Source organism: Bos taurus, chromosome 15 (genome assembly GCF_002263795.3).
Source record: "Bos taurus isolate L1 Dominette 01449 registration number 42190680 breed Hereford chromosome 15, ARS-UCD2.0, whole genome shotgun sequence".
NCBI classification, from domain to species: domain Eukaryota; kingdom Metazoa; phylum Chordata; class Mammalia; order Artiodactyla; family Bovidae; genus Bos; species Bos taurus.
Genome location: NC_037342.1, coordinates 44,271,563 through 44,342,047, shown reverse-complemented (window position 1 = coordinate 44,342,047; position 70,485 = coordinate 44,271,563). Strand labels below are relative to the sequence as shown.

The window sequence follows — 70,485 nt, the reverse complement described above, 5'->3', positions numbered from 1 at the left end:
GCACAGTTAAATATAAAGTTAACTACTAATGCTAATTAATATCCTCAATTATTTTAAGAGTTGTATTTCCAGAAAATCATAATGGAATGGGAATTGTCTCTACACTTAATCACAGATAACACGTCCATTAATCACATGTATTTTTTTCAAGCCAAGAAGAGGTAGAAGCAGGAGCAAGTTCATTGTGAGTGAAGAAGAATGCAGTCCTCAGTCCTGGAGGGGCAAGAAAGCAGGTGGACAGAGGGATGAGAGTCTGCTTTCCAGAAAGCTTGAATCCAGGAGGAACACAGAGCCCGGAAGCCAGGGCTGTGGACAAAGGCCTCCTTTCTCTGCATCTTTTTCTCTCGAGTGACCTACTCAGGCAGCACAGTCACTGGAAACATCAAAGACCCTACTGTGCCAGAAACCAGCCCGCCTAACCTCATGTCCAGGGCTCCTCCCACGTCTCTGCTCTGATGCAGAGCCCCAGGTCTGCAAGGTAGGCTTCTCAGGACTTCAGGGATTTTCTCAATGTCCTAGGGCTCTCCCTGCATTTCGTCCAGCCAGGGCCCAATTCCTAGTTGTCGGGGAACTGAGGCAAGGCTGTTAGCTCTGGAGTCTCTTGGGGCTTTCGGGCTTGGCAGAGCAAAAACATACCGATACCTGCTGCAGCAGCAAGCCCCTTCCTATTTTCCCTCTTCCAGCACGTTTCTAGTCCTTAGAGTATGACGTGGACCCTGAATCTCATTTGACTTTTACCAAAGAGGCTGTATTTTTATTTACAGAGTCAACAAGCAGAGGCAGAGAGAAAGCAAAACTGCACTGCGGTTTGGCAGTCATTGCCTGGGGCTGGAGAGTCCCACCCCAACATGTTGCACGTGAGACATTGGGGGCTCAGAGAAGGGGAGGGGCTCGCCCAAGGTCACACAGCACATCTCTTTTCCTTGCTCTAATAAGCTTTTCTTTCTACAATTCTGTATTAAGTGCCAAACTGTAGGCCACCCCCAGAGAAGAAGAAGAATGAGAGAACCAATCTCAAAGCCTGCATCTCAGCCACAGAGCCCTCTGTGTTACGAGGCCCTAGGGAAATGCAACCCCCCAAGTTTGAAGTGAGGAGGCCCCCTCTTGAAAAAATCAGTTAAAATGCCTTCCTTTATGCACATGCCAACTTCGACTTCAAAAAGACTTTATTCCCAAGGATAAACAACCCCATGTTTGTGTAATATAATTAAGTGAAGGCATCTTTAAATGTCATACTAGCTTGTGCCCATTTCAAATTGTTATGCATCAACAGAACTTAACGAGATAGCCAAGCCTTCTCCTTGCTGTGAGACGGAGATAAGCCACAGCACTGTGGGCCCTTTAATAGATTGCCAAAATAAAGCATTTTCTATGCAAATTATTCATGCAGTGGGACAGCTAATCGCTTGCCAAGAGCCCGCCCACCGCCTCTCTGCAATTAGTCCTGAAGTTGAGGGAGCTCCAAACTCTGCAGGAGCACTCAGAGCTCCTGCTTCCCTGGCTGGTTTTCAGAGGAGTGGGACTTCCTTTCAGCTGCTGGTGGGGCCTGGACTCCCCCGCCATGGAGACCCGTGAAGGGTGTGAGAAGGTGGGCAGTAGGTAGATGGATAAAGGTGAAAGAGAGAGTTCCTAGAGTGCCAGCCCAGCCCAGCCCTGACCCCATGTGTGTAGTGTGTACTTGGGCAGCCTCAGTTTCCTCATCTGTAAATTGGGGTGGACGCTGGTCTGAGGTTCCCAATAGTCTAGTGTTTCAAGGACAAGTGGCAAAGGGGACTAGGAGTAAGTTCAGCCTTTTTCCTGGGCTTCCCTGGTAGCCCAGCTGGTAAAGAATCCACCTGCAATGCAGGAGACCCTGGTTTGATTCCTGGGTTTGGAAGATCCACTGGAGAAATGATAGGCTACCCACTCCAGTATTCTTGGGCTTCCCTGGTGGCTCAGCTGGTAAAGAATCTGCCTGCAATGTGGGAGACCTGGGTTCGATCCTTGGGTTGGGAAGATTCCCTGCAGAACAGAAAGGCTACCTGCTCCAGTATTCTGGTCTGGAGAATTCCATGGACTGTATAATCCATGGGGTGGCAAATAGTTGGACATGACTGAGTGACTTGCACTTTCACTTTTCAGCCTTTTACCTGCTCAAGAAAGAACTCACTTTGAGTTTGAAGGAAGTCAGTGACTCGATCAGAATAGAGATTTGGGAAGCATGCAAGGTCCCAGCCTGCTATGACCTGTACCTTGACCACTGTCATCATAGACACAGCAAGTCTCTGGGGCAGCCAAAGGAGAGTCCAGATAATTTAACCAATGATGAGTGCTCCCCCCAACTCTCACACAAACCAACCAGCTCCCTCTGACCCTCTCCTCTGTCTCTGAGTCTCTCACTGTTTCTCATTCTTTCCCGCCAACAGCTGGCTATGGAGGCCTCTCCAAAGGAGGCCAGCATTCAGGGCCCTCTTGAAACCAGAGCAGATTTGATCTAGGAAAGGAGGATTGAGGTGTCTTGCTCTTGCACCAGCTCATGCAAGGCAGCACCCCTGACCTGGAATCACATGTTCACTCCCCAAAGGGAGTGTACAGCCCAGCCCACCTTTGGCCTCCAGTCCCAAGATCTGATGAGATGGGCCAAAGCTAAGCTGCCCAGAGGAGCAAACTTGCTCAGTGAGGGATTAAGGGTCACCACAAAGGCAAAAGTCATGTGTGTGCACATGTGTAGGGGAAGCAAGGCACTGTTTCATTGCACTGGGCAGTTTTAGAAGCGAACTATTCACTTAGTAGGTTAGGGCCTGGGTTAATCCATGGGTTCTCAAGTCACTGGTTTGCTTACTTAACAGAAAGTTATTTTCCTTATTCGGGTTTGTACAAATATCAAAATGGCAGTCATTTAACCTAGCAGAGTGACAGGTGATGGGTGTTTACCTTTGCTATTCTTCGACAGCCTTTCAATGCACCAGGAGCCCCAGAGAAGGCACTGATGGGGAGCATTTAGTCAGGAATCCAAGTCTCAGCTGTGCTTCTTCCAGTGGGGCATGCCAGTAACCTCCGCACAGATGGAGCACATGTCTGAGCCTCCCCCAAGGCCTGGGGCAGCTCTAGAAATGCCTGTCAGTCCTCTCACACAGCGGTCAAGGCCCAGAAGGCCCCGGGGTCGAAAGGCCCCTGGAAATGACCAGGGAGGAACAGCATGTTGAGCCCTTGCTGCTGAGCCGCATTAAAGACGAAGGCACTGCTTGGATTGGCTGCTCGATGCTTCCCTTCATCAGCCCCTTGACCGCACCTGTGGCCTCAGTGGGCCCAGGGGGCATCCCTCTGGTCTCACTGGGCCTCAGCCTCCAGCCCTGGGCTGAGCTGTCTATCCTAACGTGTTATGAGGCTTGAGGCTCCACCTGGTCCTGCTCATTGCTTAGAGCAGTTTGCCCCACCAGCCCTGCCCACAGCCCCTATGGCTGGGGCCCTGTTGCCTGCTGATGCTCAGTCCTCCTTGCACCTGGCCCTGGCTGTGAATTCCTACCACCAAGCTCCTCGACCTGCAGATCCCTTCTGTACTGCATGGGATCAGGGCATTGAACCTTATGCCTGGTGATTGGCCCTCCCTGTGGCCTCCTGGTTTCTATTGCTAATTAATGGCTAATTCTCACTCAGCCCTGGAGAGAAGGTGGGGTGCGATAAGGGCAGGGGACTTTCCCAACCACCTTATCCTAGGAGGGCTCCAAGTCCAGGTCCCCCAAAGCCCTTCTATCCTCATGACTCTTTCATATGCAGAGACATGACCATGTTGCTCCCTGAGTACTTGGGACTCTGGACATATGTGTCTGGACTGCAGAGAGGGCAGGCCTCAAAAGGCTGGGACTCTGAGCCCTACATACGAAGGCAGACTGGAGAGGATATGATGATAGAGAATGGCCCCATAGGGTGAAGAGAGAAGATGGGGCAGGATGGCACATGGAGGAACCTGCCCACTTGGAGAGCACCTAAAGCCCGACTCTATGTTGTGAGCCCAGAGAAGAGAACTGACAAGTTTCTTTTCCATCCGTTTCTCCTCTAGCTCTACTTCCTTCTCTTCTTTTCCCCATCCCATGGCCCCTTCTGCTAAGGAGATGTGCTGAGACAGCCTCACTATGGGTCTCAAAGTGTCTAGGGACACATTCTCCCATGAGGAACATCATTTCTATAGAGAATGGCTCCCAAGTGGGTTCCTGGAGCCCAAACCCCATGTAGCCAGAGCTTGTCTACACTGTTGCAGCCTTGCTCCATGCTGGACAAGTCCTCCCTACCCAGCACCCTACCCCTGGAGGGCCTTGACCATGGCAGCCTGTTTCTGTGCCTTTTTGCTGGCCAGTTCTTGTGTTCCCAGAGTACCTTAGTGCTCAGGACACATGCTTCAGTGGGAATCTGTATATTTAACTATCCCCCACCTCAGGTAACTCTAAGACAGCCAGGAGTGGGAACTCTGGTCTTGTCAACTGCTTCTCAAACTTTAACAAGCATCAGAGACATCTAGAGAACTTGATTAAAGCCTAGATTCCCAAGCCTTCTCTTCTGATATTCAGATTCAAGACCTGAGGTGGCAGCAAGAATTTGCATTTCTAACAAGCTCCGGGGTGATGGATGCTGCAGGTCCAGGGACCTCACTTACGGTTACAAAGACCTGATTCAACCTCCCAGCAAAACAGGGTGGGGGACTCTGGCCAGCCATGCAAATACCTGTCAATGGGCTCAGGCTCACATTTGAGGAAACTCAAGCCAGACCCAAGCAGGCCATGTTGCCACATGTCAAGCCACTGGCCTAGCCCAGATGGCCGGGGCATCAAGAGTGTCAGCCACTGCCATTGGCTGGTCCCTCATTGACGGGTTGTCATCGCCGGCAGAAACTTGGCCAATGGCAATCAATCAGGGGGCCGCGCTGCCTTAAATACCAGCAGAGCAAACAGTTTCAGACAAAGCTGCGCCATATATCAATTACCAAGAGGCTGCGTGCTCCTCTGGGCGGAGGGAGCTGGAGTGAGCGGCCAGGGCTGCTGCCCCAGCTGATAAGGGTCCGTATTGTTCGGGGACAGCTGGCAGCCCGATAAGGGCCTGCTCGTCCGAGATAATGGCAGTGGGCAGGCGCCTCGCGGCAGTTTAGAATTTCTTGGGTCTCCAAGAAAGGTTCTATTAAGCCCACTGACCCCAATTGAATATTAATTAGCTAATTAACGGATTTATTGTTCCACGCCATTTCTGGAGAGGCCATTTTTTTCGAGTGCCATTATTTTTGTAAATGATTTTTCGCATTGTGCATAATTGAATCTTTGCAGCTGCCAGCATCTTCTGCATGATTTGGCAAAAAAAAGGAAGCAGAAGCACTTAGGGTTTTCTCCCCCCTCCTCTCTCTCTGAACAAATGTTTTCAGCCCCTCCTGCTAATGCTGGAGCTAGGGGGAAGAGGGAGGAGTGGGTTCTGTTTCACAGGTTTGTTTTTTAAGCTGAACTGCAGCGTCCGCACTCCTCTCCGCCCTTTTGTAGGCAGCTGAGGGCCGAGGCACTCCGGGCGGTTCCGCACCAGGCCTTTGTCTGGCTGTCTTCAAACCGGCCAGACTTCGCTTTTTTGCAGCCCAAACTCCTTAAAGCATTGTGCTTTCTACTAGTGGGCAGGGAGAGGGAACAAGGTCCAAGCCTGTCCCGCCCAGAACTCCCAGTGGAGCGAGGCCAGCTCTAACCAGCGGAGCAGCGCCGCCTGTGGGCTCTACCTGGTTTCGCGCTCGCCTGCCATAGCCCACCCTTCCCTCACCCGAGCCTACCTGGGTCTGGTTGCTCTGGCGGGACAGAACCCCATTCCAGCATCTCCCTGCTGTTCTTCAATAAGTCTGTTCTGAATTCTACACAAGGGCTGTCTGACTCCCTGGAGCTGACACCTGCCCATAATAAGTTGACCTGGGTGGTCCCACAGGCAAATGGCTGATTGAATCAAACCCATTCCTCAGCAGAGGGCCTGGAACTGAGAGGGGTATGTGCACTGGGGTGGGGCTCACGTGGAAGGCCCAGCAATATTTTCAGGCCGCATCGGGGAGCCTGTTGGACCTCCCAGCCCCCTTCAGCATCATTAATGAAGCTGGGAGCAGACAGAGGCTCCAGGAATATTAGTCAGGGGCCCCCAGTGGGTGAGTCTAAGGAAGGCTTGTGCCCAGGACCTGGCCCTGGCCACCAGGGGCTGCAGAGTTTTATTGGGATTTTTTATTAAGCCACCTCTTCCTGCCCTTGTTCCTGTCCCTATCCTGCTGCTTCTGTTCAGAAAGAGGAATTCTGAGGGCTTTCTGAGCAAAGAGATGAGTCAGGAAGACGGTCTTGTATCCCCCTCTGCAGACACTGGCTGGGATTCATGCCATCTGCCCATTTCCCTTCCTCTGGGCTGGAATAGAGTCCCAGTGGACAGCCTGACAGATGTCATAGGCATCCCCACCAGGTGCACAAGTTGTAGAAGGGACCCAGAAGTCTGGCTAAGAACTGGAGGTGGCCCTTAGAGTTGAGGAGGGGGAGTCATTCAGCTTCTGTTTGAAGACCTTCAGGGGAGGGAAACTTTAATAATAAGGGTCCTCTTATATGAAGTCTGCATGCTCCTCCCTGCAACACCTCCCCCACCCAGAGTCTCCCCTTCCCTTGACAACAATTTAGCTAATAACACAATAATCACAATAGTATCTAATGTTAATTGAGGCACTACTATGTGCCGTGTGTGTGTGTGTGTGTGTGTGTGTGTGTGTGCTCAGTTGCTCAGTCACTCAGTTGTGTCCAACCCTTTGTGACCCCATGGACTGTATAGCCCACCAGGATCCTCTGCCTATGGGATTTCCCAGGCAAGAATACTGGAGTGGGTTGTCCTTTCCTTCTCCAGGGATTGAACCCATGTCTCTTGTGTCTCCTGCATTGGCAGGCCAATTCTTTACCACTGTGCCCCCTGGGAAGCCCCACCACACATAGTACCAGGCACCTATTACACACCACCTTATTTAGTCTTCCTAATATTTCTGTGAGGGAAGTGGGAGTCTGAGGCACAGACATATGATACTACCTAAGGTCACTCATGAAAGTAGCAGCATCAGACACCAAACCCCACTTTGTCAGACCCTGCTTTTGACCACTCTGCTCCCCAGACAGGAACACCATGGCCCCAAGACAGGTCTTCAGCAGTTAATGCTGCAGATGCTCCTCGTCTAGCAAGGTCTCCCTTCTTCTTGCCATCCTGGGCCTCCTTCCTGCTGTCCAAAGCCCAGAGGAGGTCTGGCCAGGAGAGAGAAGAGGGAGCCCATCACCTTCCACATTGTAGACACTATACTGTGTTAATGCAGCCTCACTGGCAATAAGGTTCTTAGCAAGGGTCCCTCTTCTCCCAATACCACCTGTCCTCCAAGGTTCAGATTAATTGTTCTGAAAAGGAACCAAAAAGAATAAAGACACCAGAAGTAGGGTGAGACCCCAAGTATTGGGTTGGTCAAAAAGTTCATTTGAATTTGCCATAGCAGTGTGCAGAAAAACCTGAATGAACTTTTTGGCCAAGCCAATATGTGCTCCCAGACTTAATGAAGTCATCAAGAACATAGGTGTTTCCATTCCTTCATTCTGCCTCCTGGGTGTCAGCTTCATTCTAAGGCTGGTTTCCTTAGTGGTCATAAGATGCTTCCAGTGGCAAACAGAGCTTTCTTGGGACAACCTGGATACCTACTCACAGTGGACCAATATTTGGTGTCAGGTGGACCCTTTTGATTTAGACTGATCATCTGTGGAATGCAGATTGAACCAAATGTCCACCAGAGAGGGTGTCTCAGGGAGATGCTCCTTGGTTCCTGTGAGAGAGAAAAGGATGTTGCGGCTCTGGTCCTGCTTCAGTATCTCAACCAGACATACACAGCTTGTCCCTGGATTTACCTAAGAGAAATTTGCCACTGCAACATAGCTGATTCTCACCAGAGGAATGCATGTTCCTCCTAATAATCTCATTTTTATTTCTCTCCAATAATTATGACCTGGAATTACTGTGCTAAGGAAGTGTTTGACTCATTTCTGATCCTGCTTTCCCGGGCTCCTCCATTCACAGAAAATGCTCCCACTTGAGTCATTTGGGATATTGGCACTATTCTCAATTCCTTTCTCTATGAGCCCCAAATGTCTTCCCTGGTAATGGAGGGGGTGATACTGAGGAGCTGGCCACAGTCCAGCTCAACTCACAAAAAATTGTTTACGCAATGTGAACACTGTTCCTTTGGCCATTTTATTCTCTGTGCTTGCAGATGCCCTGGGAGCAGAACATGGGTAAAAGTCCTTGGGAGGAGATCTGGGAGGCTGGATTTTCTGAAAAGGGAAAAGGCAGACCTTGGAAGGCATGGCAGGTAGAGCATCTCACCTCTGCATCCCCAGGGGGGGTTCAAGTATATGTTTTTTGAATGGGTATAAACATAAAAAATCCCAGCAGGGGCCCGTGAGGAGCAAGCCATGCAAAACTCATTTCTCACCTGGGCAATTTAAACCACAGGTGTTCCCACCCCTGGGGTCTGCTCCTTCTGATTCACCCTTTATGTCACTCCAGAATGATCTTTCAAAGACTGTAGATCTGATCATGTCCTTATTCCATTTACAAAGGCCTGACATTTCCCTGTCGCCTCAAGGATAAAGGTCCACCTTCCCAGCCTGGTGTGAGGGCTCCTGCCAGTAGCCTGGCTGCTCTCCCTTGGCCTCTGTGTTCTGTGTGGCAGGCATACCGAGCTCTGGGCCACCCTCCACCTGAGCTCATTCTCTCCCACTTCTGGGCCTTTACCCACTGCCTGCCATGATCATCTTCCCTTGTTTGATGGTTGAAGCATCATTTCCTCAGGAATTCTCTTGTATCCCAGGCTGTTAGTCACCTTCTCTTTCTTCTTTCTGAAGCTCTATTATGACACTGACACTCTGAGTTATGACTTTTTCACTGGCTGGCTCCTGCCTCCCCTCCTTTCTTTGAGAGTTTTTGAAGGCAGTTGCTTTGCTTCATTTCTTTTGTATCTCACTTGTCATATCCTATATTAGATGCTCAACATACATTGGCTAGATAGAGAAGTGGATGGAAGGGGGAATGGAAGTGGGGAGGGATGGATGGAGAAATTAAAACAACCTCATTTTTTCTCTGCCTCCATCACACACACTTAGGTATTTGAAGACTTGCCCCTCAAAAGCACCAAATGTAGTAGCTTGATGGGAGGTGCCTAGTGATCAGATCGGAGAAGGCGATGGCACCCCACTCCAGTACTCTTGCCTGGAAAATCCCATGGATCGAGGAGCCTGGCAGGCTGCAGTCCGTGGGGTCGCAAAAAGTCGGACACGACTGAGCGACTTCACTTTCACTTTTCACTTGCATGCATTGGAGAAGGAAATGGTAACCCACTCCAGTGCTCTTGCCTGGAGAATCCCAGGGATGGCGGAGCCTGGTGGGCTGCCATCTATGGGGTCACACAGAGTCGGACACAACTGAAGCGACTTAGCAGCAGAAGCAGCAACAGGGATCAGATATAGAACTCTGTCCTAGGCCATGTCATGTGCAATTTTTAGCCAATAGAGTGATCCTCTCTGCTTGCAATCAGCATTGTTATCTCTTGGAAGAGGCAGCATTTAAAAATATCACCCCATGGTGCTGAACTCTGCCACCTGTTGAACCCTCTAGTCTCTCAAAGTCCTCCCCAATAAAGGGCATCCCCGGACCTTAATCAACAGAGGGCCCAGGGCTTGCACTATGAAGGCCTGGAGGTCCCCAGCAGGACAGAGCATACTACTTTTTCCCTCCTCTTATATTTCCACTTTAACAGGTTATGGGCTGAACATTGGTGGACATCTATTGCTGCTGGGACTGGGAAAGAGCATTCAGTATCACCACATGTCCTTTGAGAGGGGAATCAAGGGCTCCCAGAATGTGGAAGGGGAGGGATCTCTAGGATTATGTAGCAAATCCCCCAGTGAACTCAGGAAAGCAGAGCCAGATGGAGTTGGGAGCCCAAGTTAGAGTCCCTAAATTAAGGAAACAATGTTAGGGCATCTCCCTATGTTATTTAAAATAAATATAATACCTAAAGTGCAAAAGAAAAGTGCATTTTTGAGATGAAACAAACTTACATACATGACAAAATTAATACTGTCCTTTGGGAATTTCCTGGTGGACTCTGCGCTTCAGGGTGGGGGGTAGCCCCAGTAAGGTCCCTGGTTGGGGAACTAATCCCACAAACTGTGCCCCCACCAAAAAAAGAAGATTTCCCCTTTTTATTTTGTTTTTTCCACCTGAAGGTTCCAGGCAGGAGGTGGAGAAGAAGAAGATGGGTCACTATGAAGGGCTGTGTTGGCCATCATTTCCCAGAGTTAGAGGGGCCTGAACAGGGGTCTCCCTTCTTAGACTCCAGCTGCTTCTGGAGACAGCAAGCACCTGTCTTCCAGATAAATGCGACATCTTGATACTTGGAGGTGCTTTCCACCATCCTTTCCACTCTGGGTAGCTGACAGAACCAGAGAGCTCAGGCTCAAAAAGTTCAGAACCATGGAGAGCTCCAGGGAGCGCTGTAGCCCTAACCCCATTCTCCCTTCTACAGGGCATGTTCAAGCTTTGGGTTTGAGCAGGAAAATTTTGAAGCTCCAGAGGGGACGATGGCCACCAGTCAGCCCTGCTTTTCCCTGTATCCCTCCTCCTCAATACCTTCTCTCCATCCAACCCACTAGTTTGGACCTATCTTGCGCAGTCTCCTCCAAGCTCAGCTTTCCTGAACTCACTTGGACATTTGCCTGGAGGGAGAGGATCCTCTGATGACGCTCCCACTGCCTCCCTGCTTCGAAGCCTGGAAAGGCATCTGTAAAAAGCCACAGCCTGAGGCTAGGTGGGAGGACAAGGAGCAAGGTCCCTCTTCAGATGGGAAGCAGTAGTGATTAGCCTTACCAGGGAGGGACGGGTAGCCCATTTCATTACAGGGAAATGAGATTTTAAAATCACATTTTAAGGGCTGCATCAGCTCTAAAATGGCCTGTGGTGGGCCTCAGAGCAGTTGGTAATTAGCTCTCTTGTTTCTAATGAAAGCAGAGGGGCAGGAGGAGGGGTCACTTAATGAACACTGGGATTAGCTTCCAAATAGGCCCTGAGTAAGAAGACAGGTGCAGGAGAGGGGGTGAAGGACAGGCCAGGCCAGCTGGGTCTGAGAATGAGGGGCATCCAACCTGTGTGGACTTGGAGAAGGGGGTCCAGGGTTTCCTGAGCCCCACAGAACCAGTGCCTACACCAACCCTGCTTTGTGAAAGTTCACCTCACTTCTTCACTGGGAGCTGATAGGGCTGGGTGGGGGCCTGGTGTCCTCATCTAGAAGCAAGGGGCTCTACTGTCAGGGGGATTCTAGAAATCTATAGCCCTGGATGAAAGGCCAGAATGAAGCAGGAGGGGCATCTCAGGGGTCAAAACCACCCTTCCACCAGGGGGTGCCTGATGGGGTGCACTGTTGGCAGCAGCCCCCAACCTCAGCTCTGTGACACACAGTCAAGAGAATCCCACCTCCATTGGCCCCTCTCTGGGCCAGGTCAGTCCAGTAGGAGCCCTGAGACTGAGCCTCAAGCTGGATCACCTCCACCCTCAGAACAGACCAGCAGAGCTGAGGGCAGTGAGGGTCTGGAAAAGAGGTAAAGGAGGGCTGGTCATGCTGCCCCATTGTCCTGTGGCCCTCTGGGCACTGCCAATTTCTGCTTTTAAAGCACCTCTTCTCCCTGGAAAACTGGTCACTCAGAGTCTGCAGAGAAACCTACTTTCTTGACACATTCTCTGTGGAGGGCAGTTATTTCAAGTGTTCAGAACAATCAGACTAGAATCCCCAGAAGCCAAGGATCCAGCCAGTGTGTCCCAAGTTCATGGTATTACAGTGCAGGGAGACTGGTGATGGCAGCCAAGAACCCAAGCCCAGTTTCTTGGTATTTTAAGGAATACTACTTCTTATGAACCTAGAAAGCAAAAGGAGAGAAGCAGCGAGCAGGCATCAGGGCTGAGAGATGCTCTCTTTCCTCCATGCATTGTGTCCCAAGGAAGATCCTTGGCTGGAATACAGGTCTCAGGATGAGGGAGACAGAGCCCTGGGTCAGGCTGAGGCCCAGGAGGCCAGGCTTCCAAACCAGTCTGGCTACAGTGTGCCTGCAGACATTGCTTTCTCTCTGGGCCTCAATTTCCCCAAAGTGAGCTCCTTGGTTAAGATGGTCTATAAGACTGGGCAAGAAAAGCCTATTCCTTCCCACTCTGTCTGAAGTAAGCCTCCCTCAAGCCACTTGACACTATATTTAACTTGTTATTGATCTATTTGTTTATCATTTGTTTCCCCCACTAGAGTGTAAATGACACAGAGAGAACGACCCTATCTGCCTTCTCCATTGGCATCTCCATTCCTTTGCACCCAGAACCATGCCTGGAATGTTGGCATGTGGCAGACACTTGATTCATGACTGTTGACTGACTGATGGGCTGGCTCCCCGACTGAATGATGATGCTTTGAGGACTGTCTCACTGAGAAACCTCCAGCCCAGGGATTGGGTGAATGAGAAACCTCCAGCCTTGGGATTGGTGACTGAGAAACCTCCAGCCCCAGGAGTGGATGAGCTGCTGGAGTCTCACCATTGTCCCACCTTGCATTGCCTCTAACTCCATCACCTGGAATTGCTCCCTTCCAACCCAGCACCCAGCACAGGCGAGGGCCAGTGACAGGCTCAGTTAGGATGCGCAGTAAGGGACAGAAGGGCCATCCTTACCCAAGAAATAAGTTCTCATTTGGAGGATGGGTTGTGAGACTCAGGGGTAGTCTGGGGAGGTGGAAATCCAGGGGCTCTGTCATAGGTAAAACTTACTGTGTACTCTCAGATCCTTTCACTGCGTGGGGCTGCCTCTAGCTATTCATCTCATATGGAAATTACCTGCATGGAATCTGATTAGGCCAGGTCTGAATTCAGATCTAGGTTCTACTGCTTACTAGAACAGCTCTCTGAGCCTCTTTCTTCAGCTGTAAAATGGGGCTGATGATAATAGTGGCACCCATAGCAATGGGGGTAACAAAAATAGCACCTCCCTAATAGAGTTATGGCTTCCCTGGTGGCTCGGTGGTAAAGAATCTGCCTGAAAAGCAGGAGATGTGGGTTCAATCCTTGAGGTAGGAAGATCCCTTGGAGAAAGAAATGGCAACACCCTCCAGTATTCTTATCTGGGAAGCCCCATGGACAGAGGAGCGTGGCAGGCTACAGTCCATGGGGTGCCCGAAGAGTTGGATACTACTAAACAACAACAACAGAGCTCTCGAATGGCTCAACTGGGTTTGGCATGTTTTTTGCTTTTGAAAGCCCACTGAGTCCCAGAGTGCAGTGCCCTTTCCAGGGAGCACACACCGATGCCCAGGAACAACCAGTGGCATGTGGCTAGAGGCTGCCGTGGGGAGCCCAAGCCTCCTATGGGAGGGCTCCAAGCCTCCAAACCAGACCTAGACATGGCTGAATGCAGTGAATGTTCCAGCGGTGGAACTGCATGTTCTGGTATCTACCATGAACCTGCTGCAGTTGTAAATGTTGTCCATGTAATGACTCAGCTAATGCTCAAGGCAGCTCTGAGAAGTAGGTACCATTGACACGTCCCTTATAAAGATGAGCAATGCCTCATCTATAAGCTAAGTAAGTTGCCCAAGGCAGTAAGCTGCCAAGAGGAGGAGAATCTGAACCCACACAACTGGCTCCCAGGCCATGTGCCACCACCATGCCACACTGCCCTCTGCCACCATGGTGGCCCCTACCCCAAGTCTTCCCTGCAGTTAGCAGATTCTTCCCAGACTCTTGCCCATTCTCTCTCCTGCTCTGTTTCATCTCTTTTCATCTCTTTCCCCCATGTCCCCTTCCTCCTCCCTTTCCTCATTTGCACCTTTCCTCCCTTCCTGCTCCCTCTCTCATTTCCTGCTCCAGCTCTCCCTGTCCCTCTATCTTGGGGAAGTGATCCCTGATCTGTGTTGGCAGATGGGGAGGGAGGAGGAAGAAGGGGAGCCTGGGTCCTCTGGGGAAGCCTTTGGCCCCTCTATGGGATGAACCCCCATGTGCCCAAGTGCAGCGGGAGACCAGGTAGAACAAGAGGTGTCACCTGGGAACTGCCTCAGTCCCTTAGCATCTCAGACTCTGGGAGACAACCATGGACTTGCCAGAACTATAGGAAACTCCACTCTGCTCACAAACCAGACCCAGGAGGTATGAGTCTGTAAGTCAAGCAGAGGGAGAAGCCCCCACCTTAGCTTCTCTCTGGGATCTGGTTGTGCCTGCAGAGAAGGCAGGGGAATGTGGGTATGCAGACCCCTGAACTGGGTGCTTCAAGCAGCCCGAGGGACTCAGCCTTTCTCTGCCAAAGTCATAGTCTCTGTAAAGCCCAGTGCCGGTGGGATGGACTTGGGACTGGGCTGCTTGTCTTGGGCTCTGAGCCTGTGAGTCCAGAGAATCAGGGCCTGAGCAGCACCCACTGGAAGCCTTGGGTAGCTGTGCAGACTGGGCATCTGGAGAGCAGGAGCGACCGGTGATTTGGAGTACCCAGCAGCACAGAGAGCTTCTATCAGTTCTCAGAAAGGAGAAGGATGTGGCCCCAGAATAAAAAACATTTTGTAGAGTCCAAAATATTTGTATCCAAGTTTCCCCTGCCCCGAACACTGAAAATAGGTTCTTAAAGCTAACTTCTCTCTCTGAGCTACGTTCCCTCCCACCTGAGGCCTGGTCCAGCCTCTCCCTCTTCCTGCTACAGCAGTTTCAGAGTAAAGCACCTCTCACCTCTGCCCTGCACCCCTGATGGATGCCGGAGCAGCAATGACGTTCCCTTTCCTTAGGTGCAGCCCTGAGACCCTAGAGAGGGTCGTGAGGGTCTAACGCAGGTAGAAGGAGCCACACCACAGGAGGTCCCCTGATCCAACAAGATGGGTATAGGCAGTGAAAGGGAGAAGCACAGGGTGGAAAGAAGTTTGCTGCGAAACTTATTATGTGAGCATTGGATCCAGTCCCAGGGGGAGAGTTGGTGAGTGCTGGAGGCCACTGGGGCCTCAGGGGCTCAACATGGTAGCAGGAACAGAGAAGTGTTGGTAGATTGGGGGCAGACCCACTGGCTGGTGGGGCTGTTGGTGGGGGACAAAAAATGGCCCCAGCAGGAGGGAGCTCAAGAACAATCTACTCTGGAGGCACCAAGGGTCTGAAGAAATCTGGACACCCCTCAAACCTTGCATCTGGGAGCAGGAGGTTCCCACTCGTGCTGGGATAAAGTAGCCTGAGAGTCTGCCCCAGGGGCCAGGAGCAGAGATGAGGTTTGCTCAGTAGGTACTGATTAACCAGCACTTTTTTGCTGGATCTTAGTTCTTTGTGTAGGTGTGTGTTTGGTTCATTTGATCATTTTCTCATGATAAACCAGTCTGGATCAAGTATTTTTCTGCACCAACTCACCTTCACGTCAGCTCTTCTTTTCATTATTAGGCAATTATAGCATGGGAGGAGATACATAGTGAACTTTGGCCACCTGATGTGAAGAGCCAACTCACTGGAAAAGATCCTGATGCTGGGAAAGACTGAGGGCAGGAGCAGAAGGGGGCAACAGAGGATGAGATGGCTTGAGTTTGAGCAAATTCCGGGAGATAGTGAAGGACAGGGAAGCCTGGTGTGCTGCAGTCCACGGGGTCGCAAAGAGTCGGACACGACTGAGTGACTAAGCAACCACCAACAGCATATAGCGAAATAATGATTTGCAGACTGACAGAATTTTCTCACTGGAGTTTTCACCAAGTGATACACAATCTCAGCTACAAAGCATCTTTCCTGAACCTACCCTCACCTAGTGGCAGCATCCCCAGGTGGGTGATGCTAGGGATCGCTCAGTGCCGGATTTAGCCTGCCCTTCACTATCTCTGACAGCTTTAAGGGAAAGAGCAGCTGCCTCCATGTAGAGATGAGATGTCCCAGGCAGAGATATCATGTGGATTCCACCTGTGGCTCCTATGTGTCTCGTGGTGTGGGGCACAGTTTCTGGGCCATGTGAGATTTCAGGATGGGCCTTGTAGTAGTCTCAAGGCTAGAATCAAACTTCTTTCCAAACACAGACTCTGTGGTCCAGCTTCAGACCAAGTAGTGGGGGCATAAGCACGTGCCATGTTCCATGGGCCCCAGGCCTCTTGTTAGAGTATTTCTGATGCCAAGCCACTAAGGAAAGCAGGAGGGGAGATGGGGTCCCATGGGCTGGTTGGAGATAGAGGGGATTTAAGCATCGCTACAGTGCAAGGCCTTCCACATTCCCACCACCCACAAGCTCCAGGCTGAGGCTTGAGCTACTATAGCCTCTGCTGGTTCGTGTTCAGTGCAACCTGGCTTCTCTAATCCATTCCCCTGTGGTGGTGGGAGGCAGCCTCAAGGAGAACCAGGTCAGGAGCATTCATGCGCTATATTTAACCAAGTTTCTCCTACACAGTGACCAGGGAGGTGGAGAAAATCAAGGTCTTCCTGCATCTCCCCTGGGGGCTTGCAAATCCTCTCCAGGCACATAATCCCTGGCTCCCAGTAGCCATTCCAGCCCTAGCTTGGCTGCCCTGCTACAGAGAGACTGGTCCCCTCTCTGACTCGCTCTCCTCCCCACCTATTGGTTCTACACCCGAGGAGGCAAGGCCTTGTGTGGCCCCTTCGTGGGGGCAGCTGTGAACTGCTATGGGTCTTCCTGGGCTAAGGGGCTCCTACTCAGGACTTCACGATGTCCAGGATGGTGACCCCAGCTCATGTAAGCACAGCACTTCATGTGTAGATCTCAGCCTTGTGGCTGTCCCAGGAAACAGATCATCTCCATTTCCTGGAGGAGGACAGTGAGACAGAGGTAAGTGGAGCCATGATGCTGGACTTGGAACTTATACCATGTTAGGCTGAGGAAGCATCCTGGCAAGGTCTGCATCAGGCAGAGTGGGGCTGGGGTCATCTTAGAAGGCCGGCTCTGCTCTTGGGGGCTTTCAGAGCCTAGTTGCCTGACTTTTGAGTCAATCTCATTGTGAATGAATTAATTGTTGTGCAACCTAGAGTGTGAGACAAGTTAATTACATAATTACTGCAAAATGACACATTATTTCATGGCTGCAATATGGTAACTCTGTTGGAAACAACTGTAATTGCCCAGAAACTGCATTCGAGTGGCTCCGTTATCTCTCGATAATCATGCAATTAACTTGCATTACAACTTTATCTGTGGCAAACTCCGAAGTTAGGAGTTGGGTTCTTGGGGGTGGGCACAGCCATCCTAGACCTCAGGGCCCAGGGAGGGTCTGGCACTGGGGACTCTGCTACACTCCAGAGAAATAATTTACTTGTTCATGTTGAGCAAGAAAAATCCCTCATTACGGACTTCAGCCTCCAGTTCACACGCTCAGATCCATTCAGTCTCACATGGTCACATATGGACGACAGCTCCTGGTCTCACCAAACTCACTCAAAAATACCTCCTGCAGCGTCTCTTCTCTCTCATATACATGGATGCAGCTCCTTCACCGAAGGTGTGAGACCCAAAGAGGAGAACTCTTACCCCAAGATCCTTGGCTATAGCGATCCCTTCCTGTGGACTGGGTCCCTGGCCACAAAATCATAGCTTAGAGACACAACCTCTTCCAAGCACCCCTAAGAGCCCAGGTGTCCTCCCACATCACTCCAGGGGAGAATCAGGCCTTCCTTGGGGCAGGTGATGTGAGGTCACAGTGCAGCCCCCGCTCCATCCAGGCAACAAATCCCTTGTCCAGGAGTAGGCAGAGCTTAAAGCTGTGGGCTGACTTCATCTGGGCTCTGGTCTGTGGCCAGAATAAAAACAGTCCCTGGGGAAGGGGGAGTGAGTGGCCTGATGGTTGGAGGAGCCCATCCATTCGGCCTTCTCTGTTTCGGCTTTGGATCCAAGGAGGCTCTCTCTTTAATACTGCTCAGTGATACCTTTTCAGTTCCAGGCCATGTGCTTGGCACTGTGGCTACAGTCATGGCCTCACTCGGTCACTGGTTGTCTGGCTATCTTCCAGTCTGAATACCTGCCAGCTACCTGGCTGTCCCTACCTATCTCTGCTGACACACCCACCTACGTGTGTGTCCATCTCTTCTTCTTGTCAGCACACGTATCTGTCTGTGTGGTGCTGACTTGTCTGTCTGACTCTCTGGAGTCATCCCAAACAGTCCTGTGTCTGCTGGAGGAAACGGGCCTGTCCCAGGTCTCCCTGTGGCATTTGTCCTCACCTTGATGTGATCTGTTTGTTTTCTTGGCTTTCCCCCTCGTCCTCAAGGGCACGGACTGTGTCCTATCCATGATTCATCCTCATGTCTGGTACTTGAAGCACAGGGCTGAGACAGAGCGGATTAAGGTTTGCCGACTGAATGAATGAAAACCTCCAGCATGCGTGGGTTGAGTTACAGAGAAATAGGATTTTCTCTCTCACCCAGAGGAGCAGAATGCCAAGACCCAGGCTGTAAGGAAGAGACAGCAAATGCTGTTCATCCCCCTGAAGATGAAGAGAGGTTTCAGGATTGCGCTCCCATCGTAGGGAGCCTGGGATTTGGGGTCTTACCACGGAGGTAGATCAGAGCTGGGTCCCTGACTGAGCAGTGTAGGGGGGATGTAACACAGGATCCCAGGAAAGGGAAGTTTTCATTTGGGGATCAGGGTATATGGTTGCCAGAGGATGGGGAGTGGACAGTTTAGCTCCCACTTCTGGTTGGGGGGTACTGGGGGTTGTCCCTTCCCCTCCAGCTTTTCTCTGTAAAGCCCACCTGGAACTCCCTTGCCCCACAACAGCACATGCTAGAGCCCCCACGTCCTGCTCTAGGGCCCTCCTCCCTGCCAAGAACTGAGGGAGGGCCTTGTTTTACTCCCAAGCTGAGGGGAGGGTCCCCCAGGTCTGTAGTCATGTGATCAATGCAGAGTAACCTCCCCGGAAACATTCATAAGTTTAATCCACGCCAGTAATAAAATCGCATTACATTTCTCATAAAATAAATGTTCCCATTTATATACAGAAGACAGACTGTACAGGCCCAGCCTGGCCCCAGGAGGGGTCACACACAGACGGGCAGCGGCGGAGGGAGGGCCGTCCCTCCCATCGAGGACGGAGGAGTTCTCATCGGCAGGAGAGCGGCTGGCCGGCCAGGCGGATGGGCAGGCGGGTGGATGGACAGACAGACGGGCCTGGAGGCCAGGTGCTGGGCGTTACTGAACGTGGGAGTCAAAGGTGCCATTAAGCTGCCCCTCCTCATAGTCCATCTGACACAAGATCATGTTGTTCTTCAGGAAGAATTTGTCTCCCACACAAAATCTGGAAAATCCAAGCAGGAGAGAGAGGCCATGGTGGGATCCCAGTGGATGGTAGGAGCTCCAGACAGGACGCCACCCGGCCCAGGAGGAGGACATGTGGGCAATGAGGTCCTGGGGAGTCTGAGCTTTCCAGAGAGGATCCCAGAAAGTCCCAAGCAAACCCAGCCAGTCACCCTGGGTCAGCCCAGCCCTTGGCCAGGCCCACAGCCCAAGCCACAGGCTTCCACGACCAGGTCCCTCGTGGGGTGGGGGAAGGGGTGGGCTTGGTGGGAAGGTGTAGAAATGATGCCCAAGAGAGGGAGAAAGAGAGATGGACAAAGAGATAGGAAAGGACCAAGCGAGGAGGGGGAAGGAGAGAGGCAGAGATGGAGAAAGAAGAAGGGATAAAATGGCTGACTTTTCCAACCCTCTGTTCCCCACCCCACCTTAAGGAGATGGCTCAGTGAAGGACACTCGTCTTCTAAACAGAATCTGTGGGTTTCCAGGAAGACGTGACCTGTCCCACCATCTTCCCTCTAACCTAAAGAAGGCCCTGCCCCTCCCAGTCCTCCTCAAGCACTGGAGGATTCAGCCCTTCCCCCAAAGATGTCCCCGGGGGTCGGGGGTCGGAGGCCTTGAGTGGGACCCCAGGGTCACAGGCCTGGTCCCAGCCAATCCCGCTTCAACCACCAGGTGGCGCTGCAACTTCACTGAGCCCCCCTGGCAGTGGGTCTGGGCATAGCCCCAGACAAACCAGTGTTCCCTGCAGGTACCCCTGCACCTCAACCTCTGGGAGCATTTGTATGAGCTCTTTCCTAACTCTGGGGGTCCTGAGCAAAGGGCCTTTTGGGGGTTGGCCCCTATTCAGGGCTGAAAGGCTCTGGTTCCTTAGGTTCCCAGGGTCTCCCACAGGGCGGGGCGGGGCACAGAGTAGGGGCCAAAAGACCAGAAAGAAGGCTGGGCTGGAACCAGAATCACAGGAATGAGTGATAGTTCCCCAGGGGTATTTCACTGGCCAGGTCTGGGAACCCCTTCTCACTAGAACGTCCATGCGTGTATCTGCATGTAGCACACAGGGCACAGGACACACACAGGGCTCTTGTGCACATACATTTAAAACACACGTACACAGGCATACTCACCCATCACACGCACACAGCACACACAGACCCGCCTTGTACACAGACATTTAAAAATACAATCATGGACACAACACACAATGTATGCACAGCTCATGCATGGCCCTGTCCATTATGCTTGCACAGAGATGAACTCCACACGAGTACACATGTGACAGTATTAGAGCACACACATTTGGCTAGAGGGCTCAGGCATACATAAAACACACCCATGCATGTACATACTTACAACATGCAACAGAACCCGTGCTTGCATGCACGCCTCTATGGCACTCCTGGTCTCTGCAGCAGGTGTCAGCTAGGGTCTGCTGAGTGTGTTGGGTCTGGTACAGACCAGCACTCACCTCTGGTTGCAGAGCTGGCAGGCGAAGCAGTCGAGGTGATATACGTTGTCCCGGGCCCGCATCACCATCTCAAATGCTGGAATCAGCTTGCTGCAAGCGGCGCAGTTTCCTGTGGTGCCGAAGAGCCTGCAGAGGGAAGGGTGCAGAGGGCTCAGGGGCCTGTGGGGGGCTGTGGGGGGCAGGGGAGTTGCCTCAACTTGGGGGCCCACCTGCCCTCTACCCCTGTAGTTCAGCAGGTGGGCCCGGGCCAGAAGGAAGACGCACAGATGACAGTGTCTAACTTCTGCTAAGAGAGCAGGCTTCAGAGAAACTGACACAGCACTCAGGAAGGAGGCTGTGGGGACTCGGGAGTTGGTTGATATGCCTGTCCCCTGGCTTTGCTGACAATGAGGGCTCCCACTGGGTCTCTCAAGCACCTGGGGATACCAGAACAGTAGGCTGGGCCCTGAGCAAGGATTCCAGGCTTACACAAGCTCAAACTTAGACACAGTCTGTCAGTCATGGGCTGTGTGTCCTTAAGCAAGTCATTGAGTTTCTCTGAGCCTGATTTATTTCAACTGTAAAATGGGAACTGAAACAGCCTTCACAGGCTTGTTGTGAAAACTGTAACCTCTTAGCCACAGCTCCTTTAGTGAATGCCTACATAGCATTTGCTATATGCCAGGTGCTAATCTAGGGGCTCTTCAAAGACCAAGTCATTAAATCCTGACAATAACACTATGGGGTGGTCTTTTTCTGCTACTGACTCATGGTGGGACTTGCCTAACTCCCTTGAGCCTCAGTTTACCCTTCTTTAAAATGGGGATGCTGGGCTAGATGATCCTGTTTAAAGATGCTTCTAAAACAGGACTGATGCCAAAAGGAAGTTTCAAGGACATCTGGCACAATGCCTCTTTGGGGCAGACACCCCTCCTCTTGGCTGCTGATTGCAAAGCTCTAAGGACAGGGAACTCACTCCCTCCCCATGCAGGCCTGCCCTTGACTGGACATTCCAGGGGTATGTGCCAGCCAGGCTCCTCCTCACTTCCCTTCTGCACAATGGCAGAGTGAGCCCCAAGTGAGGCAAGGGACCAAGAGGCAGGCGGGACGCCCTCTAATCCCTGATTTGTCCAGCTCAAGCTCAGGCGCCTGCAGATGAGCGTAGCTCCATTATTCATCAGCCTGAGTTGCCTGGTGGCTCAGATTAAGGCAGACAAAGGCTGGGCCACAACATCTGCCCGCCAAGGGGGGCCTTTCTGGCCACCAGTCCAATGAGAAGTCACTGCAGAGGGGCAGGTTCTGGACAGCCATTCTCTGGGACTGAGCAACTCAAGGAAGCCCCACAGGCCCCCTGGCCTACTGGCCCAGGTGGCCTCAGAGTCATTCCTGGGCCTCTGCCAGAGCTCAGGAAAATATCTTCAGGCTCCAATAGCTGGCAGGGCCCAGGGTGATTGTGGATGCATTGACCTTATAGATGAGCCCCTCCTGCACTGTGGCCACTCCTGGCCAGGTCAGCTGGTCTGCCATCTCCCCTCAGCCTGGTTGGGTTAGCCCCCAGGTGATGTCCTAAACCTCCAGACTTGGAGGCCGCTTCCAGGTTGCCAAGGGGCGAGTCCCAATGCCTAACCCCTCCTCTTGGCCTCAGCATCTCTCCTCCAGCTCCAGTCTGAGTCACACATCTTGGTTTACCGCACCACTTAAAAAAAAACAAAAACAAAATAAAACCTCCTGCAAAGGCAGAAGGTGTAGGCAGGTAAATCTTAGGCTCTTTGGGTAAGTAGGGGAGCCTCTGCTGATAATCGCACCCTCCCCCGCAACAAGCCCAGTCCTGAGTAGAGAGAGCCCCAAGAAACCCTGGGCACGACCTACTAATTAATGCGATGGGCCTTCCTTCCCCGCAAGGCCCGGCCACCACCCAGCAGCCTGCATGGGAGCCAAATGCAGATACTGGGTCTAAGCCAAGGCCCCTGCTTGGTGGCCTCCTTCCAGCCTTGCTGATGTCATAGATGGCCTAAGGGAGGGTTAACTGGGGGAGGCAGCCCCAGGGAATAGGATGCAGGTTGTAGGGGAGGGGTGGGTTGGAACTCTGAAGAATGCAAGGTGGGGAAGTGTTGGTATTTTCACTGTCTACAGAAGAGTAAACTGAGGCTGGGGAAAGAGGCACAGAACAAGTTTAAACCCAGGTTTTTAAGCTCCAACATCAGTGGCTCTTCCAGGGTCTGGTTACCTACCAGACTCTGCAGGCATGGGGGTGTCTAATCCCAGGGCCCACCTGGAAGATGGGGAGCTGGGCCCTGGGGAGATTGAGGAGGAAACCAGCAGGCCAGGGGGGCCCAGGGAAGTTGGAACTCCCCTACTTCCTCCTGGAAGCTCCTTCACCGCATCCCTTCCTCGATTCCAGGGACAGGGTGGGTCAGAAGCGCCTGGCAAAGGCAGAGGCAGAACCACGTTGGTGCCCTTGGGAGGCTCCTCTTGGATGCCCGATGGTTAGAGACAGGCCTGCCCTGGACAAGTGCTGGGCACTGAGTCCCAGGGGCAGGGCAGGGGCCGGGATGTGCGTAGACTGGGTATGGGGGCTGAAGCAGGGCAGAGCAGTGCCAGCCGTGGAGAAGAGGGCTCTCGGGCTGGCAGGGCCGGGGTGCGTGCGGGGCGGGGGAGGCTGCCCACCTCAGGTAGTCACGCCGGCACAGGATGAGGTTGGCCTTGGTGTAGAGCGTGGAGCCCACCTCGCCCAGGCGGCAGTCACAGCAGGCGCACTTGAGGCAGTCCTCGTGCCAGTACTGGTCTAGCGCCTTCAGCAGGTAGCGGTCCTTGATCTTGCGGTTGCAGCCCGCACAGCCCTTCTGCTTCCCTTTGGGCTGGACGGAGAGCATCGGCACACCTGTGGATGGACAGACAGATGGACATGGTGGGCGCTGTGGCTCAGGACATGTCCCTCTGCTTCTTTCTGCTGCCCCGTCCCAGGATCCTTCCCTGTCTCCTTGGCAACCACCTCTCCTGGCCTTGGGTCCCACGCTGTGGGGCTGCAAGGCACAGCCTCCTCCCCTGGCCCATGAAGGTCCCTCCAGAAGCTGCAGGAGCCCCAAGTCTGCTCAGCCGCAGGCATACAACCAGCCCCAGGGCCCAGCCCCCCCGAGTCACCCCTCTCCATCCAGCCACTGTCCCGTGTGCTGTGTGACCCACCGTACACCCGAGGCCTCCTCAGGAAGCCCCATCTCATCAGCTCTTCCAGCAGCCCTGAGAAGCTCGTCATGGGCTTGGGTTCCACTAGGACTCCTAGATTTGTTTGCCACCTCAGGACGTCCTCACACTGCAGTGTGCTTTTCATTTTAACTGGACACATCAGATTAAAGCCTCTTGGTTGTGGGGGTGTCAAGAAGAAAGTGGGGTGCTCCTGTGATACTCCTGGGGGCACAGGAGTTCTGGAGCTCCTGGCCGGTGTTGGGGAGACAGCCGGCGCTGGCCTTGTTGGCGGCCTCCCTAGGAATGTTTCTGCATGTGTGCCTGCTCAGTTGCTAAGTCGTGTCCAACTCTGTGATCCTGTGGACTGTAGCCCGCCGGGTTCCTCTGTCCATGGGATTCTCCAGGCAAGAATACTGGAGTGGGTTGCCATTTCCTGTTCCAGTGGAACTTCCTGACCCAGGGATCAAACCTGTGTCTCCTGCATCTCCTGAATTGGCAGGCTGATTCCTGCTGGGCCACCTGGGCAGCCCCCAGGAATGTTTCTAGCTGGATTCAAACTTCCTACCTGCCCTAGCCTGAGGAAGGGGAGTTTCAGTGCCTCTGCATCCTTGCTCGTCCTACCAAAGTAAGAATCTTGGAGACTCTGGCCAGCTCTCAGGGTCCATATGAACTTCCCGGCATACAAGAAGATGGTGAGTACAGAGGACAGGAATCTCAGCATGGCCTTGCCTGGAGGAGGGGCAGACCACCCAGCAGCAAGCAAGTGCACTCACACGCAACCCACGTACACTGGTACCGCATGCAGTGGGCTTGTATGTGCACAGAGGCATGGCTCCTAGGGCCCCAGCCATGAGGCCGCAGGGAGGGGAGGTTGAGAAGGAGGTGGGGGCAGATGTCCCCAGGGGACCTGGGCATCCATGCGGGGCCCTGAGGCTCGGGTGTGGTGAAATCCAGGCTTGGATGGAAATGCGGGGAGTCTCAGAGATAGGCTGGACAGCGGGGTTGCCTGTGACACCTGTCTAAGAGCCCCTCACAGCGGTGGTGGGGGTAGGGGGTGTTCCTTCCCTGACTAGAGCACTGCTGGGCTGAGGGGTCGCCTCTGGAGGGAAAAGCCCACTTCTTCCTGCCCCCTCGGTTTTCCAACAAGCCCCTGAAGGCTCCCTCTTCCTGGGCCCATCTTCTCCAAAGGACCTGCGTACTCTCCAGGCTCTGGGTTCAGTTCCAGTTCCAGGGCACCCCTCCTCTCGGCCCTCCCCCTCACTGCACCCCCCCCCCCCGGCCACCAACCATTCCCTTCCTTCCTCCAAAGGTGACCCTTCCTCATGCTTCAGGAGAGAAGTAGCTTCCAAAGGACTTCAGTCTCAGAGTCCACAGAGGTCCAGTCAGACGGGCCCCCGGAGTTCTTACAGGCAAATGCTCTCATTCCACAGGTGGGGAAACTGAGACCCAGATAGGTCAAACGGCTCACGTAAGCCCCGCATCAAGTTGGCCCCAGGGGTCCTGCGTCCCTCCTGTGCTCTTCTCGCCCCGCTGCCTCCTCTGGGAGAGGGGGCAGCCCTGGAGAACCCAGGATCAGCTAGACAGGCGAGGGCAGTGTGGAGGCCGACCAGGCTTCCTGTGCTGGGCTCCTCCCTCCCCCAGTCCCCGCAGGGCCCATCTGTTAGCTGGGAAGTCCGTTGCCTCATTTCCTTAATGCAGCTCTAAAGGTTAATTGGTCTGAGAGAGTGATGGGGCTCAGGTTGGCTGCGTCCTCAGGCCTGCCTGCGTCTCCGCTGACAGGGGCCAGCCCGGTCACAGAACTCTGAGGAGCCCAGAGAGGCTGGCTGGGGAGCAGACACGTCCGTGAGCTAAGGGGGGCCCAGGGGGCCCTTCCAAGGCCTGGCCTACAGGGAGCAAGTGCGGGAGGGATTCAAAGAGCTGGGCGTGGGAAGGTCTGGGGGCTCCCGGGGGCAAAACTGTCCCTGGGGCCTGTGGAGGGAGAGCCAGCCAGCATAGCTATGCATATAAATTCCAGCTTGGAAAACCCCAGGCGAAGTCTCTATCCAGTCTCCCTAAGGCTGATTTCCCCTTCGTTCCCCTGGGCTGGCAGCAGGCCTGGCTCCCTTCCCAGACATGCTGGGCCCTCCTGGGGCTCTACACTTGTGCTTTCACTGCTGTGGGGTTTGGGGGTGGCTGGAACTTCCTTACTCAGGGGATATATCTGGCCCACTAAATTATACCCCCAAATGAAGGGGGATCCCAGCACTAGGAGTGTCTGTCCTGTTCCATATTCCATCTGGCTTGACTCCTGGAGAGGCTAAGCCTGCAGTGCTATAGACCACATGGTAGCTGGTAATTCTATCGATGCTGGGACGGGGCACCTAGAGGACCCAGGGAGGTTATGGGGAGTGAACCCACATGCTGCCCCAGGTCCCCAGCCTGGCATAAGGTGGGGGCTCTGGAAGGCCTGAACACCCCACTCCAGGCAGGCTGCTTATCTGGACACTGCTTTCTGGGCCCTGGAGAACTCTAAAGAAGACATGTAGCTCCTGTTAGTGTCTGACGTCCACTGAGACACGGAACATTAGGGTCAGCCTGGCCGAGGAGGTCCCAGAGCATCTGGGGACTTTGCGCTTTCTTTGCCTAGAAAGTCTGAGGTCCTGGGAGAAGTCTGACTCACCCCTCCCTTCTTTAGGAAGCACTCACGCTATTTGCTCTCCCTGGGCTGGTCCAGGAGACTTGAAAACACCCCTGGCAAGGTGAAAGGGCTTTAAGGAGAACATCTATGGTCCCTTTTTCCCCAGATGGAGCAAGATGCTCCCCAGAGGGTCCAGGCTGTTCATCCCTGTCCTGCCTCCCCAGCCCCCTTCCAGCCTGCCAGTCGGCCCTGCAGACACCTCTCCTCTCCCTCCTTCCCTCCCCTGCCCGGCTCTGGGAGCTGAGCCTCAGGCCATGCACTTTCCATTAAGGAGATAGCATCCTTTTGCTGAAGTCCATTTGGGATCCATTTTAGTGTTATCTAAAAATCAAATCTACATGGTAATCCTTTTAATGTACTCCTGACTTTAGAAAAAAACAGCTTTGCGCTCCTTCAGGAAAGGTTTTAAAGCATTACCCAGTAATTACTACTCACCCATGAAAACACTGATATTTTACAATGGATGGTGTTTGCCCCTGCGTGTGCGTGCAGGCTCACGCTCAGACACACACACACACACACACATACACATGGGACCCAATAAAATAAACTAATTCACTCAGCTCGAGTGTTCCCCTAAATCTTGGGGTGTGCAGGGAGATATTTGACGGGAGATGAGCCCAACCCTTACCCTATCCCTACGCTGGTCAGGCTGAATCCCTGGGCGGGCCGATGCAGGAAGAAGGCTGGCTCCCAGTCTGACTCATTCGGCTGCCAGACACTAACCCTCAGCTCTTTAATCTGGGGAAAAGCCAGACAGTCCGGGTGACCAGAAGGGACTGCCAGAGGTCATTCAGCTCTTCCCACACCCCACAGAGTGGTCTGCCAGGCCACACCCAAGTCCTCAGCAACTCTTGCCACCTACCCCCGGCCAGCCTGCCCCTCAGATCGGACTTTTCCAAAGTGCCAAGGCCACTGGCTCCTGGGCCCACCCATGCCTCTAGTTTGGAGAGCAGGCTAAGCCCAGCTGTGGAGCACTCTCTCCGCTCCTAGTGATCTCAAGGGCCGGTCCGCCTCCCCAGAATGGCATCCCCATTCAGCCCCGGGTCACTCCACATTATGCTCTGTGGCTCCCCTGCTGGAAGCCACTGTGGCCACCACCCAGAACTCCACCTGGTATTTGAGGCCCCCCCCACTGCCTGGCTCTGCTGGTTCCGCTCCCTGCAGAATTCAGGAATAAGATTCCCTTTCCATCCTGCAAATGGAGTTCGTCTGCTTCTGGCCCAGAGCCTTCCTTTCACTATTGCTCCAGGAAGAACAATGCCTGGTCCTGCCCACCCCACTCTTTCCCAAACGTCAGAGTCAGCAGTGGAGCTGAGGCTAAGAGCCTAGACCCTGAACTGAGAAAGCCTACTTTCCAGTCTGGGAACTGTCCTAAGTCACTGGAGGGCCTGGTGCAAATCCCTTTACCTTTCCAACTGTCATCTGTGAAATGGGGCCATACCAGTTTCCTTCCACCAGGTTGTGGTGAGGACTGAATAAGGTTCTTCATAGGAAGCCCCAGCCCAGAGTCTGGCCACTGGCTGCGACTAACAAATAGGAGCCTATTGTCAACATGCACCCTGGGAAGTCTTCCCTGTTCTGACACTTGTTTTCTTGCTCTTTAACTTTTTATTTTGTCAACACTTCAAACTTCCAGGTTTTGCAAGAACAGAAAGAATTCCTGTATGTTCTTTACACCAAACCTCTAAATATGAACTTTTTAAACCATATTTACTTTATCCTTCCCTGTTTATCTATGCAGCTACCTCCTTCCCTCCTTCCCTTCCTATAATTCTTTTCCTGACTCAAGGGAGAGTTGGTTTCAGTAATGAAGCCCCTGCACCCCTTAAAACTTTGGTGTGATTTCCTAATAGAAAGGACAGTCTCTCACGTGACTCCAGTACAATGATCAAAGCCAGAAAATTACCACTGATCTAATACTATTATCCATCCATTCAGATTTCATCAGTTCCCCCAATAATATCTTTTACAGGAAAATAAAAGTCTGGATCATGCATTTCATTCAGTCGTCAAGTTCAGTCTACTTGAATCTGAAAGAATTCCTAAGCCCTTCTTTGTGTTTCAAGACACTAGCATCTTTGAAGAGTATAGGCCAGTTATTACGGAGTTTCCTTCAATTTGGTTTTATCTGACACCTTTGACTATATGACCTTAACTGCTCTGTGGTTCTTTGTTATAAAACGAATATGAGAATAGCACTCCTAGAGCTTCGGTGAGGAATCCAGGAGCTAATCCACGTGAAGTGCTCTGGACTAACCGAACCTGGCAGTCCAGAGCTAGCCCTGATTAGTGTCAGCCCATTCAGCACGTGGGGAAGAATGACATTAGTCACAGCTCCATCTCAGGGCCCTGCAACCCGTGATGGACACATTTTGAGGAGGATCACTTGATTTGAACGTGCCACCATGGTTAAAGTCATACAGGCGCTGACTAGAGTCGAGCCTTACCCAAAGGATTGTCTAGTGGCCACTGCAAATGTGTATAGGAGGAGATCAGCCGCATCCATCTGACAGGCAGCTTCAGGGACCAGTCGGGAGCAGATGGGGGCTGTGGCAGCTCAAGGGGTGACAGCTCAGGGCAGGTCCCGCTGGCTGCCCTGGGAGGCCTGGGACACAGGCAGGTGTGGGCTTGGGATTTCTCGTCATCGCCCCATATGCCTCAGTACTGTTTCAAAACCACGTTCACACAGCACAACACAGCTGCGCAGCACAGAGCTAGGTCTCCCTTTCTCACCCGAGGGGCCAGCAGGGAGCCAGGGCTGGACTCTCCTGGGGGCTAAGGGTATTCTGAAGGGAGATATCTATGATTGAATACTTAGCAGTGCTCGCCTCCCAACTGCCTTATGGGACGGTACCCTGATTATTTTCATTTTATTATTTTTCACACACCACGTGGACCCCATTCCTGTCCACTGTTGACACCTTTGCCTCCCTTGAACTTGTCCTCGGCTCTGTTGGTGGTGTGGGGCACCCGCTCCTGCAGCAGACCGACGGAGCGAGGGCTTCATGGACCAGCACCCATCTGGTCTCCTGTGCAAGCCCTGGTCTTGATCCTGGATAAGTCATTGCGTCTCTCAAGGCCTGTTGGTCTCCCCACCTGTGCGGTGGGAATGACTCTAGCATGTACTTCCAGGATGTCCTCAGGCACATGTAGGATAACACCTGGCATTAAATGCACCTCTCCTCACAGAAACTAGCAAATTCCTGTGAAGATGAAAGCAATTTTCATTTTAACAGTGGGAAAACTGAGGCACTGGAAAGGTTGTGACTTGTCGTAGGCCATACAGAGCTGGGATTTGAAGCCCAGCAGCCTGTCTTCAGGATTCATCTGCTCTGATGTCGGGCTGGGCATGGCTCACCTAGAGCTGCTAGCAGACCCAGGAGGCAGACATCACAGAGGTCAGGAGACACAGAAGGTACGCAGATGCAGGTCACACCTGCAAACATACATAGCTGCACACAGACTTCCACATGCACATGTAATCGCACACTTGCAAACTAGATCCATAAGAGGCTGGGCCACATCTGCTTACTCTGCCCAGAACGTTATTCCAGGCTCTGGCACAGTGCGAGCGTTGGTAGGTGCTCAGTAAATCACATGAAAAGACAACCCCTGCATCCAAGCACATGCACGCACGGGTGTCACGTAAATATACACACATACGCTCGAGTGGTCATATGATCGTTGACTGTCTTTTTACAAAACAACATATCAGGACTTCCCAGGTGGCGCAGTGGATAAGAATCCATCTGCCAGTGCAGAGGACATGGGTTCAATCCCTGGACTAGGAAGATTCCACGCTGTGGAGCAACTACACCCGTGTGCCACAACTACTAAACTCCACATGCCCCAGGGCCCGCAAGAGTAGCCCCACGCTCCACAACTACAGAAAGCCCTCGTGCACCAATGAAGACCCAGTGCAGCCACAGATAAATAAAATTATTTTTAAAAAAACCCCACAACATATCCAAAAAGTGGACTGTAGCTCAAAATCAAGCTCTGATTTGAACAAAACCCACAAGTAAGAAGCCTAGTGCTCGGTTCTCAATACCACATTCCCCAGGAAATGGAGGTGCACGAGCCCTGAGGTTTTGCCCACACGGACCCATGTGAAGCGGCTGACATTATCCAGAAGAGATCAGTCTACAATCATCATACCCATGTCAGCTGCCAGAGGCTAGGGTCTGGGTCCCTGCCACCTGCAAGGTGCCTGTACCCAGCAGCGTCCACACCTGGACCTGGAACTGCAACGTAGGATCCCAAACACAGCCAGCCAGCGGCCCCTCCTCAGCATCAATCCCGTTTAATAAGGAAATTTGAAAGTGTAATCTAATTCTGCAGAATCTCTTTAAATCTCGTTTTCTCAGAAGTAACTTCATTTCACACGGACACATCCAGCCTTGTGCGAAGGCCTCCATTTCACACCAGTTTTATCTCCACAATTTCTCGTCTGACTGCACTCCTATCCCAGGGCCTTGCCATGCGCCAGGCGAGGCCTGAACTAATAGCATTTCCTACTCATTTGGACTCAAAAGCCAATGAGAACAACTGTTGAAGCACGCGGCTACAGCCACCTAGAGCACGCTCATCACCACCTCTGTGCACACACCCCCTTACAGGCAGGCGGCTGCGCACTGGGTTCGATGAGGGAGGGATGTGGGGCTCCGGTGACCTCCAACTCCCCGTGGTGGGGGCTCGGCTCCTGGGATGCCAGACAGTGCAGTGGGGGGACTGGCCCCTTTGACTCTGGAGGAGAGGAAGGCCATGTAGACCATGACAGTGGTCCACACAGAGAGACGGACTCAGCTGACTCCATCACTCCCCAGCCCAGGCTCAATATATTCACCTGCTAAATGAGGACAGCCTACTTTAAAGGATTATTTAGAGTATCAAATTAGATAATGGACATGAAATGCTTATAACAACATTTAACAAAGTAGCTTTAAAAAAGTCAGCTAAGAAAACTTACGTACATCTGACGACCCAACAATTCTCTTCCTAAGTATGCACCCAAAGAGTGAGAGTTTATGTCTACCAAAAGAGACACACAAGGATGTTCCCAGCAGTTCTCAATAGCTCCAAACTGGAGACTGCACAGATGTCCATCAACAGTAAAATGGATACTAAATTATGCTATGATTATACAATGGAATAGTACACAACCATGACAAGGAATGGATCACCAATATACACAACAACATGGATGAATCAGACAGTATAATGTGGCACAAAAGAAGCGAGACAGAAAGGCACACTGCGTCACTCTATTTGTATGAACTTCCCAAACAGAAAGCCGACCCATGGTGATCAACGTCAGAATGATGGCGTGTATCATCACCTGTCAGGACACGTGAGGAAGCCTGCTGAGGGCCTGAAAATGTCCTTTATCTTGATCCTGGTGGTGTGTGAATGGGGGCACACATATGGAAAACGTCACTGAACAGCTGAGACTTGGGCCTTTTACTGCATATACATTATACCTGAGCAACAACAAAAAACTAAGAAGGCCCCTCAGTTGGGACTTTATATGTCTTTTCATAAAACCCACCATTTACCCACCATTCACTACCTCTGTTGTCTCAGTGAATCCTCATTTTTACCCTGAGGCACTATATGATTAACTCACTCAACAGGCCCAGAGAGGTTCAGGCTGTTACCCAAGGTCAAACAGCTGGAAGGTGGGAGGGCAAGGATAGGAGCCCCAGCCTGCCAGATTCCCAGGATCAAGTTCTCACCCCTGCACACACCCCATGGCCTCCCTGAACAGCCCAGGTGAAGAAGGCTTACTGGAGCAGCTTCTGGGTTCTCCTGTGCAGCCTGAACAGGGGTAACTCTAGGGTGGGACTCTGGGGGCAAGCTTAGAGCAGGGTCTGGACTAAGAGCAGGAGGAGTGACGGGCAGGGCACTGTGCCCAGGCTCTGGCGTGTCACAGGCTTCTTAGGCGTTGGTCCTTCAGAAGCTGTGGCTGCTATAGGGTCTAGACAGGGCTTCTGGCCGGGCCAGCAAGGGGATGTGGACTGCAATCTAAGGACAGAGATGATTCAGTGGCTGGAAAGGGAGCAGAAAGGCTGTGTGGAGGCAGGGATGAGATGTTTGCCCTGCGGCCTTAAGAAAGACAAAGAAGCTTCACTGGGGAGGGCTGAACTGTGAGAGGACAGACAGCTGGCGGCTCCGGACCCAGAGCTACAATGGTTGGGGGAGCCTCAGTCAATAGCCAGGAGCTTCGTGTGAATGAGATGATTGGGGAAGCGGGGCCTGGAGAGGGGCCTAGGTAAGAAATTTAAAGGGGTCCAGCAACACTTGCCTTCTCTAAAGTGCCAAGTGCCTCTGGGTCTCCACAGTCCACCACAGTAGAGGCTGAAGGAAAGCACTGTCCAGTCCTGTCCCAAACATCTGCAGCCGCGGTGGGTGCGTTTGACCTCATGATAACACTCCACAATGAATGCCTACTACAGCCAAATGCTTTAGACTCCTTAACGCTCATCCTGCTCATGACCCCAAGGTCAGGGAAATCACAATCCTGCCCAAGGCGACCTGTGAGCGGCGGAGCAGGGCTTTGGACACAGGCTGCTGGCCAGGAAGTGCCCCACCCGCTCCCTGCTCTTTCCAGAGGCAGCATCGCATCATTTTTTTCCTAAGCAACAGGGAAAGTGAACTTCTGCTTGGACCCGATCTGGGCCTGGCCAAAAGAAGGCGGCTCTGAAACACCCCCTGCAGGGACGCACCAGGGCAGGATGGGCCCCTGGTCCCCAGGGTCCCCCAAGGGAGCCACTTTCTGTGCCGGAATCCGAAAGCAGCTGGCACTTCTGCAGTGGGTTCTGGTGGAGGCAAACGTCCTGAGGTATGGTGCGTCTGGAAGCCTGAGCCCACGGGGAACTTCCAGCGGAGGGAGATAACACCACATGGGTCCTCGCTACAGAGGGAAGCCGGACCCAGCATAGCCTGCTGTCAGGCAACAGCTTTAGGGAACCCAGTAGAGAACTTGAAGGGGAGCACCGAGAGACATGGGAGCAGCTGCAGACAGAATCTAGGGGCACTTTGAAACATCAGAAGCTGCATGGGGAATGATGCCTAAGTTAACTGCGTACTTATCTGCAGTGCGTGCCCCTCCAGCATGGGTGAAGGCCTTCTCTTCTCATCTTTGGGAAGCTCCAGATACATCTAGGAAGCAACAGATCCAAAATAGGGCTCTAGGTCTCCTCCCTCAAACCTGTATCCTTACCCAGGCTTCCGTTCACAGTCCTAACACCATCATCCATCCTGGTGCTCGGGGTATAAACTCAGAGTCATCCTCAGATCTTCCATCATCCTCATTCCTCTCCCCTGCTTGGTCTGTATCCCATCTCACCTACTTTGTTCCACTTCCAGAACCACCACCATCTTTCACCACACTACTAGCTAAAGCCCCCCACCAGCTGCTGCTTCTGTTCGTATCTATAACCCAACTTCAAATAGCAGCTGGAGAAATCTTTCAGAACAAAGTAGGTCAGGTCTCTGCTCAGCTTGAAACCCTTCCTCAGCTTCCAGGGGGCTGGGAATATCACCCACACTTTTCATCAAACCCATGATATCCTTGTGTGGTCTGGTCTCTGCCCCTCCACCCCCATCGAGCTCTAGCCAGAGTCCAGCTCTCCCTCCTGCCTCAGGGCCTTTGTACCTGCTGTTTCTCCCTTGCCAGAACACCCTTCCCGCTTCTTTATGAGGTTGGTTGACTCCTTCTCATCTTTTGGCTTCAGCTTAAATGTTATCTGCTTAGAGAGGCCAGCCTTGATCTCTTGATTTCCTTATTTAAATGACTCCTTGGTCATTTCCTTCTGAGTTTTCACCACAATTTGTAATTGTTTTTACTTTTTAGTGATTTTACCTAAGAAAAATGTTTGGTCTCTTATCATAAGAATGTAAGTGCCATGAAGACCTGGGGGTTCTGTCTTATTCACCACTGTGTCTCCAGCACTGAACCCCACAGTGATCACTTTTTAACCATCAGTTCAGTTAATGAATGAAGAGACTGAACAGAATCTATGCAGATATTACTGACCAGAGTCTGCTAGGCCAAGTGGGCTGATGCAGATAGGCAGGCTCCCCAGAGATGGGTGTTTTCATCAGGCTTGGTGCTGAATCACACACCTGGAGCTATGTAGCTCAAAGAAACAAGCACAGATGCAACTGCAGCAGTGCCTGGCCTGCCACTCTCTGGAATTTGAATAGGCCCACCCCAGGGCTCTAGCTGAGAAATGACTGCTCTTGTGCAAACACTGGATTGGCCAAAAAAGTTCCTTCGGGTTTTCCCGTATAATCTTAAGGAAAAATCGAACGAACTTTTTGGCCAACCCAATATAAACCCTCTACCTTTTAGATAAAGGGGCACCAATCCTGTCCTTCAGCCCTGCAGACCCATGAGGAATGAAGCTCCCTCCCCTCCTCAGTGCATCTGAAAGTGAAAGTATCAGTAGCTCAGTCATGTCTGACTCTTTGTGACCCCACGGACCTGGCTCCTCAGTCCATGGAATTCTTCAGGCAAGAATACTGGAATGGGTTGCCACTCTCTTCTCCAGGGGATCTTCCCCAACCCAGGGCTTGAACCTGGGTCTCCTGCATTGCAGGCCTCTTGAGTAAATACTCCCTCCCAACTCTTGTGCTGGGGTGGAGGCCTGGAGCTCAGGCATCTGTGTAATCTTGGCAGTTCAGTCTTTCCCTTTGTGTTTGCAGCCGGGGCACCCCTCCCCTGGCACACAATCCCACAGCTGCCCTCTCGAGGGTCCTTTGAGCTTAAAGATATAACCACTGCTCCCTCCCTGCCTAGTCTGAACCTCTGGGGGGAAGCAGAAGGAAAAAGCCCCTGAAGTTTGCTACAGAAAACCCCCAGGTCCAAGCCTCTCTCTATCTGCAGCTCCCTCAAGCCCCATCCCATCCTGGTCTGTTGCAGCCAGCCCCCAGTCACTTGGCAGGATGCTGCTTGGAGCTGCATAATTGTGGGTACTAGCGGAGAAACGTCTGGAAGCTGAATTCCCCAGAAGGCAACTCAGCTGCTCCCTGGGCACCGGCAAAGCCCGCGTCACCCATCTAATGAAACAGGGCTCCCAAGGGGCCTGCAATCTCCACAGAGGAGGAGGAGGGCACGGACTCTCAGACGAGTCTCAATTTCACAGCATCAGAGACGCGAGCACCAACGCGCTGAACCAGAAAACGAGAGTCTGGCAGGAGCTGCAGGCACACCGTGAGCGCCAGGGGATCGGAGATTAGGGCCCTTCAAAATCAATTTTGAATTCAAACTTTTAAATGCGTTCTCTAGATGCCACGAGGGGACCCTCCAGGCAGGCTTGGCCTAGCCAGCTGCTGGGTCCTGCTTGCTTCCTGGAGCAGCCAGGGCCCATCTGCTAGCCCCCGGGCTGGGTGAGGGAGGAGAGAGTGAGGAGGCTGGGAGGGAGACCCCAGAAGTGGGAGAAGCCTCTTAGGTGCCAGTAGCCCCAGCACGGCTCCTGGGGTGCCTGGCTGAGGTGCCATCCTGGGGCCTTCTGTTGAGGCCTAGGGGGCTGCTCCTCCCTCTTTTGTATACCTCAGTGAAAAGAACTGAAGGCAAGGCCCACGTGAGCCAGATCCCCACAAACCCCTAACCTGGTTGAGGAGGCTCGTGGGGTCCCAGTGGAGGAAGCTGCTAAGAACACGAGCAGTGGAGTCAGACAGGCAGGAATTTGTATCTCAGACATTTGTATCTCAGACCAGCCACGGGTTCCCAGGGAAAAGGTGTTGGTTCAGAAGTGAATTTCCCTTCCAGAAACCTGGTGGGAGGAAGCCTGCTGTGCGGGCCTGGGCGTGCAGGCCCTGGGAAGCAAGAGTAGTCTGAAGCCTCCCAGTGCAAAGGGAGAGTAAGCGTGACTAGGAAGCTGGACTGCTGGGAAGGCCAGGGTGGAGGCAGGCTGCACTGAGGCATGGGGTCTGCAGCCAGGGAGCTGACAGTCACCCTGCCTGCCACCCGTCAGGCCATATGGGGCATGCTGAGCACCATCCTGGCCCTGCACTGGAAGGGGATGGGACTCAAGGGGCAGCGGGCCACAGCTGGAAGCCAAGCAGAACAGACTGCTCCAGCCAAACTTAGGAGGAGGCCCCTGGGCCTGCAGGATAAGGGCCTTGGGGATACTTGCAGGCAGAGTAGGCTCCTAGGAGCCCCTGCTCTGCCTGGGGCCCTGCTCAGGCATATTCGTTCCTCCAAGCAGACGATCATCCCACCACTGATGCCTTCCATCTCTGGGTGGGGAAGCTGGTCCACGACAAGCCTGTCTGACCTCAGTGACTCACCGCCCCTGCCCCTCAGTTTTCCAAACCTGAGGCTAAGCCCTCAACTGGAAGCCACACTGAAAGAGACATAAACACGAGCGACTGTGAGCCACTCTTCCACTGAGAGGCACCAGGAGGGCAGCCCCCTTCTGGAATGAGCAGCCCTGCAGAAGGGCTGGGGTCACCAGACCACTTGCAGGCGAGGAGGCAGGAATGCCCCAACCCCTCCCACCCTCTGTCTTGGGAGTGGGCTGCCTGCTCTGCGAGGAAATTACAACATGGGCCTGGGTAATGCTCCTTTTAGTTACAGCATAAACTGCGGCAATAAAGCGTACCTGGGGAATGTTTAGAGAAAGCACTAATGATTTCTTCCCCAGTGGTTAATAAATTCACTTCCAGATCAATTTGTTCGCGATAGAGCCTGGCGAGCGGAACCCGCGCGGCGGGCACAGCCGACTGTGTCTTTTTCAGTATAAATGATTTATTACAATGATTAGCGGCACATAAACAATTTAAAATACAACGCTAATTAGTTTGGGGAAGAAAGGAGGGGAAAAGCCACCCTGCCTCTCTCCCCATTATGTTCTACTTCCCTAAGTGTGTACTTTTTAATTAAATCCAAATGTCACAATAAATTTAAAGTGTTTTATTACCATTCAGGCTAACTAAGGCAGTCATGCAAGCCCCTGTCTCAGGCATTATGGGCGAGGCTGGGGGTGAGGGCTGAGGGTGCAGCAGGGCCTATCTACAAGCTCTCCTGGAGACGGGAGGTTTTGGTGAGACCCCTGGAAACCCCTCCTGCTTTCTGGCAGCCCCAGGCTGGAGAACGCTGGCAGAGCGCACCTCCTCTCAGCTTCCTGGCCAGCCCAAGCGATGTCTCCTCCCCAACACCGGCTCTGAACAGCCCAGAATCCACCCATTTCTCCTCACAGGTCCCACAGCACTCCGCATCCTCCCCAAGCCCTGCTCAAGTGTTCTAGCACCTGCCTCACATCGTGCTTGGCATTTCCTATACATCTTACCACATTCTCCTTCTAGTGCTCTGAGTAGTAGTTACTGCTTCAGTTTGGTGGATGGGGAAATTGAGGCTCAGAGGGGTGGAGTAATTTATCCAAAGTCACACAGCTAAAAAGCAGACTCTTGACAAATCCTAGAGTAGCATTTTGCCTTAGAGCCCACGTCTTGCCACGTCTGGGGCCTGACTTCCCAGCACGCAGGATGGGGACGGGATCGTGATGGCTGCTCAGACAGGGATCTCCCTTGCATAACACCCTGGTGTGCCCAGAGACACAGGCGAGACGGGAGTTCAGGCCAGGGACCTGGACCCTGATGAGTCTGGGTTCAAGTTCAGGTTTTGCCATGAATCCACAATGTAAACTCAGTCAAGTCCTTCAGCCTCTCTGAGCTTCAGCATTCCCATCAGCAGAACTCGAGTAATAATACCCAAACTGCAGGGCCAAAGGAGCAAAGCAGCTAAAGTAAGAGGAGTGTTCTGCAATCCTGGACACGCTATGTAAGTAGTAATTACTAACAACAGCTCTTGAAGTGAGCAAAGAGCCATAAGAAATCCCACTTCACTGATCAGAAAACTGAAGCCAGCAGTTGAAAAGGACTGACCCAAGGTCCTGCTGAACCTTGGGTGCCCAGAGGACCAGGCTGCAGGCAACCTCCTTTCCAAAAACTCAGACAGCCAAGGATGGTTTATCTTCTCAACATTCTTGTACTGTTTATTTAAAGTCAAAAACAAATATCCCTAAACATAGAATTACCATATGACTCAGCAATTCTACTCCTAAATATATACCCAAGAAAAATGAAAACATATGTCCACACAGAAACTTGTATATGAATGTTCATGGTAGCATAATTCACAATAGCTAAAAAGTAAAAACAATTCCAATGCCCATCAACTGATGTATGGATAAATAAAATGTGATATACACAGATAATGGAATATTATTTGGCAATGAAAAGAAATGAAGTATTGAGACATGCTACAACATGATGAACCTTGGAAACACTATGATAGGAAAGAAGTCAGCCACAAAGACCACAACTTGTCTGATTCCATTTGTATGAAATATCCAGAATAGGCAAATCCATAGAGACAGAAAGTAAATCAGTGGTTGCCAGAGAGGAGGGGAATGGGGAGTGACTGCTAATGGATATGGAGTTTCTTTTTCGGGTGATGAAAATGTTCTTGAATTAGATAATGGTGATGGCTGCATCACTCTAAATACACTGAAATGCACATTTTTAAAAGGTTAATTTTGTGGCATTCAAATTATTCTCTGTAAAGCTGTTATAAAGGAAAGCAAAACAAACAACAAAACAAATATTCCTTTGAGAACAAGAGAAAACAGTTCATAAAAGTAAATTCTGGGGTCAGGAGAGGGGTCCTGGGAGGTCTAACAGCCAGCCCTCAGCCGGGATCACCCTGTCTCATAACAGCTACTCCATAGGGAAGGGCTTCAGATCACCCTCCCCACCCTACCGGCCCCCTCCTCAGTACTCCCATCCAGAAATCTGATTGTGCCCTCTCTTTCCAGCCCTGCTCCCTAGGCAGCGTCACTCTCCTCTGACTCCCTGAGTGTGTCCACTCCTACACTTGCATTTTGTCTCCCTAGAGCTCTCTGTTGAAATTTCTCCATCCTCTGAGGCTATCATCCCACCTACAAACAGCATACTCATGGAGGGGGGTCCCTTTTCCAGACCCTGAGCTTGTCCTACATCAGGTATCACAAGTTACAGCACAGGCACTATGACTAGGATCGGAGTGAGGTCCTCCAGGTCCCCAGCCAAGGTTCAGTAAGGAGTGCTACCCTATCTCAGGGCCTGAGTCTCCCCTAGGCGGGGTGTACAAGCTCAGATCCAGGCCACAAAGGCCAGGAAGGAAGGCGACTAGGCTGCCTTGGGGTCAAATGAAAACTGCTGGAGGGAGAGAGTACAGTGCCCAGGCCAGGACAGCACCCTTTGTGGCTAATCTGAGAAGGTGACTCAAGAAGATGAAGCACGTGGTCAGCAGAGGGAGCCAGGCCCACTGTGGCAGGGTGCACCTAGCCGCCCCTGAATCTGGGGCCTGGACTGATGCTCTTGGGGTTTCTCTCTTCTTAGGGGAGGGAATCTGAAGCCTTTACCCTGGAAGGGAAGGCAGAGCATCTGGAAAGTGGGCCATAGGGAGAAGACTGCAGCCAGGGTGGAATGGTCTGGGTGGCTAGGCCCTGGGCAGCCAGGCAGGAGCTGTGCTGCACAGAGGCCCTGAGGGACAGCTCATTGCAGAGCCAGGGCCTTACGCTGGGCTCACCATGGAAGTGCCGTCAGACACAGGTTCTGATCTTCTCAGGCCAGTCACACTCTCATATAATCAGGAGGTGGGCCGTATTAGACATGGATAAGGGTAGAGGGACTTGGCTGTTTCCCAGAATCAGGAGTTTTTTTAAATTTTATTTTATTTGGCTGCACTTTATTGCTGCACTTGGGTTTTCTCTAGTTGTGGCAAGTGAAGGGCTACGCTCTAGTTGTGATGCACAGGCTTCTCACTGCGGTGGCTTCTCTTGTGCAGAGCACGGGCTCTAGGGAGCCCAAGCTCAGTAGGTGTGGAGCACGGGCTTGGCTGCCCTACGGCATGTGGGATCTTCCTGAATCAGTGATTGAACCCGTGTCCCCTGCATTAGCAGGTGAATTCTTAAGCACTAGATCACCAGGGAAGTCCAGGAGCTTTCATGGAAGCCAGTCTGAGAGAGGAAACAGGCCCAGAGCTGTGAAGGCCATGAAACACTTTACAGACGGATCAAATGAGATTCTGGGAGCTGGGACGTGGGTAGCTGGTTTGGCTGGACTTGCTGCTCCCCTGCCCTGGTGTGCTCCCACCTGCCTCAGGCCAAGGGCTTCAGCTCACTCCTTTGAAGCCTGGAAAGCCAGAAGCTTGGTCCAATCATGGAGCAGCCACAGAAGAGAGCACAGAGAGCAGGGAGCCTCAGGCCAAGGCTGGGCAGGGTCAGCAGGAGCCTCCAGGACAAAAGTGGATAAGGACAGGCTTGCAGTTGAGGACTCTGTCTGCCTTCCCTGGGGCTCAACTCTGGAAACTCAAGCCTTGCTACCAGTAGTAGAAATGTTCTAGGCAAGATCTTGACCATCAGGAGACTACAAAGGATCCCCCACATTCCCAAGGCCACAGTTCTAGCCACGCCCTCCGCCATTTCTTTCCAGGACTTCAACTGCCTCCAGTCTGACCATCTAGTCCCCGATCTCCACCCCACCCACCCACAGGCCCAGAATGACTCTTGGAAGGAAGGGAACTGCAGGACGGAGCAGAGGGCTGTCTAAGGCTGGAGGGGTTAGGGAGTGGTCATCCTATAAAACTCAAAACAAAGAACACTTCCCTCCTATGTCATGGCTGGTTTTTTTCTGCCCCTAGTTTTATCCCCTCCAAATATCCTCCAAATTGGGGAAGGAGTACGTCAAGGCCGTATATTGCCACCCTGTTTATTTAACTTATATACAGAGTATATCATGAGAAATGCCAGGCTGGATGAAGCACAAGCTGGAATCAAGATTGCTGGGAGAAATATCAATAACCTCGCATATGCAGATGACACCACCCTTATGGCAGAAAGTGAAGAGGAACTAAAGAGTCTCCTGATGAAAGTGAAAGAGAGTGAAAAAGCTGGCTTAAAACTCAACATTCAAAAAACTAAGATCATGGCATTCTGTGCCATCATTTCATGGCAAATAGATGGGGAAACAGTGGAAACAGTGACAGACTATTTTCTTGGGCTGAAAAATTACTGCAGATGGTCCTTGGAAGAAAAGCTATGACCAACCTAGACAGCACATTAAAAAGCAGAGACATCACTTTGCTGACAAAGGTCCATCTAGTCAAAGCTATGGTTTTTCTAGTAGTCATGTATGGATGTGAGAGTTGGAACATAAAAAAGGCTAAGTGCCAAAGAATTGATGCTTTTGAACTGTGGTGTTGGAGAACTCTTGAGAGTCCCTTGGACTGCAAGGAGATCAAACCAGTCAATCCTAAAGGAAATCAGTATTGAATATTCATTGGAAGGACTGATGCTGAAGCTGAAGCTCCAATACTTTGGCCACCTGATGTGAAGAACAGACTTATTGGAAAAGATCCTGTTGCTGGGAAAGATTGAAGGAAGGAGAAGGGGAGAACAGAGGATGAAATGGTTGGATGGCATCACCAACTCAATGGACGTGAGTTTGAGCAGGCTCTGGGAGTTGGTGATGGGCAGGGAAGCCTGATGTGCTGCAGTCCATGGAGTCTCAGAGTCTGACACGACTGAGTGAACTGAAAGAACTGAGTAGATATAACAGTAATATATCTTTGTCTTTGTCTCAGGTTCCTGGCACTGAACTCCTATAAACCTTGCAATTTCCTGAGTGATGGGAGTATCTTTTGTTATTCATAAGGAGTCCCTACTGAGTACCTCTGAGTTTATACTAATGAGGTGACTTAGGGTGGGGCCCCTAGATAGCCTCAGGCTGGGGATGGTCACCAGAAAGACCTTATGATTAGATGGTCAGAACTTTCTGCCTCACCCACTGACCTCCAGGAAAGGCTGGGAGGTGGCTAGTGATGAAGCTCTATATAGAGTCCTGAACAAGATTTGATGAGCTCTGGGTTGGTGAACATGTTCACATATTAGGAGGGTGATGCATGCCAATATTCAGGAAATCAGTCCTGAATATTCATTGGAAGGACTGATGCTGAAGCTGGATGAAAGCTGCTATGCTTGGGACCCTACAGACCTCACCCTATGTGCTTCTTCATCCACCTGCTCATCTGTATCCTTTATCATCTCCTTAGAGCAAACTGGTAAATGTAAGGAAATGCTTTCCTGAGCTTTGTGAGCCATTCTAGGAGATCATCTCACCTGAGGAGGGGTGTTGGAGAAGGAAATGGCAACCCACTCCAGTGTTCTTGCCTGGAGAATCCCAGGGACGGGGGAGCCTGGTGGGCTGCCATCTATGGGGTCGCACAGAGTTGGACACAACTGAAGTGACTTAGCAGCAGCAGAGGAGGAGTGTAGGGAACCCTGATTGTTAGCATGTTGGTCTGAAGTACAGGTGACACCTGGACTTGAGATTGGCTTCTGAAGTGAAGGCAGTCTTGTGGGAATGAGCCCTGGACCTGTGGGATCTGACGTCACCTCTGGGTAGGTAGATGTCAGAATTGAGTTAAATTTGTAGGACACCCAGTAGGTGACCACTGAGAAGTGGAGGATTGGTTGGTGGTTTTGGAAAACATTCCAGAGTAGCCCAAATGATCTTAATAAGATGAAAATCTGCCCTCTCTCTGGGATAAAGGAATTTTTCATTCTGTCTGCTCATCGCCTGCCTTCCTTTACCTGCTAACTCATTCATCCACAGGTCATGCAACAAATATTTACTAAGCATCTACTACTAGGGGCTAGCCCCTAACAGCTATATGTTAATAAGCATTATATTTTGATGATAGTTCATCAAGAAAGTAGTTCTTAATGAGCTTCATTAAGTCAGTTTGATTTGACTCAATCAAAATTGCCTTGATCAATTTTCTATTCATTAGTGTTAAACCATTTCTTTCTCCTCCATTTTATTATATTGGAATTATTCTCATTGGGATAAATTATTCTTAAATTCTTAAGTGACTATGTGGCTCATGATCAGTTTGGGGCTCACATCAAATCTTTCAAATTAGAACTTTCATTGTTGCCGGGGATTTTTTTTTTTTGTAGTAATTACTTATACCAGAAAATATTTCCTGAGCCAACTTTGGCAGGTCTAAATTCTATCAGGAAGATTTGGTTCTTCTGTCAATTTTTAGTCAATAACATATTTTGCCAGGTGCAGTCTTAACTGTTGCCAGTTTTGCTTTGTGTTAATTATTTCAACCAATTTAGGCTTTTTCCTGGATTATTTTTTTCTTTACATTTTCAATAATACTAATGAGATGTTATTCTTGTGTAAAATGCATATTTTAGCACTGATCTGATAAAGCATTCTGAGGATCAAAGAGTAGTGTGAAAACATCCTAAGGGGAAAAAAGGCAGGTCAAAACATCATACTCTGTACTTGGGCTGAGTACTAAGCGGGACCTGTGCCCAAGTTAGCCCTGCCTACTGTCCTCTGCTCCTTGGGAGCCCTAAGCCCTGCCGGGATGCCTGGAAACTGGGGAGCAGCTTCTGGCTGGCATGAGAATGTCCACCTGCAAGAGATTGCCTCTGGTCAACAGGCAAAGAGATGAGGTTCAGCCCTGATGTCCCATCCCAGGGTGCAGGCAGCCTCTGCTGGGCCCCAGACTTTTGTACTCAGAAAGTATCAGCTGAATATCTCAGTGTCAGCAAAGAATTATTAATGGATGCTTCTTGGTGCATTCATACCCCCACCCCCCAACCACTGATAAAAGGACATAATTGACCAGGGTCCTCTCAGGTCTGAAGCTGGGACAGGCTCACTGGCCTCCAGGCTTTAGGCCTATTTCAAAAGTCCCCTCTGTCTCCTAGTTGAGCTCTGCCTGGGAAGAGCCAGGGATGGGATCGTCCACCTGACCAAGTGTGGAGGGTTGGAGGCCACAAATGCTTTCACCTGGGATCTCTACTTCTCCTGACCCCGGGAGACGAAAGAAGGACACAGCAACATCAATGGGGTGGTGTCTCTCTCCTGGTCTTGGCCTCACCCCAACTGCTTTCCACCAGGAGTCTCGTCTCCATGCATGGTATAGCTTGGGCATCAAGCAGCCAGCAACCCTGGAAACATAAATGGCAAAACCCCAGAGAGGGGAACAGGCCTGCCCAGGGACATACTGTGAGTTGGTGGCAGAGCCAGGTGGAGGAGGCATAAATTTTGGTCTCCATCCTGTGCCCCAGCCCACAGGAGAGTCTCCTTCAGCCCTGTTCACAGGTGAGAAACTGCTGAGGTGGCCTCTGCCCAGGCCACCTCAAAGACACCAGCTCCACCTGGCCTGAGCAGAGCGGGCAAGGGGCTAAGGCCCTCAGTCCCACTGCTGTGGGGAGGCTGCCACAGGAAGGAATGACCCTTGTCTCCTCCGAGAGAAGAGAGGCCCTGGAGTAACAGACAAGTGCTTTGCAAGCCTGCCCTCTCTGGGCATAACCCTCTCCTCTGCAAAATGGGACTAATGCTGAGTTCCAGCCTCCTGCAGGTGCTGTGAAGATGAAATGAAAGGTGCTGGGACATCTGTGTCCTTCCCTGGTGTGAGGTGATGCAGGGAACAGAGGTGCTGGGCCTCCTGGGGATAGAGGTGAGTCACTGTCTCTGGGGGCAGCTAAGCTGTTGGACACCTGGGGCCTGAAATGCTATTCTGGAGGCTGACAACTCACAAGCAGTAGGAAGCTTCTTAAGATTGTCCCAGCGATCCTCTGGCTTCCGAGGTAACTCAGTGGGTAAAGAATCCACCTGCCTGCCAGGGCAGAAGTCTCAGGAGATGCAGGTTCAATTCTGGGTTGGGAAGATCCCCTGGAGGAGAGCATGGCAACCCACTCCAGTATTTTTGACTGGAGGATCCCACAGACAGAGGAGCTTGGTGGGCTGCAGTCCCTGGGGTCACAAAGCGCTGAACAGACTGAAGCAACTGAGCACACAGGCGTGCAATGATCCTCTGCACCCTGTGTAGCCCCACCCCCCACCCACTTCCTTGAGTATGAGCTGGACCTAGAGACTTGCTCCCAAGGAAGAAAATACAGCAAAAGTGATGGAATGTCACATCTGTGATTAGATGTGTCACATTTTATAAAAGACTGTGACTTCCTGCTTGCTAGCAGACATTCTCCCTTGGTGGCTTCAAGGAAGCAAGCTGCTCTAGTGGAGAAAGCCATGAGGCATGGAACTGAAGGCAGGCTTTGGCCATCCTTCAGTGGAGAATGGAGGCCCTCAGTCCAGCAGCCCACAAGGAATTGAATCCCACCAACAACCACATGCAGAGAAGGCAATGGCACCCCACTTCAGTACTCTTGCCTGGAAAATCCCATGGGCAGAGGAGCCTGGTGGGCTGCAGTCCATGGGGTCATTAAGAGTCGGACACGACTGAGCAACTTCACTTTCACTTTTCACTTTCATGCATTGGAGAAGGAAATGGCAACCCACTCCAGTGTTCTTGCCTGGAGAATCCCAGGGACGGGGTCACACAGAGTCGGACACAACTGAAGTGACTTAGCAGCAGCAGCAGCAGCAGCAACAACCACGAGTGAACTTGAAAGCTCATTCCCCTGGATGAATCTTCAGATGAGACCACAGTCCCAGCCAGTGCCTTGATTATTATGACAGACCCTGAGCAGAAGACCCAGCTAAGTACCTGGACTCCTGACCTACAGACACTGTGAGATTAAAAAGTGGGTGCTTTTTTAAGCTGCTAAATTGTGAAATAATTTGTTACACAGCAAGAGATAACTAACACACCACCACACTGGTGGATACACGCAGGACAGGAAGGACCTTTCCTCAGGCCAGAGACAGGGGGCCTGTGTACAGATCTCTGCCCTACAACCTTTGTTGTTGTGAGCTTCCTGGAGCCCCATTCTTGCTGTGTAGTATGGAGAGTTCGGAGGACAGAGAACACCCTCTAGCTTGCTGCAGCAGATTCCCTGTTCTCCTCTGGGCAGACCAGGAAAGTGGGTGGGGCTGACCCACTTCCTTGTGGAGTCATTGCCCCGGGTCCTCTCCAAAGAACACTCCTGCCAGAGTTCTGAACCCAGGCACATCTGGAACGGAGTAAACTTTCCAAAGCACACCCATTTCCACTTTCTCCCCTGCTCCTCCCAAAACCCTAGGAATGTGAGGGAAACCACATCAATCACCTTTAAGACCATCAAGAGCTGTGTGAAGATGGTCATGATCATACCCATTTCACCAGTTAGAATTACTTTTCAGTTTACTATCTAGAATTACCTAGTGACCAAAGTGGGATTTGAACTCAGTCTGTCTGACTAAGCCCAAGCTAGTTTCACTTGGGAAACTAAGAAACGGAGAGTTCAAGCATTCATGATGTAGCCTCCCACAATCCATAGGCAGCCCCCATAGGCAGCCACCCACAATCCATAGGCAGCCCCCATAGGCAGCCCCCATAGGCAGCCCCCCACAATCCAGGCTGGACAGTCTATCACCAAGGGATCAGGAATTGGAGTTTTTAAAGATTCAGGGGACAGGAAAGTCTGGATGGAGTGGGTGCCCGTGGGGGCCATCAGAGCCCAGACCAGGGCTGCTCCCACTTATCCAAGAAGAACCAGCCTCCCTCCCCCGCTCTATCAAGTCATTGTGCCAAGCAGCAAAGGTGAATTATTAAAACTCCCTTCTGGGGTACCACATGGATTTTTCTCCACTGAGATTCCAAGCAGAGGGGCGGCCGCTCCCGCCACACAATATTAAAATGTCAGGAGTTTAAGGTCTGCGTTGGTTGAGTCATAAGTTATCAGCACCCAGTGAGGGCCGACAGAATGCCTCCCTTAAATTATTAAGCAGAAAGCGTCAGACTGTAATATTTTGCTAAACCAAAGTACAGACACAGACAAAGATGTCATTTCAATATTTGAAACCAGCAAGTTTAATTTAAAATAAGAGCAAACCAATAAGCTCAGAACATAGCGGCGTATGAGAGGAAAATTATACTGTGAGAGGAAAAAAAGTGGAAGGACTTAAGAAATTTATAAAAGTAATCTCCAAGTGGAAATTAGAAATCAAGGCCTAGAAACAGAATAACACAAAAGAAATATTACTGTCCACTTTCTAAATCAATATAACACTGCTCCACGCTGGAATTACCATGGTAACTCAAGTAAAAAGAATCAAGCAATTCTTATTATTTCAAAATAAAATCACAGCCTGAAGCCTGGGTTTTATTACAACCACTGATAGATCGCTGGCTTGTATTTATCTGAAATATTGCTTTTCAATCAGCTGGTTTATGAATGTACACGGGCCTCTCACCAGCCCACTTACTGCCCTGTTTTGAGGCGAGGGGCTAACCAATGAATTGATTCCCGCCTGGCTGCATCTGCATGGATGTCCAGGTTTCATTCCGTTCTGGGAACCATAGAACTTCACACCCCTTCCAACTGATGGGTGGCTTTGCAGGACAGACGAAAAGCCAGAGAAGGCAGTAGGGCCTGACCTCACTGTGGTCCCCCTCCAGGCTTCCCCATGGAGGAACTGGCCAGGCTCTGATGTCGGCCCCCAACAATGGCCCCCACAGGAAGCCTCCCACACCCCCAACCCCAAGTCATCCTCTTGCTGGCTCCATCCCTCTCCCAGGAGCTCCCCCTGCAGCCCCATTACAGACCATTCCTGATTCTACTCAGGGTCACAAGTGTCCTTCTCTCCTATCCTCAAGTCTGCCAGCTGCAATGGGGAGCTGGGAGCCAGCAGAGCACAGAGAAGGAGTGCAGATGGCCTGGGCTCAGAGCCCAGCTCTGGTCTTGTGAGTTGTGCAACCTGTACGTGGCTCTAAGTCTCTGCCCCTCCCCATATTCACACTCTTTGGAATGTGACTTTTCACCTCCTTCCTTCAAGGGTAGAACTGTTTCCCCATCTTTTGAACTGGGGCTGGCCTTGTGATTTATTTTAGCCAACAGAATACAAAGTGACAATATCCCAGAGCCAAGCCTAGGCCTCAAGAAGCCTTGTGCACATTCATTCTGGACCTGCCTCCAGCCTGGGAACAATCCAGAAAAGTCTGCTGGATGATGAGGGACATAGTCTTATTATCCCCAGCATCCAGCTGATCAGCCATCCCCTAGGCATGAGTGAGTCTAGCCAAGGCCCAGAAAACCCCTTAGCCAAGCCCAACCTTCATTACTGACCCACAGATTCAAAAGCTAAATAGATGTTTGTTGTTTTGAGCCTCTGAGTTTTGGGGTGATTGGTTATGCAGCAGTAACTAACTGATATGCAGGCACAGTACAATGCTTGCTTTTAATTAAGGGTTCAGTGAAACAAGAGCTGCTGTGTAAAGACCAAGAGGCCAAAGCCAAAGAGATCATCCTGCATCTGTGTAGAGAGCACTCTCACTTCACATGGACACGAGGCTTCCAGGATTATCAAGTGTGTACATGAACATTAGGTGCCAATTAAGTGTTGCCCCCACTGTAGACATGTGAAAACCGAGGCCCAGGAAGTTGTCTGAAGTCACACAGCAGTCAGCCGAGTCTCCTGACTCATGCTAGCAGGTTGCACCTGAAGCAGTAGGCCACTCAAGAAAGCCCACTTAGGAAGGGGTAGGAGGTGGAGTTGGGGATCCAGTCTGACCCGGGAGGCCTGCACTCTGAGGCATCTGTCCCTGCACCTGGGCCAGCCCCCCTCCCCCCACCCCCCACTCTGTTATGTCAGCCACAGTAGGCTCCTGCCTTAGCCAAAACACAAAATAAACATCCTCCAACCAATGAGAGATGAGCTTGTAGCTAGTTGGGTGGATGTGACTCTGAACAGGACCTGGAATGGTCTGTAAGAAGCCTAGGCTGCCTGTAGGCTCCCTCAAGGCCAACCAAAGGGTAGTGAGGATGCACCAGGCAACGGGGACAGCATGAGCAAGGGTACAGAGGGAGATGCCAGGTCGGCATGGGGGATAAAACCAGAGTGGACATATCAGTCCTGCCCAGCCTAGTGTGGCAGCAGGTATCTGGTAGAATGTCAGGGTGGCAAAGGCTGGGTCCTCTGGTACCAAAAGAAAGGTGGTAGATGGGTTGGGAGAATGGTGGTGAAAGAATTAGGTCCAGAGTCCCAGATGAATGCAATCCAGTGGTGTGCTGATAAATATCTCACAACTGATTCTCCAGGGAAAAAAAAAACCTTGATTTCCAGTGTTTGCCAATTTCTGTGGTGTTAATATTTCCACTATGGCTTGTAACAAGTTACCAATGTGATGTCCCTGAACCCAGAGCTGGGAAGGGATGTGCAAAATCAGCTTTTGCAAGTCAGCACAAGGTGACTCCACTGGTGTAGCCCTATCTAGAGTACAGACCTACCAGGAAAACTCAGGCCAGCAGCACCACGAAAAGTTCAGCCGAGGCTGGGAGGGTGGCCTGTGTGCCTCGGTGTCCTTCAGCTCCAGGCAGGGCAGGCAGGCAGCATGGGCTACAGGCCACATGTACTTCTAGGGCTTCTCTAGCCTGTGAAGGCCCAGGTCAGGTTAGCGCCCATCAGCACTGACCAGGAGGACCTTCCTACATCTGAGAACACATGCCCTGCCTGTCAGTGAGGCCATGAGTAGGATGCCCAGACACATGGTCTTGGTTAAGCTCATATTCCTCCTTATCAGAGATTTCTACCATCCAGCCTTGTCACACTTTGGGTACAGGCACAGGCATGGAAGCCAAGATGGAACACAGAAAGATGCTAAAGCTCTGGGCTCTAACTCCCTATGTAATTCTGGGCAACGTTGAGTTTCAACTCTGCCACTATAAATGGAAGGGCTTACAAAGAGTGATTCTGGAGGCTTCTTCCCATGGTGCTACCTGACTGTAAGGACCTGAACAGTGGTGAGTAGTGAGTTCGCCTTGCCTCCTGGACAGTGGTGAGGGATGGCCATGATGGGTAAACTAGAGAAAAGGGAGGATGAGGGCCCAGCACCAGGCAGCAAACAAAGCACTGATCTGGGCACAGGACTATTTCGGATCAGCCTGTGGTTTTGCAGATAGCACTGTTACTTCACAATGCATGAAGCTTCCTGGTTTATAATGTGTGTACATGGACATTATCTGAGCTAATCCTGAAAACAATCCTGCCAGTTAGATGTGCTTGTTCTCACCATAGAGATGAGAAGGTAGAGAGGCAAAACCACCTCAGCGCTGGGTTGGCACAGAACACAGAACTACAGTGGACATATCAGACCTATGTAGCTCAGCACAATAGTAGATGTGGCAGCAAGTCCCATAGTACCTGCCACACTGGGGTATCAGGTCCTTTTTTCTACCTTCATCCCTAGCTTCTTCCAAACTTCATAATATGCCTGATCAGGGGTTCCTGGGAGGTCGTCTGGCCCCTGGAACTGGACCTGAACAACAGTTTTGGCCTCCTGGCTACATGGGGACAGCTGTGCCCTTTGTGGGATGTAGCTCTGGAGGGGGTCCACATTGGCTAAGGACCCCAAGCTGGCTTGGGTCACTTTCATCAGCCAACCAGCTCTGTCTTCTGTTCAGAGAAGGCCCAGCCAAGACCACTCTTCAGCTTCAGCAGCCTTGCCTGTGCCAGCAGTCCAGCTGTGCTGAGGCTAAACCTCACGTCTCTTCCGATCATAGAGGGTCGGCCGCCAATGCTCGCTGGCAATCATCCATCTGTTCCAAAGGGGAGAGACCAAAATAGACCTCCTCTTGGTCCTACTCTCAGATGGGGCTTTTTGAGCGGTTCCTTAAATGGAAGCAGGTGGGGCAGCCACCCCATCTGACTCTGGGACTTGGAGCTGGGTGGGAAATCAATTCTCAGGAGGGATGAGAAGCAGGCCCCAGCTCTAGGAGAATGCACATTTCCATGTGCTAAAAGCATCGTTGTGGGACATGCAACAGCGAGAGAGGCAGTTCCTACGGCCACAGAGGCCAAGTGAGTGGCCAGGCCAGGGCCGAGCCCCGGCACGCAAAGGGTGAAGCTTTTAGGCGAGCAGCGGCCAGTGATCTCAGCTTTCCCCAGTCCTAATGCTCCTGAAAGGCTCTCTCCCACTCCCTGTAATTGGGCATCAGTAGTTAATGCAGTATTGACTGCATTACACGCTCCCGTGCCTCCCTCGCTAATGCCAATTGCATCACCTTGTACAGTCACCGGCTTGCTTAGCCAATAGCCGTTAAAAGCAATCCAAATCATGAATCATATGGGAAACTTTTAGCAAGACACTGCCATCCAAGGAGACAATTTACAGTTGAGTTAATCTGGGTACATTAGCGAGACATGGATTCCGGACGACAGACCAATTTATGTTGTTTCCCTGTCCCTCCACCCCGCCCCCTCATCCCAAGTTCTCCGCATGGGCAGATGAATGGAAGAGCAGGGAACAGACAGAAGCACCTGCTTCTTACCCTGGGCTCTGGGAGGGGGTTGGGGAAAGTCATCCTTATAGGCTCCCTGCCTCGCTGTGTTTGGGCAGGAAGGGGACATAGCTGTACATGCTCAGATTTTGTGATGCTTCATTCCCCTGCATGAGGAAATGGCTGCAGCCCAGGCCAGACTGGTGGGTGCAGATGGAGACCCTTCTCTTCCAGGCACACAGCAGGTGCCAGGCCTGGTCCCCACCGTGCCAGCCTCACAAGGCCTTTACCAGCCCTCAACAGAGAGCAGTGTCCAGTGGGCTCCACCCTCCTGCGGATGGGTTGGGGTCTGCACTACGGAACAGCACCAGGGCCCACTCCCTCCTGCCTTTCCTCCAGGACCAGGGAGGTCCTGGCCACACTCTGCTGGGAGAGGCCCCTAGGACCCTCTGTGGTCCAGAGCATGACAGGATATTCTAGGAGGTCCTGCCAGTCAGTAGCCAAGTGTAGCTGAGAGCTTGCCCCCATGGATCAACCAAGTCTGCTGTGGAAGCTGTGCTCATAGTGGTCATTAACAATTGAAGATGCACTGTCTGGTCCTCCTCAGCCCAGCTCCAATCTCCTTAGGTCTTTTTAACTTATTAAAAATGCCCTAGGAATTAAGTCAGTTCCACTGCCTGCCTGTGTTTCCTGCAGTCGCCCCGGCCCTCCTGCTGGGCCTATGCAGAGGCAGCTTACACCCAGACCTGCCCTTCTGCAGCACACACGTGGGGCCACCCTTCGGGGGTGACTTCAGCATGCTCTCCTTCCCATTCCTTCACAACCTGAGGCTCTCCCTGTTTTGGGGGCTGCCTGGACCCTCTGCTGCCTGCTCGTGCTCTAGGGCCATTTCTCCAACAGGCTGAGAGCTAATCTGACTCTTCAGGGTTCAGGGCTATAGCTCCCCTTGGACCACAAACCTCCCCGAAAAGCCCACTGCCTGTGCCAGTCCAAGCACAGGTGCCAGGGGGAGAAGGGTGGTTTCTCCAGGAAAGTTGGAGCTGGGCTCCCTTTGCTGACAGGCAGGCCCCACGGCAGGTAGAAAGGCAGGACCCTGAGTTCCAGTAAAGTGGAGCTGGCTAGGCCAAGAGCAAGCATCCAAATGAAAGCAATTAATCTTGAAACCCGAAGTTTAACCGTTTGCAAAACAGATCTTTCCTCTCTGTGGTGGCCCTTCACTGCTCGACCTAATGGATTACTTTATTAATAATGCACTGTGCTTAAAAGCAAAAAAAAAAAAAAATTTTTTTTCTGACGATTCAATACTTCAGAAAGTCTCTTAAACCCGTTGCTACGGCAAAGCGATTGATATTTTATTATCTTTCAGAAGTGCAACATGAAAGCCCTGCAGCCCAGCAGAGCAAGAGCTTTGGTCCTCGGCAGCTGGCGGACCTGACTTCAACCAGAGGAGCCTGGGCCTCTTCCCACAAGATGCTGTCAGGTGGAGAAAAGGCGTTGGGGGTGGTTAATAGGAGCCCGAGTTCCCCGCTGCAGCCAGACAAAGGGTGCAGTCCACAGCCGGGAGGAACATACTCCTTGGGGGCCCTGGGGAGCAGTACTGCCACCCAGCCCAGATGGCCACCTGCTGGGAGAGTATTAAGTGTAAGGAAGGAATTAGGCAGCAGGTTTGGGGGTGGGGGTGAGGATGTGAATGGGTCTAGAGCCTTTCTCCCTCCACCTAGCTGAAGGTACCACCTTCAGGGTTTCCTGGAACCAGGAGATGCTAGACTCCAACAGGGAATGGAGGGTGGATTTATGAGCAAAAAGGCTGCTTTTGAAAGACAGATCTAGGCTGAGCAGGACATGAATCAAATGACTCCTCAGGACTTGAGCCAGTCTTCTTCCTTGTGCTGTGAGGGGTCCCAGAGCTCAGTGATCTCAGCACTACTGGGCACCACATCGTTAAGACTGGACAGGCTGGGGGACCTTAGGGCAGAGTCAGCTCTTCTTTACAGGTCTGGGAAACACATATACCAGGGGGGTAGGCAGGAGACTGGCTGAAATGACCTCCAAAGAACCATTTCCATTTAGGGCTCATCTAGAAACCTTTAGTACACAGAGCCAAGGCATTCTGGGGTGCCTGCAGAGTACAAGACCCGAGGTGCTGGTGGCGGTGTTATCTTGTCAGCTGGAGGCCCGTCTTCCTGCCTGAGGCCACCTGTGTACAGGGCCTGGGTCTTCTGGATTTCTGGCTTGGGCCTAGGGAGTCAATACCAAACAATCTGGGTTGAAGACATACCCCAATTTCCACATGCTGCCCATGGTGGGAGCACCTCCAAACACCAAGGAAGGACCTGCCTGCACTGGCTCCTCACTTTACCAAGAGGAAAAGTGAGGTCTCAAGATGGGCATGACTGGTCCAAGATAACACGGGGAGTTGATGAGAAAGGAGCTAAAGCGAGGACTCCTTCCTCCTTGTCTGGCCTCACCCCTGACCTCTTCTCCTTTCCAATCAGTACACGCCTGCACCAGCCCAGCCCTCTAATGGCCCACCTGGGGCTCCAGGGGAGGGCCCATAAAAAAGAAACAGCACACAGGAAGTGGGTGTCTCACCCTAGCCAAACCCTGGCAAACGGATTCTTTTGGCCAGAGCATTTAGTCCTCCTCCCTCTCTTTCTACCCACACGCCCAGAAATGGGCTGACCGGCCACAGAGCTCCCCGACATGCCACCCCCGGGCCAGATATTTTAAATGGCCCTTCCTGCCTGAGGTCTCAGTGGGTGGAAGGGAGGCTAGGGGCATCGGCACACAGTGGCAGCAAAGGGAACATCCTGTGTGACCTTAAGTCACTTAACTTCAGATTTCCACCAAGTGACCATGTCAGGAACACCACCGACCTGGAGGGCAGAGGGCACAGACCTTCATACTCACTGGGAGAGGTCAGCTGATGTCACTCTAAGAGGATTCCCGACTGACTCACAGAAAACCCCTCTTCTCAGGTCCTCACCAGCAGTACAATGCAGGTGGGGCTTGGGTGCTAACAATTAGATTCATGTCTCCCGACAACACTAACCCACCAGGTAACCCTCACCTCCAGAGGAGAAGGGCATGGGCCGGGGCCAGGGAAGGGCCACTCTCCCGACCCCGAGGGCTGCCCCTGGGTCACAAGACACCCACTGGTTTTACCCTTAAGAGGGCTGGGTTCTCCGACCTCTCCTGCACATACCAGGACAATTACTGCGGGACAGTGGCAGTCAGGAAGGCTTTGGGTGTGTGAGACCCCCTACTAGTGGCTTCTAGCCACCGCGGGGCCCCGCTCTTCTGACCTCTCAGGCGCAGTGAAGCTCTTGATCAAGGTAGGTCCTGGCGCCTCCGGCACGCGTGCTACTGGCCGGGAGCGGGACACTTTCTTCCTCTGGGCCAAACTCCTGCCTCGGAGCTCAAGAGCCCTCAGGGAGACAGTGGGCAGCACAGGAGGCGTCCCTTTATCTCACCGAGCTTTCGGGCAGCCGTGTCCCCGAGGGTCCGGCCGGCTTTCCCCCTGGCCTGCGGGGCACCCCGGTGGCCACCTTCTTTCTGCGCGCCAGCGGGCCGCAAGCTCTGGAGTCCGATTTCCCGAAGCCACTGATTTGCTCGGCGCTCTGCGACTCTCGGGTTACGCGTGCGGCGCGAGGGTGATGGCTGCGGTGAGAGGAGCAGCCGCAAAGACGAAACGTTCTACGCGAACTGCCGCTGCGCCGAGATCCGAGGGCAGCCGGAGCCTCCACGCGGCCCCGCAGAGCATCACACGGCCGGAGCACAGCTCGCCCGCCCGCGGTCCGGTTCGGCCTGGCCCGGCCCCGGGGGCGCGCAGCCCAGAGGTCCCTTGCCTCCCCACCCTAGCCCCAAGTCCCCTGGGGACCGCCAGCCCAGCACAGCCCGGCGTGTGCGCGCCCGTGTCCCGGCGTGTGTGTTCCCGCGCGCCACGGCGGGGGCGCAGGGGCGCGGGGCGTTGGGACCCCCGCCCGCCACCTACCGTCCTCCTTGTCCAGCACCATCATCTCGGGCGCTCCGTGTCCAGCCGCAGCTCGACTCGGCCGGGAGAAGGGCGCCGATTCCGGGCGCGCTTCGGCGGGGCGGCCGGTCCTCCGGCAGCGAGCGGACTCTAATTACCCGCTTGTCCGGCTCTTAACCTAGATTGCACTCAGCTAGAATTACATTCAGGAGCGAAGCACTTCGCAGATACAAAAGCAGTCTCACCTACTTTTGTGCCTCAGAATTGCAAGGAACTACGAACTGCAATTTGGAGAGGGAGAGGGAGAGAGAAGGGGGAAGAGAGGATCAGAGCCGTTTCTTTGATTCTCACCTTCTAAATGGCTCAATTTGCCCAGTATAATCTGTCTTAATGTAATTGCATTTGATAGCTCATAACCCTGGCTCTGGCAACGACACAGCTTTCAGCCTCATAAAGTGTTTTCCCCTCGGATTTAATCTGAATCTCAATCTAAAATTATATTCAAAGAGATGGGGGAATCTCGGCGGCCGTCTCCCGCTGCCTTTCTCCCTCAATGTATGAGGTTTGCACTCCTGCTACTGAATAAATGCACACATTTCCCGAGGCCCCCCTCCCTCCCGAGTTAATGGGGAGTGGAGACGCGCGGCTGCCCGGCTCCGCAGCGCCACCTGGAGGCCTCTAGGCCTCAACTCGGCGCGTGGCTCTGCTCAGGACCCAGGGTCCTCATTCCCAAACACTGTCTGGTAGGCCACTCCTGTCTGTCAGTCCCCTCAGCCTTGATTTTGGCCCCCTCCCACGGGGGCACTCTTTCTCTGACCACGTACCCTCCCTTGCTACCTCCTCTCTCCGGGGTTCCTGGTTGCTTCCTGGATTGTTTGGCAAAGTTAACCCTCTGCAGGGCACAGATTTTCCCACTGTTGAGTCTTCCATCACCACCCTTACCCCAGCAGCCCCTCAGAAAAGCATCTTGATTTCACAGAGAATGAGATCCTGTCTCAGCTTCTATCTGAGCAAGCACAGCATGGCCTTGAAGGTTATTATTTTCATTCCACAACTATTTATTGAGCACATATTATGCACCAAGCTCTATTCTAAGGCACTGGGGATACAGCAGTGAAAACAGATTCCTACTATTACAGAGGTGCTGATTTTTGCTTAGTAACGCAGGAGGCAGGAAGGGATACAGTGTTCATCTCCTCTCCCTCTGAACCCTGCTTCTCTCTGAGCACCTTGGGGCTGGTGCCCAGGCTGCCTTCTCCAGGAAGGCCACTCTTCAATATCAAGGGCTTTTTTTTTTTTCTCTTGACAGTACAGAGTTCCAGGATGGGATGGAAATCTTAACATGTGCCAGAGGCTCATCCCCCACAGTCACTTCCAAGGATTAGATCCAGGCAAGGAGAAGGAAACTGTAGTCCTTGGAGGGGCAAAGGGCCATCACGACTTCATCTCGTCTCTGCCTATTACCAGTAGGGGACTTTTGCAAGTCATTTTCTCTCCCTAGGGCCTCAGTTTCCCTGTCTGTGAAGCAGAAGACAGCTCTGCTATCTCCAAATTTGCTCTGGGGATCAGATGAGACATTGCATATGAATGTGCTTTGTAAACTGTAGCACCCCAGACAATGGCGGAGGTGGGAGACAGTGGGTACAAAGGAGATTTGAAGGCCAGGTCATGCCCCTTAAGCCCTAGGGGGCCCCAATGTGGGGTGCTTGATGGGAGGGGGAAGGGGAGAAGGGATGGTGCTGCAGCCCATCCTCCTCTACCCTAGGCAGGAAAGTCAAGCTTTGAGAAAACAGAAGAGAGGCTGCTTCTAATGAGATGCTTCATCCGCAGCTCAGAGGGTTTCGCTTTCCCCTTCATCTTGAATACTTAATCCTAATAGTCCTTGAGTATATTTGATGTTAAATATATCATTTTGCTCAGACTCACCATCCCTCAGGACTGCGAGCTTGATCTCTCCCCTGCCACTGCAGCTCAGCTGTACCCTGAGGGTCTGAGGGAGGCTTTGGCACTGCCGCCGCCGGCACATTTAGTGCCAGCCCCTCACCCCAGCCTGAGTTGGGGGCCTGACAGCACAGCAAGCACTGGACCCGGCAGGCTGGCAAGGGGGAGCTTCTTTCTGTAGACAGCTCTTTGCTACCTGGAGGTGTTCACTCTACAAGGGCTGTGGCCTTACTCCTGGCCTCTGGGACTGCCTCTCCTCACTCTCAGGGTCTGCCCCTGACCCACAAACCCGAACTTGATTAGCTGGGGCCACTTTCTCACTCTCAGGTGTGTGCTTGGGACTCTGTCCCAACATCAGCTCTCCCCAGCTCCCAAGGTGCCCAATTAGCAGCCACACAGTTAGCAGCATCTCTTTCGGGAGTCAGGGGCCTTGCAGCCCAACCCAGGGACTGGGGCAGGCCTGGGTTACAGAACAATGGACTGTAGAAGAGGCTGGGGTGTGAGCAGGGAGTTAGTGCTGTGTGTGAAGGGCTAGCTGTCTTTGCCCACAGGCAGCTCCCTCTGCAGCCCCAGTGATGAGCACTGAGCTGCCACACTCATCTGGAGAAGGGCCTCCACAGAGGCCTTCTGGTGGACAGAGCTACCCAGCAACCTTTGGACGCTTTGGGTGACTTGAGGTCCCACCCAGGAAGGGGCCTGCTGGGCTGACAAACCCAGGCAGGAGCCTGGCTCCTCCAGCAGCCTGCCTCTCAGCTTATGGGTAATTGTTGGGCAGGGAGGTAACTCCTGTGCCCATGCTCACTCCCACCCAAGCTGCCTTCAGGTCCAGGGGCACGCCCACAACACGGGGGTGGAATTCTCGTATCCCCTGGGGCTGGGGGCGGGGGTTTGCACCTGACACATTCCACAGGTGATGAGCGTGTACTCTCACTGTGAGACTGCCAAGAGTGCTCCAAAATGCCCTTGAAATGCCTCTGGGGACAGCAGAGGGAGGCCAGTTGCTCAGCCCCCTAGGTTACGGTGAGCAGAAAGGGGGTGAGCCTGGCTGCTTTACAAAGTTTTGGGCAGGTCCTAGCAGTTTGTCATTGCATCTGGCAGTAAAGTCCCAATGAAGAATTCCTGCACTGGGGTTGTGGGGGAGGGGGCTGAAGACTTGATGCCCGGGGGGCCCAGCAGACCAGATATTCCAGAACTCCTCAGTGGGGCTTGTCACATGTGCCTTGGCCTGAGGGCCTGCCTCCAGCTCCAAGATGGAGTTACAAGCCGGCCTCACAGGTGACACTCAAAAGGGGTATTTGGAGTGACAAAGGCCCGTTCCCAGTGGCCGCCACAGTTGAGGGGACAGAGTGACTCTACAGACTTTGCGTACCATCAGGATGGCTGCTGGCCAAGTTCAGGTGCCCTGCCCTGCCCAGCCCCCGACTCCCACAAAGCAGCCCATGCATAGGGATTTGCAGCCAACTAGAGTGGCAAAGTACACAGTTGGCAAACTTTTCCTCTTTCGGTTTCTGGAAGCCTAGGACAGGCCTTCCAGGAAGCTGCCGTTATAACTTGTTGGGTTTTGTGAGGGCCTATGCAGAATCTACACTCCAGAAAACAAGTCTCCCCGCCCCTTCAATGAAGGCCAACCCACCCCTGCACAACAGCCCAGAGAAGGTTGTGGATATAGGCTGTCGACCAGATGTCCTAGTTTGCCCCAGTTCTCTGGACTGAGGGGCTTCCAGATCCTGGGACTGTCAGTGATAAAACAGGGATGGTCCTGGGCAAACCAGGATAGTTAATCACCCTACTGGGAGGTGGCATGGTGGGAAAAGGGACTAGCGGGGCCAGAGAGAAAGGCCAGGCACCCAGACCCCTCCCTGCAGACCAGCAGCTGCCTCCCAACCCCCAATTTCCCAGCCTCCTGCCTCAGGGCTTCATCTCCCGGGCACCAGAGAACTGCCCTAGCAACCGGGGATGCTCCATGGACCAGCAGAGCTGTGAGTTCTCCTAAGAGACTGGCATTTACAATGGGAAGGGTGTGAGCTGGACCCAGGGGTGGTTAGATTTTCTGAGAGTCAAGCTTCCTTATGCAACTAGGGTTGGGGTGGGTAAGTAAAGGGTCTTTAAGAAAAAGAATAGGAGATTTACTAAACAAAATTACAATGGAAGGGCTCTGAAGCTTAAAAACTCATTCCATCAATGTGAATCCGCCTCTGCTATCTTGGATATACAGCCCGTCCACATGCCCTAACCGGCAATGCACCTCCCAGCACTCTGGGCTGGGGGAACTGATCGGCCAGAGTCCTCCCCAACCCGGCCAGGTGTGAAGCCATGTCACCCATCCCGCAGCTATGACGTTCCAGACCTGAGGGACCCCAGGGCGGTGCTGGTTGGACGGCACCCTCACCCCGGGGTTCTCTGGGCATCCTCCTGGGGGAGCCTTTCCGCAGCGGTGCAGAAGCGGGAACATGCAGATACCAGTGGGGAGGCAGAGAGACTGGGGTCAGTGGGCACTGCGGGGAAGCCCACGGCGCGGATCGGAGAGGCGCTCCTTTGCCCGCGAGGCGGCAAGAGCCACTGAGAAAGTTCCCTGCCCGAGCGTGCAGGGCTGCCGGGCTTGGCTGGCCCGTGTGACTTCCTAATCCGGCTGAGGAGCCTCGGGCTGAGCCCGGCACTCCGATACGCACCCGCGCGCACCTCCACCGCCGGGCTTCCGGGGAGCGGGCCAAAGGCGGCCGGGGCCGGGCGCGGGGGACGCTGCCGCTGCCCTCGCCCTGCGCCCCGCGGGTCCCCGGGCACCTACCGTCCTCTTGGTCCAACACCATGGTCCCCGGCGGCTCCAGCCCGGCCCGGGCCGAGGACACGGAGGGGCGGGCGGCTCGGACTCCGCCGTCGCTCGTCTGCTTTGCTCCCGCCGGCCCCGCGCGGGCTCCGCGCCCGGCGAGCGCGGCCGCGGACTGGGGCGGATCGACCGGCGCCCGGAGCTGAGCCCCACCGGCTAGGAGCTCCGGCGGGCGGGCGGCCGGGCCAGACCCGGGGGCGGGGCGGGACGGGGCGGGGCTGGGGCGGGGCTGGGGCTGGGGCGAGTCCGCCCGGCCTCGATGGACTAGCCGAGCCGGCAGCAGCTGCCCGGGCCGGGCCGGAGCCGCCGCCGCCGCCGCCGCCGAGCGCTCTTCTCTCCGCGCGGGCAGCGCTCGCTCAGCCGAGTGAAGAAGCCTGCGTTTCCCAGGGCCCCTCAGATTCCCCTGTTAATTAAATCAATTCATTATGTTCAGATCTGATTAGCGGCCCTTCCCCCCCTTTGAATCAATTATTCAATACACAAACATAATTGCTTGGGCCAGAGGTGCCCGCCATTAGCTTATTTAACTCCAAGGACACTAATTACCCGCAGGGCACGGGAACTTTTCTCATTAATTCTGACAAAACACAAAAGCACAGCCAGAGTGTGTGCGTGTGAGGGACTCTGTGTGTGTGTGTGTGTGTGTGTGACCACATGCCAGAGTGAGGGCTGTGTTGGGTGGTGAGACACCGTGGGAGCTTCAGCTCGGACTTGGGGGAGGCGGAATGTGTGCGATTTCGGGTGGGAGTATGTGGGGTGTCGTTTTGAGTCTGTGACCCTGTCCTTGTGAGTGTGGGCTTCCCCATGTGTGACTGTGAGTGCATCGGGGTGAGTGCGGCCCTGGGGCTGGGGACCGTGGGCCAGTGTCTGAGACCCAGCACCGGAATGTGTGAAATTGTGCACGCGCTTCTGTGTGTGGCTGTGAATGTGACTCCGTGGCTACTGTGGCTGGCGCCCCATCCCCTTTCATTTTGTCTAATTTTCTGGCCATTGCACATTGCAGGCTCAAACCCACAAGGGCAAGTGCAGACCACAGACGAGACGAATCAGGAGGCGGTTGGGGTCTGTGGAGCCAGGCTGAGAGAGTGTCCTCCTCACCTCATCACGGACTGGAGGATGCTCCCCTTCCCCCCAGTTATAAACTCCGGGTTCCCATCATCCCCTTCTCTTGCCCTCTCACTGCACATCCCTATACCCGCCCCCCTCCCCCATTCTCCAGGTTTTATCCCAAAGCCCTCCCCAGCCACAGCTTGCCTCCTCCCATTTCCACAAGTGTCTGATATCCAGGTGCACCCCCAACTCCCACTCCACAAACCCTAGTTCTTTGCCTCCTGTTTGTAAGGCTAAACGGAGGGTGTGCCTATGGTTGACCAACTTCTCCACATTCTACCTCCCAGAAAATCTCTATTGAGAGAAAGCCAGTGAGAGAGCCCACAGAGGCAGGGACACAGAGGGTAATTGATTCCCCCAAATTAGGTTTCTGCTTTCTAAAGACCAGTATTGTTCCCGTTCTCAATGTGCACAGAGGTATTGAAGATTTCCTTTTTGTTTCCCCGGGCAATGAATGAGCTTAATCCATTTGGCTTTATAAATCAGGAAACTAATATTCGCTCCTTCCATAGCAGCTTTTTAAAAAATTTAATTGGTGGAGGAGGCACAGTTTGTCACCCTCATGCTGTCTCCCAAGCCCCCACTTATCAAAACACATTCTGATTGAGGGGTGGAGAGAGGGCTAGGGGAGGGGAAGGGAGGGCTCATCCTGGTTCCTCCTGCCCTCCTCCATCCTTGCACATTGACCCACATCGTTCATATGGGGCAAAGTTTGTGAAATGAGTGAATTAATTATACTCAATTCAGTGAAGAAAAGGGGGCTGTTCAGAGGTGCTCTTCAGAATGACCTCCCAAACCTGCTGTTCTCATCTTCCACAAACACCGGACATAGCCATGCAGTGACCGAGTTTGGCAACTCCTCCTCACCATCCAGCACAAGCTGCTAGAGTCATCTTCCTGGTGCCAAGACCTGACCCTACTACTCTCCTGCTCAAAAAGTTTCCATGGTTCCCTTTTGTCCACAAGACCAAGACCTAACTGCTTATCAGATCATTTTAGGCCCTTCCCCAGATCTGGGGAAGCCTTTGTAACCACCACTGCCCTTCACTTCAATTTAATTGCTATCTATTGACCTCCAACAACAGCCTCACACTCCTGCCCCTCTGGATTGCTTTGCTGTAATTGAACATACCCTGCAGGTTCTCGCTCTAGTGATTCTTCTCATGGCATCCCTCTGCTTAGGAAGCCCTTGCCCACCTCTCAAAATCCTCTAAGGAAACATCTCCCCTGTGTTCCTCTAAGTGAGTGTGTCTGTGTGAAGTCTGGACTTCTAAGTGGTGCGTGCATTGGTCCACTGAAACCTGGAGAATAAGGTCAGTCCCTGAGGGCACAGTTTCAGCTCTCCCCTAGAGTAGAAGGACAGATACCATATGAAGAGTCTACACTGGGTCACTGGAGAAAATGGGAGCCATAGAGGCAGGGGAGGAATTCAGATATAAAAATGAAGGCTCAGAAGGAGAGAACCTTAGGCACCATCTTTTTGTTTCCCCCAGGACTTCAGATGGAAAGGGACCAGAACCCAGGTGCATGCTTCCTATGAATCCAATATTTTGATCTCCATGCTGTTTAGTTCTCTGTGTTGCTAGGCACGGTCACTGTCTAGACTGGTGCTGGCTGTTCCTGGCACTAGGGCTTCTGGCCAAGAGGACAAGAGGGGGCTGAAATTCTGCCCTCTCTCTGCCCTCCAAGCCATGTGCCTGACATAGGCTGCACCTGCCAAAAGAAAGTACTTTTTGCTAATTTTCAGAAAAGCACTATATGGACAAGCATGGCCTTGTACTTGGGTTATCTGCTTGGCAGAATCTGACCCTTGAGTCCAGCCCAGCTTCCTTGCCCCACCCTCACTTACACGGAGGGCCTGTGTGAGCTCTTTGAAGACCAGCCTCATGGTTTTCATAGTGGAAGAGAAAATTAGAGCTTCACCATGATGAGTGGTCAGGGATACTGAAACAGATGCCCAGCCCCATCTCTGAATGTATATGAGCCTCAGGCACTAGTGAAGGACACTGAACTTAGTGTATCCCTGAGATTCGGACATGGATGGACATACTATAAGGATCAAGGTCCCCAGTGGGGACCATGCTGGAGGAGAGACAATGAGGGTCCTGAGAGGAGATCCCCATGGGGGTCTAGATTGAGTAGCAAGGCCTGGAGTTTGGAAGGGCAACAGTTCCAGGTATGGTGCAAAGCTGGGCCTGGCCCACTTCTGCCCAGCACTCCAATGAGAAGAGGGCAATGATGCAGATGAGGAAGCAGGTCACTAAGAGTCCTATAGCTCTACTATCAAAGCCTCCTCTAAAACAGCTGGTCACTAGAAATGACGGGTAACTACAGAGAGGGACAAGAGTACCTGCGTCAGCAGCTCAGTGGCATGGGTGGAAGTGTGTGCATGTAGTGGATGACGAGATGGCAAGAGTATCAGGGAACAACCCTAATATTATGGGAGGCATCTGTATCCCTAGCCTATCAACCCTACCTCCCAACCCTGGGAATATTAGAGAGAAAATGGCTTTATCCAGAACTCAAAATCTGATGGTGTTCAGAGGGCACCTGGATTACATGTATAAGCATTCCTAGAAGGTCTTACACCTTTTTGGAGAGGAGGACCCAGAAGAGAGGAATCAGAATTTGGGGCTGATTGTTATAAACGTGTGAGATCTGGTACCTGACATATGTACGGCATCCACGTTCCAACCTGTTTTAGCTATGTGACCGGCATGAAGGGAGAGGCTGTGGGAGCGAGAACGGGCCAGAATAGCACCCATAGCCAGCCTTGCCTGGGAGGCGGTGGAGCTGAGCCAGAGACGCAAAGGGCGTCATCAATGTCATCAACATCAGGCCAACCAAAGGCTTTGCTCCCACTGCCCCTTGCTGCCCAGAAGCCACACGTGTTCTCCCACACTCTCTTTCTCTTCTTGTCCTCTTTCTCTTCTTGTCCTCTTTCTCTTCTTGTCTCCCCAGCTGTCTGATCTATTCCTCTGCTCCATCGCAGTGTCAGTAGGTGATGTCACTTCCTACTTTAAGAGATGGGATGTGTCCACAGAAAGGCCCACGTCCTCCTGCCCCAGGTCTGTGCTCCTACCATCATTTTCCACATCTGCAACAGGCACCTGGTCATGCATGCCTTCCCTCCTGGAGAACATGACCTTCTTCCTGCTGGGCCCTATCTCTCAGCATGTGCTCTGGTCCACCAGCTACCACTGGTCAAAGGGTCCCATTGGTTCTTCCCCTTCCGTTTGACCTCCTGGTTCTGCTGGACCTTTCACCACAGCAGGCAGGCAAACTCTGGTGTCTTACCTGAAACAAGTCAACAAAGGAGTTCCTAGGACCTCACATCTGCCTTGAGACCTTTTGCCATCTATTCCCTTTGTTGTCACACTTTCTCATCTCCCACTCTCTCCTCCTCCACAACCATCTGGCTTCAGCCTCCGTAAGGCTTGCCAAGGTCACCAGTGACTTTTATGTCACTAAAAGACTATGTTTAGGGCTCACCATACCTCTCAGAATTTAATGCATATAATCCCTTCTGTCTTGAACATGTTTCTTCCTCAGACAGACACATTCTCTGAGTTTTCCTTCTACCCCGTGGACATTCCTTCTAGTCTTCATGGATTGCCAGCTTTTCTTCTTTCATCAGCTGTTAACTATGGCATCCCTCAGGACTGGGTCCCAGGCGTCTCTGAACACCTTCCCCACCTTGAGGTGCCATCTAGGGTTGTTGGTGTGTAGCCCTTACTCAGAATTCTCCCTTTGAGTTCTGCTCTGGTACTTCCACATATCCCCTTGCATAGAATGTTTCATCCCATTGGATGTACCTTAAAATTTAAAATCCAAATTGAGCCTATGATTTTCTTCCCAAATCTTTCTTCATCTTTTTTCAGTAAACCAACCACTCAATTCTTAATACCAGAAATCTAGAAGTAAAGCAGAATTTCAACCAAGCCAGCAAAAGCAACAACAACAAAGGTGTGTGTGTGTGTGTGTGTGTGTGTGTGTGAGGGGGGAAGGAACAGCAAGTATACGGAATAAGATGGAACAAGTAAAGCTAAGTATATCGGTATATTACACTACATGTGAAGAGGCTGAATTTCCCTATCAAAAAACAGATTGTCTGAGTAATTTAAAGCATAAAATATAGCCACATGCTGTTTACAAGAAATATTCTCAAAACAAGGTGATAATGAAGACTGAAAATAAAGCAATGAGCAAAGATACACCAAGTAAATGCAATCAGAGAAGGAGGAGGAACAGCAATATTAATATAAATAAGACTAATTTCAAGGCCAAATGTATATACTGCTTGGTAATTAAGAAACACTCTTTTAAATTACTACTGGATCAAAAACAAAGTCAAAACTGAAATTACAAACCACCTAGTAATGAAAAAGAGAATAGCATACCATGAAGAATTTATAAGACACAGCTGTATTCAGAGGAAAAAATATAGCCATAAACTTTTTTTTGTTTTTTGTTTTTTTTTATATATTTACTATAGATATAAGAGAATTAAAAAAAAATAGTTGGATCATAAGTGCTTTTAACAATGAAACAAAGACTAAAAAAATTTTAACTAAGTATTTAATTTAAGAAATTAGAAAGAGAACAAACTAAGCCCAAAGAAAATAAATGAAATTAACAAAGTTATAAAAATCAGAAATTAACGCAACAGAAAATAAATAATAGAAAAATAATTAAAAGAAAACCCAACCCTGGTTCTTTGAAAAAACCAACAAAATTGATAAACTTTTCCAGGCAACCTTAGTTAAGAAAAACAAGAAAGCAAAAACACACCATATTAGATTTAAGAAAAGAGGCATATCACAGATACAGAAAAGGTTAAAGAATTGTAACAATAATGTACATAAGCTTATGAAAACAAATGTGAAAACCTAGAGGAAATAGATGTTTTCCAGGCAACGTAGAAAATTATCAAAATTGAGCACAGAAGTTGAAATCTTGGAATAGGCCAATAAACAGAAGCTGTTGTTGTTTTTTTAATGAAAACTCTACTATTAAAACATTACAAGATACCATGTGCACGCATGCTCAGTTGCTTCAGTCATGTCCAGCTCTTTGCAATTCTATGGACTGTACCCCACCAGGCTCCTCTGTACATGGGGAGTCTCCAGGCAAGAATACTGGAGTGGGTTGCTTTGCCCTCCTCCAGGGGATCTTCCTAACCCAGGGATTGAATCCAGACATTGCAGGCAGATTCTTTACTGTCTGAGCCACCAGGGAAGCCCAAGAATACTGAAGTGGGTAGTCTATCCCTTCTCCAGGGGAATTTTCCCAACCCAGGAAGTGAACTGATGTTTCCGGCACCAGGCAAGAATATTGGAGTGGATTGCCTTGTCTTCCTCCAGGGCATCTTCCCAAGCTGGGGGACAAACTCGCGCCTGCTTGCATCTGCTGCATTTCAGGCAGATTCTTTACCCACTGAGTCACCTCGGAAGCCCACAAGATACTGTATGATCCAGCAATTCCTCTCCTGGGAATATACCCCAAAGAATTGAAAACAAAGTCTTAAAGAGGTATTTGTAAACCCCTGTTTGTAGAATCATTATTCACAATAGCCCAAAGCGGGAAGCAACTCATGTGTTCATCAGTGGATGAATGGGTATACTAAATGCGGTATATAGATGTAAAAATATACATATATATATGATAGAATATTATTTGGCCTTAAAAAGGAAGGAAATTCTGATACATGCTACAACTTGGATAAAACTTGAGGACATTATGCTAAGTAAAAAAAGACCATTACAGGAAGACCAATACTGCATGACTTCACTCATAAGAGGTATCTGCTGCTGCTGCTAAGTCGCTTCAGTTGTGTCCAACTCTGTACGACCCCATAGATGGAAGCCTACCAGGCTCCTCTGTCCCTGGGATTCTCCAAGCAAGAATACTGGAGTGGGTTGCCATTTCCTTCTCCAATGCATGGATGCCAAGTCACTTCAGTCATGCCCGACTCTGTGTGATCTTATGTACAGCAGCCCACCAGGCTCCTCCATCCACGGGATTCTCTAGGCAAGAATGCTGGAGTGGTTGCCATTTCCTTCTCCAAAGAGATACCTAGAGCAGTTAAATTCATAGAGACAGAAAGTAGAATTGTGGCTGTCAGAGGCTGAGGGATGGGGAAAACAGGGAGTTTTTGTTTAATGGGTATAGAGTTTCAGTTTTGCAAGATAAAATGAGTTCTGGAGATAGAGTTTGAGTTTTGCAAAATAAAAAGAGTTCTGGGGATTGGCTGCATAACAATGTAAATGTACTTACCCTTAATGACATGTACACTTAAAAATGGATGAGATGGTGAATTTTATGTCATGTGTATTTTACCATAATTAAGAATAAAATAAAAATATTACAAGCCACAGATTATAGCAAAAATGAGTTTTATATAACCTTTAAAAACAGATGATTTTTAATGTTACCTAAATTATTTCCAGACAAGAGAATAATTTGGAAATATTACTGGTTCGTTTTATTCGCTAGCATCTTCTTAATTCCCCAAACTTATAAAGATTGAATTAAAAGAGAAAGAAAAAATTACAGACCAGTTTCAATGAGTGCAAAATCTGAAATAAGGATATTAACTACTAGATATGGGAAAAGTATCACAAATTTACACCATACATAGGAGAGTTCATCATCAAAAACATGATTCTGCATCAAGAAATTTAGCAATATAAGTCCAGTACATCAACTAATGAAAAGGATCAAAATATGACTATAGTAATAGATGCCAAAAACCACTTCATAACATTCAGCAAATATTGCTAATAAAATACAAAGCAAAGCAAAAAAAAGAAGAAAAATATTTTAATTTGATAAAGACTATCTATCAAAACTCAATAACAAATATATGACATTCAGAAGCTCTTGCCAGAAATTGGCAAGAGCATCTCTTGCCAAGATGTCATTACCATCACTAATATTCAACATTTTTTGGAGATTTTAACTAATTCAATAAGACAAAAGTAAACTAATTAGAATAAATAGCTGATTTTTTAAAATGACAAACATGTTTTTTTTTAACAAATGATATGATTGCATTTCAAGAAATTCCAACAAAGTTTAGTTTAGAAGTTACTAGGTGGCTAAATACAAGGTAAAGGAAAATCTATAGTTTTTTTCTCAATGCAATGACATATTAGAAATGTAAATGACAAAAAATTAATTTGCAATCGTGACAAAACAGTAAAATACTAAGGGATAATTTTAAAACAACAATCACAAAGGTAAAGTTCTTTGGATAAAGTTATGAAATCTTATTGAAGGACATATGACAAGATCTAAACGTATAGAAAGGTAGCCATGTTTCAAAGAAAAGACTTATTCTCATAAAAATAATTCATTTCCCACTCCTGACAAGCCAGCCTTTTGGGATTCCCTTATGGCTCAGCTGGTAAAGAATCTGCCTGCAATGCGGGAGACCTGGGTTCGATCCCTGGGATGGGAAGATCCCCTGGAGAAGGGAAAGGCTATCCACGCCAGTATTCTGGTCTGGAGAATTCCATGGACTGTATAGTCCATGGAGTTGCAGAGTCGGACATGACTGAGAGACTTTCACTTCACTTCATTTTCAATGCAATTTCTATTAGAATCTCAAATTAAAAAGTATTTTAGAAATGTAAAAAATTAATTTGAATTATATTTGAAAAATAAGTGTCTGAGTCTAGTTGAGAAAACATGAAAAGAAAGACTAGTTAACAAGTACTTGCATTATTAGATAATAAAAGATATTACAAAGCCACCATGATCTGAACAGTACGGGATAAGCTAGGAAGTGGTAAGTAGAACAGAGGAACAAAGAACCAATATATAGATCCAAATTAGAAAATAATTTAATATATGATAAAATTTCATTTCAGTTCATCAGAGAAAACAATGAATAAATCGAACTGAATAGATAGTTCTCTGAAGAAGATAAACAAATAAGCCACCTGAAAAGATGTTCATCACTATTGGAAATGCACATCAAACCACAATAATATACCACTTCACATCCACTGCTGCTGCTGCTGCTGCTAAGTCGCTTCAGTCGTGTCCGACTCTGGGACCCCAGAGACGGCAGCCCACCAGGCTCCCCTGTCCCTGGGATTCTCCAGGCAAGAACACTGGAGTGGGTTGCCATTTCCTTCTCCATTGCATGAAAGTGAAAAGTGAAAGTGAAGTCGCTCAGGTTGTCTACTTGAAAGTTACATAGTTGTGTCCAACTCCTAGCGACCCCATGGACTGCAGTCTACTAGGCTCCTCCGTCCCTGGGATTTTCCAGGCAAGAGTACTGGAGTGGGGTGCCATTGCCTTCTCCGTTCACATCCACTAGGAAGCTAAAATCAAAAAGTCAGATAATAACAAATGTTGGTGAAGATGTGGAGAAACTGGAACCCCTAACTGCTGGTGGGAATGTGAAATGGTGCAGCCACTTTGGAAAACAGCCTGGTAATCCCTCAAAAGGTAAACATAGAATCACCATATGACCCATTAATTCTACATCTAGGTATGTAGACAAGAGAACTGAAAACATATCCGCACAAAAAATTTGTACACTGATGTTGAAAGTAGCGTTGTTTATAATAGCCAAAACGTGGGGGAAAAACAAATGGCCATCAACTGACAAGGGATGTTATTGGGCCACAAAAAGGAATGAAATACTGATACATGCCACAAAGTGAATAAGCCTCAGAATGTTATGCTGTGTGAAAAAAGGCAGTTACAAAAGTCTACATATTATATAATTCCATTTATAGAAATGTCAAGAGTAGGCAAGTTTATAGAGAC

The 70,485-nt window shown here is 51.3% G+C and overlaps 1 protein-coding gene and 1 non-coding gene across 4 annotated transcripts; both read right to left on the bottom strand.

Annotated features, from left to right (window-relative positions):
• Positions 1-18,931: 18,931 nt before the first annotated feature.
• Positions 18,932-60,760, bottom strand: LMO1 (LIM domain only 1). Of its 3 annotated transcripts, XM_005215975.4 has the most exons (5): positions 60,553-60,639; positions 55,848-56,107; positions 23,423-23,636; positions 20,777-20,902; positions 18,932-19,315 (listed from the first exon to the last, which is right to left on the bottom strand). In XM_005215975.4, exons 2-5 carry the CDS (start codon positions 55,870-55,872, stop codon positions 19,210-19,212), a joined length of 471 nt encoding a protein of 156 aa, XP_005216032.1. In that variant the 5' UTR covers positions 55,873-56,107; positions 60,553-60,639; the 3' UTR covers positions 18,932-19,209. The 3 variants fall into 3 exon arrangements, with proteins under 3 accessions (XP_005216032.1, XP_005216033.1, NP_001069363.1); XM_005215976.4 differs by lacking the exon at positions 55,848-56,107 and having other exon boundaries at positions 60,553-60,760; NM_001075895.2 differs by lacking the exon at positions 60,553-60,639 and having other exon boundaries at positions 55,848-56,392.
• Positions 34,884-34,941, bottom strand: MIR2285BX (microRNA mir-2285bx). The gene has a single exon (NR_162313.1). It is a non-coding gene; the product is annotated as a microRNA mir-2285bx (primary transcript).
• Positions 60,761-70,485: the final 9,725 nt, after the last annotated feature.

What these genes read in the sequence shown, in the direction of transcription:
- LMO1 (XM_005215975.4), bottom strand. Translation starts at nt 55,872, where the DNA reads ATGATGGTGCTGGACAAGGAGGACG. An exon ending in GGTGCTGGACAAGGAGGACG is followed by an intron (nt 23,637 to 55,847) that starts GTAGGTGGCGGG and finishes GTCCATCCACAG; the next exon opens with GTGTGCCGATGCTCTCCGTC. An exon ending in TGCCAGCTCTGCAACCAGAG is followed by an intron (nt 19,316 to 20,776) that starts GTGAGTGCTGGT and finishes TGGATTTTCCAG; the next exon opens with ATTTTGTGTGGGAGACAAAT.